At 45.4% G+C, this 60,948-nt stretch overlaps 1 protein-coding gene across 4 annotated transcripts; it reads left to right on the forward strand.

Annotated features, from left to right (window-relative positions):
• The first annotated feature begins 13,045 nt into the window (after nucleotides 1-13,045).
• INKA1 (inka box actin regulator 1) lies at nucleotides 13,046-58,045 on the forward strand. Of its 4 annotated transcripts, none has more exons than XM_069206841.1 (2): nucleotides 13,046-13,138; nucleotides 56,652-58,045. In XM_069206841.1, the coding sequence occupies exons 1-2, from the start codon at nucleotides 13,136-13,138 to the stop codon at nucleotides 57,618-57,620; spliced, it is 972 nt and encodes a 323-aa protein (XP_069062942.1). In that variant the 5' UTR covers nucleotides 13,046-13,135; the 3' UTR covers nucleotides 57,621-58,045. The 4 variants fall into 4 exon arrangements, with proteins under 4 accessions (XP_069062942.1, XP_069062941.1, XP_069062943.1 ...); XM_069206840.1 differs by lacking the exon at nucleotides 13,046-13,138 and adding an exon at nucleotides 44,385-44,673; XM_069206842.1 differs by lacking the exon at nucleotides 13,046-13,138 and adding an exon at nucleotides 46,999-47,223.
• Nucleotides 58,046-60,948: the final 2,903 nt, after the last annotated feature.

Consider the following 60,948-nt stretch of genomic DNA (forward strand, 5'->3'; position numbering starts at 1 on the left):
ATTTATTTCAATTGACTGCTTGTACATATCCATTTTAAGGGGACAAGCAGCCAAAGTGGCAAGGCCAATGCCACCAGGTGAGACTGAAACTGTCTTGGAGGTTTCGACACCTACCCCAGTTTCTATGATGGGCCCAAAAGTGAACCCAACCACACCTTTACTTTAACTATTGCCAGTAGTCCCACCACTATTACTACTACTACTACTACTACTAGGGGCACTAGAAGTTGAAGTGGGTATAGTAGTGGTGGTAGGCTCAGGGGTTTAACCTGGACAGGAATTATCCCCTGGCCTATGGCCTTTACCTCTGCACACATAGCACCAATGCTTTTTATTGTGTGTAGAGGAGGAAAAAGAAGAATAATTATTTTTCCCCACTCCCAGAGGAGTGTTGTGGACCTGAAGAGGAATCTTTATGTTTATGTTTGTCCCCATGCTTGTCCTGAGACTTTTCACCATCTTTCTTCTTTTCTCTGTCATCCCCGGTATGAGCTTTTCTGCTCACCCTTGTTCTGACCCATTTGTCTGCCTTCTTTCCCAGTTCTTTGGGAGAGGTCAGATCTGATTCTACCAAGTACTGGTGCAACAAATCAGACACACAGGTATTCAAAATATGCTCTCTCAAGATTAGATTATATAGACCCTCATAGTCAGACACTTTGCTGCCATGTACCCAACCTTCTAAAGCCTTCACTGAACAGTCCACAAAGTCTATCCAATCTTGTGAAGACTCTTCTGGTTTCTCTGAACTTAATTCTGTATTGTTCAGTGTTAAAGCCAAATCCATCCATGCTGTCTTCAAAACATTGTAATTATCTGAATCTTCCTCCCTGACAGTGAGAAGCCTATCTCTCCCTTTGCCAGAAAAGGACAACCACAGAATAGAGGCCCACTGCATCGGAGGGACCATCTGTACTTTACAGGCCCTCTCAAGTGCAGCAAACCACTTGTAGATGTCATCCCCTTCCTTGTAAGAGGGAACAATTTTGTGCAAGTTCCTGGAATCAAAGGTATTCTCCCTAACACCATAACTCCTGAAACTGCTGTTGGACTGCCATTTCACACAGGCTGCAATGGCAGCCCTATAGAAGCCTTTGCATGGGCTCCCTATGGGTGGCAAAAGTAATGCTGCAGCCGATAGGGATCCCCTGGAACCCCAATGCCCTGGGTACCTAAGTACCATATACTAGGGACTTATAAGGGGGCACCAGTATGCCAAATTGGGATGAAATACTCGGTTACCAGTATGTAGTGACAAGTTTGGGAAAAGAGTGATCATAAGCAATGGGGTCCTGGTTAGCAGGATCCCAGTGGCACAGTCAAGTATACTGACAAAACAGTCAAACATACTGACAAACAGACCAAAAACCATAAGCACTGGGGACCTGGCTAGCAGGATCCCAGTGACACAGTCAAACACACTTAACAGGCCAAAAATGGGGGTAACCATGCTAGAAAGAGGCTACTTTCTCTCACTGAGGTGCTCTGGTAGACAGCATGTGTGGGGTTCTAGTGCTGCACAGCTGAGGGGCTTGGAGTGTGCGAACTCAAGTGCACTGATGGAGCTGCGCTCGAGGGTGCAGTACAGGAACAGCAGTGTGTACTGACTGTAAGAACTATGGTGCTCTGGCAGACAGTGTGTGTGGGGTTCTGGCATGGCTGAGGGGCTTGGAGTGTGTGACCTGAGGTGCACTGATGGACCCTCACCCGCGGTCCCAGTACTGGAACAGCAGTGTGTACTGACTGTACGAACTGAAGTGCTTTGGCAGACAGCATGTGTGCGGTTCTGGGACGGCTGAGGGGCTTGGAGTGTGTGAACTGAGGTGCACTGATGGAGCTGTGAGTGAAATCCCGATATGGAGCAGAAGTGGGCACTGTCTCTAAGGATTGCGGAACCCTGGTAGAGCTGGGTGCCTAGGCTATAAGCAAATACAAGTGAGCCTCTGCCCTGGGGACCACAGGCAGGCACATTTTGTAAAGACAATCCAGGCCAAGGAAGGGCAGGAGCCATGCAGCTGAGAGAGGGTGCAGAGAGCTCACAAAGACCAAATGTGACCAAGATAACAGACTGATTTATAGCCTTGTGTACAGCTAAGCTCAGAGCAAGAATTCTCTGCAAATGAAAAGGGAAGCTTCCCTGGCCACTAGCAGGAAACAAAGTTTTAAAAAAGTCCCCTACAGACCAGATAAACAGGACAACACGTAACTATACAGTAGTTGGTCCTTGCTCCCACACAGAAGAAGGAGGGACAAAGAGGCATGACTGACCACTAGCAAGCAAGGATTTTTAAATGACACTGAAACTAACAAATGAAATAGCTGCAAGCCCACAGAAGAAGTATACTTAAAAGTATACAAGAGGTCTTCCGCTTACACTCAACCTAAAAACTGGGCTATATGCCGAATTGGATGAAATTTGCCGGAACAGAGGATTAAAAATTGTGACATCCTGGAGTCTGGTCACCATAGCCGTATCTCCAAGTCTTTTTCTTCTATGGGCCTCATTACGAGTTTACACCTTACCTGGACTTTGATGTGGGAATATCAAACTGCTGCAAATCATATTAAAATCTGGTATCTCTGCAGCAAATTCTGACTACTGAACCCCCCCCCCCCACTGAAAATATCAGTGGGACAATATCAGCTCCACTAGAACTGCTGGATCTGTTGGGCCGGGTGTGAGGCAATGCTGCTACCTACTGCCCCAGAAACATTAGACCCAGGCCTGGTGTCTCCGAATCCAGAATTATCACATCAGGAGTTTTTGGACCTGATAATTCTAAGCCCGGACACACTTGTAAGCGAGACTTGGGTTACCTGACCCAGAGTTATCACTCCAGGTGAAATAATCCAACTCGTAATGAGACCCTAGGGGACATATTTATACTTATTTTGCGCCGCATTTAAGTCATTTTTCTGAAGCAAAAGCAGTGCAAACTTACAAAATACAATTCTATTTTGTAAGTTTGCGCCCATTTTTGCATAAAAAAATGACACAAATATGACACAAAAAAGTATAAATATGAGCCTATATGTCTTAGACCAACATCAATGCACACAACCTGGATCCAAAGTGAGATCTTTATACATGTTACTATTTGTTCTGCTCTTCCTCTTCAATAGGTTTTTGGGGCTATGGCTCCACCTCAGGGAAAGGAAGCTTTATTTAAAACATACTGAGAACACATTCTTGAACCCAAACCAAATAGTTGGTCCATATTACCAGCATCCTCCTAAAATGCCCGGCCTCCACCAAAGTCCAAATAAAATAGGGTGGTTTGAGAGTTATATAGGCTGTAGCAAGTAACAGTAGTAATAAGAGTAATGAGAATAACCTTAAGTCTTTGGGGCATCCCTCTTTCTAATGTTGATCAAAGTTCAACTTCAGACTTTCCGGAAGCCACACCAGAGGCACAAAAATGACAACTCTCTGATATTTCAGTGGCCAAAAAGTAAGCAAATCCAAATTAGGCAGAGCACAAAGTCCTTAATGAAGGTGGCATCCAGTTAGAGCTACCACTGAAGCCAGCAGACCCGGACAAGCAAAACCAAGAGAATGTCTCCTGCATTACAGCAAAGGCGAGAACAAAGAGTCCCACTTTGACACCAAGTAGGTGATCATTCTGCCCGGCATTGCCTGGCACTAGGGCTCCCTTCAAACATCACCTCAGGTAACAAGGTTGAGCAATCAAAGTTTACGTCTCATTGAAGGTAGTTTGAGTTTAAGAAGTCAGATACTGTATAGTACATTTATTGCCACATCCAAGAAATCTGAATGTTCACCTAGCAATATTTACTGTGTACGGATAATATATATATTTTTTCATAACTGTAAGAAATTGGGTTATTAGTTAGGAAGGATGTAAGTTTGCAATTATCTTCTTATTGGGAACCAAGTACATTACTGTAGCACTAGACTCTACCAGGATAGCAAAGTGGAGCAGTCCAAAGCCTACTCAGGGTAGATGGTGTGAGCTAGCAATCCCAATTTAGTGGCATGCAACAACAACACTCAATAAATTATATCCGGTCATTGCTTTTTTTTAAAAAAGTAAGGCTAATTAATATTATTACACAATCTAAAAAATGCTACACTTACATTACAAAAGTATACTTCAGCTAGATGGAAATAGCTTTGGTGATACCCTCCTCTCAAACTGCACCGCTAGTCTGTCTTGAACTCCATAATTACACCGGTCCTCTCCTACATCAAATGCAACATTTCAAAACACGGGTGTGTCATTTTAAATAAGGCAGGCCTACTGGCTTTGTCAAGGGGGCACCACATTGATGATAATAACTACATATTATATTTTATCAAGGTAACACACTATGAAGAGAGTTCAAATATATATATAACTCAATAGATGGAGTACTAGCAGTCATAACCATTCATTATAGAGACAAATTTTCATTGCACAACCACCACGGATGACAAGAAAGCACACCAAAGCAAAACCTTTCCTCACTTACTTCAGGCCAAATAGGGTATTCAGACAACCAATCATAAGGGATCCCCACACTCCTGAGCTTATAAGCCTAAAGTTGTAGCTCGAAGTGCTTAAAAAAAAAAAAATGCCATTCTTTCTTGGGGTCAAGAGCATAAGTCCCTAGGAGACTTAGCTTTTTTTTTTTTTTAACAACCCTTTAGCGAGGCTGCTGCACTCTTTGCAGGCCCTGCAACACTTAGCGATACTGTTGGTAGTGCTCCTGTCCCTCTTTGGATAAGAGAAAATATGCAAAGAAACCCTTGCAAGGCATTATGGGGTGCGCCTCGATTTAGTGAATATTTTATGAACAGAACTCTCGCTCTGCCTTTACAGCCTGGCGCCATGCATCTTTTGCTTTTCTTTTAGTTTATTTTTTTTACCTGGGGCACTCACAAACTCAGGGGCTCATTGGGGCCCCACCAACTACCCACGCAGGACCCAACATCCTCTGTGCTTCCACATGTGCTGCATTCAGCAAGTGGCAACATTGCACAGTGTTCCTCCGGCTGGGAATGGGATCTTGGGACCTATTCCTCAAGAGCCATTTCTCTCTTCAAAGCACTAGTTCCCATTGCGATGGGGGTCCCCAGGGATTGTTACAAACAAAGCACATGGAGAGGGCCCCAAGCACACCACTCTCCCAAAGGGGCAATTTTTAAAACAAGAATCAACGTTGCACTGGCCTTGGGCCCTGACCTACCACAGGTGTAATTAAAGAGAAATATAGCTGAGTGCTATGCATCTGTTTTCTTTAAAATGACATATCTCTGGCTCTTTTGGGACACTTTTCTTCATCTTGTGAATGTTCTGCTCCTGGTAGCCAGACCTAGCGCTCAGGAGCATTTTCATCAGGCCTCCTGGCCTCAAAGTGGAGAGCAGGATTTCATAGCTCCCAGCACCATCCTTGTCCTCTGCCAACTCCTCTCCTGCTGGTGGGGGATCTTGCATAGCCCCCTACAACCAACCAGTTGAGCCAGGCCCCAGAACTTCCTGGCTCTCTTGTAGAACATCTGTAGAGGGCATGGAATCCAGATCTTCCACATAGAAATCCTAGAGAACCATCCAGTGTCCTCCAGCAGGCCTTTTCCCCTAAATGATCCCAGAAGGCTTACTGGGGCTAGCACTACTGGCCTTGGAAAGACCTATCCTAGTACTGGTAGTCACCAAGAGGCAAAGTCCCTAGTCCATCTTTGCAGGGCATCAGGTGGCTTCTCTTTCCAACTGGGAAACATTTCCCCATTGACCTCCCAAATCGAAACTGCCTTTCCCTGCAAGGGTTTTTAATTGGAGCTGGAAAGATTTACGGGTCAAGCACCACTGGGACACTCCTGCAATGCCACCTCATCCCTTCACCCTTGTCCCAACCCTCCTTCACAGTATTCTGAGACAATATAATATGGTGAATTCAAGTTTTCTCAGAAAAGAGAACCTCTGAGGGCCTCAACTCCAACCTAGCTGGCATCACTACCTTATCCCTTCCCACCAAAACTTCAAAAGTGATCCCCTATTGTGCTGGCTCCAGAGGTCTGGCCCTCCTCATTTGTTCTAATGGGTCTGTGCTGTCCCAGCCCAGGTACAGTGTTACTGGCTTATTATCTAATCTCTGTTGTTTGCTTCATTTGTGTGGGAGGTCTTTGTTCCCGTTGATGGGGAGCATAGTACTTTACATGGCTCAGAAAGGGAGACAATGGCCTGGAATCTGATTATGAGCTGAGCAACAGAAATATGATAAATCCTGAAGTCTCATAAGATGTGGATATGTGTAATTGGGAGCTCTAAATTCCAACTTGGCGCATAGGTTTTACCCCAGTTAAATACTTTGCTGGAACTTGTAGGCCTAAGATTAGTTAAACTGTACTTTAGGGCAGATTTCCAATATATGTATAATACAGTGAAAACACATATTTTCCAGTAATCACTACAGACACACTTTGGGTGCTCACTTATATTATAAGACCTGCCCCAGATCACACCAATCCTTGCAGAGTGCCTTTGACAGGCTATCTGTGCGCAGAAACCAGGCTCCGCACGGCAATAGTCTTACACCCACAGACTGGGTTGGCACCTATTGAAACACTATCCTTTTATTGATCAGGGAGGAGATGCAGCCTAATGGCCGACTTTCAAACTGGTTCCTGTGTTTCAGGTCAAATTCCCTTATACCTAAACAAAAAAAAAAGAATCTGACCTTGTGTAGTGTGATCTGGTGTTCATGTTTATGCTGCAATGCCCATGGGTCAAGCATATGCAAAGTGTGTGCAATATAAAGGTACAAAAATAAAATAACCATAACACCACTTCCTCCACTACTCTAAATACCCACTCTCATTCCACCTACTCGTTTCCTTTGTTCTCACAGTCGTGGATGTCATTCCCATATTCACTAACACAATCATTCTTGCACACCATAAAATCTTGTCAAACATCAGACTCACATCTAGTGCTCTCTCTTGCCTGACCCCTTTAATTAGTCGCTCCTTTCACATGGTTCTATCCCCCGCTTCAAAAAAGGTAATGCACTTCCTTTACTGAAGAAATCTACTCAAAATATCCCTAAAATAGTATTTGGCACCAAGAACTTTCAAAACGTTATGTTTAACTGATGCACGTTAGCTTCCCTGCGAATTACCTATTTAACTCCATGCCGTTTGATTTCAGTCGCCTCCTTCCTATGAAGAGGCAACTCTTTCTCACATATCAAAATGTACCACTTCCTCTTGTTATCACAGCCTATTCAATATCGGCATCCTGCTTGACTACTCGCTGGTGTGTAACACTGTGAATCACCCATCAATACCCACAACACTAGTCTTTTATGACATAACCAACCCAACTCGATGTGTTTCCAGTCTTCCTCTCTAACCAATTCCTTCCTCTTGATGCTGTGCTCAATCTTCACCAACTACCCTACCTATTGGCACCCCCAAGTGTCAGTCTTTAGACATGCAATTTTGTCTCCCAGTAAACCTCAGTCCCTATATGCGTCTGGGAACGTAAATGAAATGTCAGGTGCTGAATACAGGCTAATTCTACCCTTATCACACATTCCACATAGCTTCGAAGCACCCTTGTCATGAGTAAAATTGACTACTGTAATAGCCACATGGTCGGTCGACCACAATGTGCTTCTCACCTCAGGATAACTTTGTTAACTTTCCGGTGAGAATACTTCTCAACCTCTCCTGGTGGACAGCAACAACCCAATTCCAAAATGAGACACCATGGCTTTTTGCTAAAAACATGGTACTGTACAAACTGTTGGCCCTGGTCTTCAAAATCATACAAGAACCTGCAACAAAATACCACATCCATTTGCCCTCATGCTTCACCTGTACACAATACATGCTCAGCCAACTATAACTTACTGGCAAATCACGAAGTGCCTTCCACTGCTTCCAGAGCCAATATTTTAGCCTCTTGTGCCCCTAGCACGAGACCTTCCACCCTGACAAACTCTATGGGATCACGTGCATCCTTCTTTTCAAGACTCCCATACCGTCATGAAACAGAGAGCCATAGTGATGGATAACCAGCCATCTTACCCTAGAACCACCACTGACCAACAAAGCTGGATGGTACTTTAGAATGAACTATTTGGAATACACTTTTTATATTTGTTAATTTCCCAACTGCATCTTTGGATGCTTTTGCCACTGGCATCCACAAACAAATGTCAGCACATTGTTTAAATGTGTCCACACAATCCTATTCTATCTCTGCACTCATGATCTGGAACAACTCCCCTGTATCCATCAAAACTTCCCCAATCCTGTTCCAGTTAAGGTAAGGGCTGAAGACCTGCCTTTTTAAAGAACACTTCATCACAATGTATTAACTTCACAACTCGGCTTCCTCTCCTATTACCCACCAACTTTAAACTTCCTTTTGACCATGTACAGCGCTCCACTGCTCTTTGGCTAGGTCTGTGCCATTGAGATACCATATGCATGCATGCATGCATACATACATACAGTAATTGTCTCAGGACCCTTTATCTATGAATATCATATCTAGTAGAAATACTTCAATTTTTGTCAAGTAACCAAACACTAGGTGCATATTCCATATTGTTACCATCTATATGGTACTCTGAAGGCACATAGGGTCGCCTTACCATTTACAGAGCCACATGGCAGAGCCACTGTGAGTCTATTGCACCAACTCAGTGGCAAGTTCCCAGGAAATGAGCCCAATTGATGTGCAGGAATAGACAAATGCTGACCAAATTGAAGAGTTAGGAGTCGTCCAGAGTTTTGTTTTATGTGACAGTGGCCCAGTGCATATGGGACTACTTTCCTATGATATAGAACAAAGAGAAATGGAAGGAAGGGATGAGATTGTAGGGCATCGGAATTTAAAGAGAGCCATTCAGGTATTCTGAGGATGGTCACAAGGCAGAGGCAGATGCGTCCTGTCCTGTCACTGGCAACCTTCTTTCCCTTCTACAGGTATGTATAGTAATTTCGTAGGAAAGAAGGGGGTATTAGCCATGAAGCAAGACTGGTATATACCTGATAACATTCATTTCCCAGCGAGTAGCCTTCATGTGCCGAGCACAGGCACACCATCTTACTCGCCACCTACACCCATACTCCCCACCAATTCCATTGCTGGGCTTTCCAGACCCAGGGGTGGGGTGGGTGTCACCTCTCTAGTAGATAGCTGTAGTTATCAGAGGAAGTTGGTCTCTCCACCATGGGCGATCTCTTCGGGGATGGCCACTTACTAACATTTGAAGAGCTGATCGAACAATATGCTCTTCCTGAGATCCAATTTCTCTTCTTTGCTTCCCTGAGAGCGGTGCTCAACGACACATGGGCAACACAGGCGTAGGGCCAGTTACACACCAACTTATCCAAATGCTGCACATGTAGGGCTCTGGCCATAGACTCGCTACATAGCTTACCAGGGCTCTCCTTGACCACACACAGCTGTCTCTTCAGCCCCTGCAAGAGACATGGAAGGTTGAATTTGGCAGACCTCTCCAAGACAAGGGGTGGGAGCGAACATTGGCCTAACCACAATGGGTGCCACATAACTCCTGGCTAAGCTGATTCAGTTCTATGTCATCGACAGGGCCTACCTATCCCTTAAGCAAATAGCCCATACCTTTTCAGGTGCGCAAGATGTATGCGCGAGATGCCGCACTCTGGGGCTGATCTGAAGCACATTCTGTGAGATTGCCCCTAGTTGAGATCGTATTGGACCACTGTCCTGTCCAAGTTGGAACATCTCCTGGGAGGCGGGCTCACTGGGAATTTACACCAAGCCATGTAAACACAGAGCTGCGGCCCGCTTCTTAGACCTTGCCTTTATTTTGGCCAAGAAAAGCATTATAACACATTGGAAGTCGCCTATCCCCTGAGTCCTGACCAATGGCAGATGATGTTCATCTGTTGGACTACAGCCGAGGTAAGAGGGAAGAGCTGCTTTCCAGATTGACTGACCTGCCACCGAGCTCCTCCTTAGATGCTGCATCCACAACCTCATACGTATATCATATATGAGAGCGATCACCTTTCCTGTGGCCCACCCCTCACCTATCGGGTAATGCACAGGCCCACCTTAGCTGAAAACGGTGGCCTCCATGCCCAATTTATCTCACCCTTCTCCCACCCTTCTCTGTCCACCAATCTTTCCCATCCCCCCAACACTCCATCCTCATGGGGTCAATTCAACCTCCAGTGATCAGCAACCTCCTTCCGCGGTCACATGCTTGTTCATTTTGCAGTTTGCTTCTATGAACGATGTACATCCACGTCAACTGATTTTCTTGGATCTGAGTGCATAAAATAAACATGTTTACAAAAATTAACCTTAATTTCCCTTTACCAACTACAGATAACTGGTTTTTAGAAGAGGCTGAAGATCATAGGTTGTTGAGGTTGGTCTGGGAGAGGCAGATGTACCCTGACAATCTTCCTGTCTCATTCACTGAGAGAACCCTCACTAAAAAGTAACCATGGGTTTCTAAACTCTGAATATTGCACGATGTGAATGATGTGGGGTATAGGAATTGCCAACTTAACATTTCATTTCATAAACTGAATACAAGGAAATCTACTGCCTCAGGACTTTCTTATATGCGGATGCTGAGAAACTGACTATGGCCTTATTGGAGTGCCATTGCCTAGGCAACTTTAAATTTTCTAAGGCTAGACAAGAATTTCCAGTGATTAAGAACATCTGCCAATCCGAAATCATTGGACTAGGGCTGAATATACTACTTCAATTTCACTTACACCACTAAGAGGCATATTTACAAGCCCCTGGCGCCAACTTGAGCCACCATATCGTAATTTTGTTTTACGCTAAGGCGGCATTAAGGAGGCCTTTTTTCCCACACTGTAATTACAAAGTGGTTCAATGCTTGCATTGCTCAACTTTGTAAACCCTTGCGCCACATTATGCCTGTGCCAGGCATAATATATGCAAGGGGGCGTTTCGATGCAGGGAGGCTTGGAAAAATGGCATAGTGAAATTTACAACATTTCACTGTGCCATTTTTTTCATAATTTTTAACGCTTGCTCAGAGAAGGCTTTAAAACAACGCTCCCACTTTAATCAATGGGCATCCCTGTGCTTTGCTGCACTAGTGTCAACATTTCTGATGCTAGTGCAGCAAAGCACCACAATAGCATAAAAAATGTTTACGCTATTGTCCTAACAACAGCCACGGTGGGCCGTATTGTAAATACAGTACAACCATGGTATCGTTAGGTGGAGCAGGGGCGATGCAAGAAAACTGGCGCAGTGAGACCGATGAGCCACTTTCTTGTAAATATAGCTCTAAGTGCTGTATTCCTCGCTAGGGTCAAATATCAGGTCTTGCTGGACTACAGACCTCTGGTTTGCTTTGTTGTATCTTATTTAACTGTTTTACTTTCTCATGTGAGTAAATAAAGTTATATTCATTTTCATTTTAATGAACTGAACTGTCATACTGTCCGTAGACCCACCTCCAACTATGTCGTAAAGTATGCAATGACTGCTCAAACACAATTATCACCTGTACTTCATAGATACAACAGTATGACTTGGCTAATTGCAGGCAACAGTACATAATGACTTGTGATGGCAAGAAAAGTGCCAGTACCAACCACTAATATTTGACTAAAACGGTTTACCAGTCTCTGGATCTGGAAAGGTGTCTGCCACTGCTATGGACTCGTTCTTATTCTGGATATTGTGGAAGTCATACTTTTAGGCTTTGTTTTATTTACTAGAGTTTCAGGTTTTTTTACTGTATGTTTGGGTTTTGCTACAGAGAACAACCAAATGTGCATTAAGTTAATTAAGCTAACACGTATAAACTATTTGAAATGCCACTGGACAGTATCTTCCGACATTTTGTAGCTCATTTGTGTCTTCAAAGAAAGGGACACCCCTTGAGAAATCTGCATATACACCTAGCCTTTGTCCAATCTGCTGGAGCCAAGAACCCTAGACTTGTTTCAGCTTCATTGCACTTCATCAGCGACGTGTAGCATGAGTCTACCATTATAGCATGCAAGGTATCCAAGACTACGGGCCTCAGTTGGCTTCGAACAACAGAATCAGGTCAACAACATCTAGCAAAATATATCACTTTTTTATCTGCCATCATCAATCCAGATGCCGATGAGCTCTGTAAAGCGACTTCCACGGTATTCATATTTATGCTCAAAAGAACTGGGCTAAAAATGCAACTCTGTCTTGCTCCTTGTACCACCCGTTTAAAATTAGTAGTCATAGTACTTGGTGAACACTGCAGAAGGTTGTCAGTGTTAGGGATGATGAAAATAGTCCTAGTTAGATTGTGTGTCTCTTTTGAGGGGGTCTGTGCCACTCTCTTCAAGGTGAAAGGGAGACCAACTCGCTCTAAGGGAGTTATTTATTTTTTGAAGATGAGGGCTAGTGTGTTTGAAGAGGGCTTTGTAAGAAAAGGGCTGCTCTGATTAATTAGTGTGATTGGATCAGTGTGGTCCAGTCAAAGCATGCTTGTTGGGGCATGTCTAATTTCGTGTTGTTCCTGTTAGATGAAGAGGTTTATTTACAATGGCACATTTAGATACGATCTTGGTTCGTTTGGGGACAATTTTGTCTGAGAGCTGGAGTTAGCTGTTTGAGCACAAACTTTGGGAGAAATTGTTTATGTCTCTGTTCAGGTTTATGAAATGTCTGCCTACCAAGTTTGGATAATGTGATGGAGTGGTGGCCAATAGACTTGCTTGACATAAAGAATTGTGCTCCTATGTACTTCTGAAGGAGGCTATGCCTGCAATAGATTCTAATTCCATTTGCTGCTTGTGTGTATGTCTGTGGCGCTTTCATGATGTTATAAATGCTCTAGGTAAGAAGGATCTTTGAGGTGCAGGTCTGTGGGCAGAGCTGGGTTTCCTCTTAGAATCTATTCCGGGCATCTCCTGGAACAATGGCCCCGGCCATGTGAGCCCACCCCGGCCCGCAGCCGCTCTGTAGGATCCGCAGGCTGCACGTCACGTGCTTCCGGAGGAAAGGCCTCAGCTTCCTGTGATTGAAAAGAGCCCTCGTGCTGGGTCTGATAGGGAGGCCTCGGCTGCTCGGCGCAGTTTCTGCTGGCACGGTGGCCATGAGAGGGGCAGGACCGGTCTGCTGCACACCGTGACTTGGACTCCCCACGAACCATGGTAAGCTGTGGGGAACAGTTGTCGAGAGCGTCCTGTCAGTATGTTTGTGTAGAAGCCAAGGAGAGATTGTAATTCACACCTGTATCCAGTCCTTGCAATGGGCTGGTACTATCCGGGACTGAGCACCTGCGCTTCTTTAATTTGACCCGAGTACCTGCACTTCTCTGCACTGCTGCAGTACATTTAATGGGAGAGCACTTCTAGAGAGGGGGGGCGAGGCGAGTTAATATTACGGATGACTGTGGAATAAAGAGAGGAAGACATGATATTTTTTCAACAAAGGGGATTAAGAAAAAGCTGCAGGACGAGAGTGTCAAGTAGAGGCAGGGAGTCAGAGAGGAGGGCCAGTCAGAGGGTGGGTGGTGTGTTTATGATGCAGAGAGCGAAAGGAGAGAGATGGAAGTATGTGGTTGTGATTGAGGGCGAGGAGAGATCTGGGGGGGTAAAGCTGAGGGGAAAGCATCACTGAAAAATTGAGAGAGGTAGAGAGCGAAGTGAGGCTCAGAATGAGGTGAAGATTTTGGGGGATTAGGGTGAGAAAAACGTTTGCAAAGAAAAGAGAGGACGACAGTGGGATAGAAAGGGAGGCGAGGGAAAGGTTGCCCTGGTGCATGCATCATGTGGGAAAAAGAGCAAACAGAAAGAAGAAGGTAATGTCTCTGATGTATGAAAGAGGATACTGGGGAAAAAAGACCCATTGTCAGGTAGAGATCCCCGTGTAATGGTGTGGTGTACTTCTGTGGATTAGGCACAGTGTACTGGTGCATACCAAGGGTAACATCGTAAAACAGTGTCTAGTGAACTTCTGTGCAATACAAGGCATTGCCAGATCGCTCCCTGTTGACGGGCACAAGGGCCTTATTTACAAACACTTGGCGTAGGGCAGTGCTGCAAGACTTTTAGTTGCACTGCCCTTCGCCAAATTGAAAGGGCAGGAACGCACTGTGTTTATGAGATACAGTGCATTCCTGTCCTTTCAGCAGGCGCCGGAGCAGAAATTGCTGTCGAGCGACAACGCAGGCTCCCTTGCACCATGGTCCATGGGTGTCTGCATTGTTGGCAGGATTGTTTTTGTGCAGGAAGGAACATCTTCCTGCACAAAAACAATCTATGGAGGCAATTTCCTCGCTCTATGTGTGTTGCAGAATGCAAAGCACATGAAAAGAGGAAAAACGAGGAAGAATGAAATCATTGCTTCTTGTTACACCACCCTGTGGAGGCTTAAGGTTTTGGCGCTGCCCCAGGTTTACGTGATTTTGTCAATCTGGGGCAGCATCAAAACCTATGGGTGTTGCATGGGAAAACCCACTGCAACGCCCATGGAACGCCTCCTTGACATAGAGTAAGACAACGCAGCGCTTTGCACTGCTTTGCCTTACTCTGTATCTAAGAGGCCGCGCAGCGTGGCTTTGCTTCGCTTCATAGATATGACTGAGAGGCCTGCGACACCGGAGCATCAGAAAAAGTGACGGGCTGGCGGCGCAGCCCTCCTGTAAATGAGGCCGCAAGTTTCGAGTCCTGTGTTTCTGTTTGACTCTCTAATGCCATCTGAGAGCTGTAGTCATTGTTTACGCCAGTTGGATTAATACATCTGATAACAAAGAATCCCAATAGAAAAAAAACGACACTGAGAAGCATAATGTTGGGCTTGTACGAATGGTTACTCTGACAGTATTCGCATCAGTGCTGTTCATTTGGTATACTGTTTTGTGCTCATTTTAATGCGGCTTGGAAATATGGTCAGTGTAGCACATAGCGCCCCTCTCGGTGCAAAGTTGACACACATCATCCGTGCCAAACTGTGGAATTCTCTCTGCTAGACTAGTCGTGCACCTGCAGATCACCAGGGATGTGAAAACTGCAACGTCCCACAGAAGAGCTGTCACTATAGAAATCTGATGGTTAATATTTCAAGAACTTCTTTGGTGCACTGAGAACTGTGTGGTGGCTCTTGTCGCTATAAATTATCTTTAACCTAATTAAATCGAGCCAATGCAGACTGGAATAATGCTGTAGTTGTATGTATGGATCACCCAGTACTACAGAGTCCGATGGACAGTAGTCTTAAAGGCGGAGTCTTGTCTCTCAGATTCCTGTAGTATTGTTTAGTATTCTATGCAACTAGGATTCTTAGGGGCATGTTTAAGAGCCCCTTGCGCCTCCTTGCGGCACATTAGGGTCATATATTTTTTTTAGGCTAATGTGGCCCAACGAGGCCAAAATAGCCTTGCCATATTTACAAAGTGGCGCAATGCATGCATTGCGCCACTTTGTAACCCTTTGTAACCCTTTGTGCTACATTATGCCTGTGCCAGGCATAATGTATGCAAAGTGGGCGTTCCCCTGTTGGGGGAGGGGGCGCGCAAAATGGCGCAAAGAAATCTAACAGATTTCTTTGCATCATTTTTTCTGGGATTTTTAACGCCTGCTCAAAGCAGGTGTTAAAAGGAGCTTCTGATTTGTTTCAGTGGGCCTCTCGGTGCTTTGCAGGATTAGCATTAACATTTTTTATGCTAATCCTGCATAACGCCAAACTAGCGTCAAAAATTCTGATGCTAGTTCCCTAACTACTGATATGGTGCGCTGTATATTAAAACCATCGCACACATGGTGGTGTTCGGGGGCACAATGGGTAGCAAGAAAAGGGGCACTGCACTACGTGCAGCGCCACTTTTCATAAATATGCCCCTTAGTTTGATGATGGAGATCTCTGGTACCTTATGTGATGTACTCCTATGGTCATATAGGGAGCTCAGCAAAATGTGGAGCACTATTACAAGTAAATGAAGGGTACCCAAAAATATACTTTTAGGCTATGTGAGGTGGGTTATGTATAGAAAAGTGAACTGGAACTCCCTTTCAACCTCTATAGCGTCACTAGTGGACAGTGTCGCACCATCCTTGCCACATCACCACAACAAACATATTCTAAACAAATATTTATTATTATTCACATATGTTATCTTAATGAGCTTCAACATTAATGCATTACATAAAGATACGTATCGTATTATTGTATTTTAGTTCTTAGTGTTCATTTTAATAATTTCTCCTGAGCACCTTATCACACGTCACTCACACATGCACACTCTCACTCATCTCACTAATAAAAACGGTGGTTCTAGGAAAACCTGAGAGATCCACACTACACAGTGTACATCATATTGTTACAGATCTCTTTACACTGTTAGTCTATATCCAGCGGACCTTAAATACTAAATACTAAGAGCTAATTGTGATGTACAATAATGAGATACTTATGTGTTATATAATGTGCTATTGTTGAAACAAATTATTATAATATAAATATGTGAATAATAATACATGTAGATTACATTTGATGTAATGATGTGTCATAAAACGTGGGAGTGAATCATCTCTTTAGTAAGACCCTACACTGTGTTTTTAATACAGTTTTTTTTTTTGATTTTAGAACACTGTGCAATCTGTATTATTGCCAACCATATTGTTGGCTTTTCACCAACAAGTTGCATCTTATTTGTCGGCAAGGAATTCCATACAGGCAGACTCATTCCAACTCATTCCATTTTGCAGTGACTGGCAATCAATTTCAGAGCCTTGTGCCAGCAGCCGATGACTGCTTTCAAGGGATCAGGAAGTATATCAGGATGTCTGACACCATAAAGATATTTCAACAAATCGGATCCTTCGAGTACGTTTAATTCCCCTCTAATGGATGGATTTTCCTTCTTGCTGAATGCACAATTACTTAGTACATGAAGTAGCGATGCCCAGTAGTGACAATCTAATATCTGTCATGCCAAATCGCCCTTCCCTCCAACATAATGCTCATCACAACCTCCACCTTCCCAGAGATCTCTGGAGGCTTTCTTCCCAACAAAAACAGTTGGGACGTGCTTCTAATGGTATTGAGAAAGCGATCTAGAACTTCTTGTGTGAAAATTTGCACTATTTATAAAAGTTTGGATACAGTTATCAATTTGAAGAGGACGGCAGGGCCCATGGTATTCACAGAATGGGAATCCCAAGCAAGGTGGTCTCTTTGGAACTTTTGTATTAAAGGGGCCAAATAAGGCTGCCAGTTTAAAGAAGGCCTTATCATAATGCGCATGCCCAGATATTTAAAACTGTTACTTAATCTGCATAATGCCGTGGCCCAATTCCCCACCTAGTCAGATCCTCGTTTTGAATATATAGCCGATTTTTCACAATTTACCTGGATTCCAGATGCTTTCCAAAATATATCTAGTATTTTTATTGGTCAGTCTCCTGTCCATCAGTTGTAGCAGAAGGGAAGCAAGATATGGTGTGTATGACACTACACTGTGTTAATGTAAAGATATTTATGTGAATGCACTACACTACTCCTAACCCTCATGTGCTAATGCTGTGCATTTATTAGGAGGAGTGTTAGCCAAGACTGTTTGATTTTTCTTAAATTAGATATGTAACATGCCTACCTAAAAGGGGTTTTCCCGGCCCTCTTTATCCATTGGTCTGTAGTTGTGTCATTCACATATTTCTTCCACCCAACAACGCATACACCATAATATCTAATTTCAGTGAAATCTAAATAATATCTCAGATCGGCCTCAAGCAGCTCAACTCTGCACCGCAGAATCCCAGAACAGGCTCTGAGGCGGGAGATTCCATTACAAGTGAGGCCTGCAGCTGTGCAGTCAGTTTCCAAATGTGGCCTTTACAGTGCACAGCGCGCGCTCACGTAAAGCGGCGGGGAGCGCGGGCTCCCCTGTCCCCCCTCAGACTTCGCCGTGAGGGAGTCTCGGAGAGCTCGAAATTTCACAGGAACACGAGCTGAATCCAACGCGAAAGGTTAGAGTCATATTTTTTGTATTAATACGTTGGTGCTGACAAGTAACCACAATGCTGTCAGTGCTGACGCATGGCTAAGGTGTCCTCCAATCCCAGCCCTAGCACAGCCGACGAGAATGACCATGTCACTGGGGTGAGGTTCTGCCTGTTTTGGTTTTAAGCCTTAGGTCACAGCCGCAGCTGGTACGTGTATGTTCGCTTGTTTTCCTCTTTGATTACAGACCTGCACTTCCCAGGATGTCTAGTTGTTGTTAATTCACGCCTATATTGTGCACAGTCTGTCATTAATATTACATCACATCTTGTCGCTAGTTCGGGCTGTGGCTTTCCAAATGTTTCCGTTGCAGATTGGGGTCGGTTTTATGGCGATGTGTGGTTAGCAGGGTGAAGATGTCACCTTTAATGAGTTGCCAGCGTTTTTGTGTGTACCAGATTGGTTACCTAGTTTCCCCGGGGTGGTACATGTGCCCATTGCCTGGCGGGTGCGCAGGCGTGGTAAGCAAGTGTTTATATGTTGTTTATTAGTACACAGCTCAAGCTAATATGTTCTGTAGGAAGCCGTTTTTGCGGAATATTGTTGGGGCCACATGTTAGCCATTTAAGGTGCTGTACGAGTTTTCAACGCATGCCTCTACCGTGCACCCATTTACCACACGTTTTCTTTCATTTTTTTTTTTTTTTTTTACAATGCATGCCTTTGCCATGCATATGACTTCGCCACGTATGCCTTTACCACACTAAGGTAAGTTATTTATCTATCTTTCTATCTATCTATCTATCTATCTATCTATCTATCTATCTATCTATCTATCTATCTATCTATCTATCTATCATTTTAAATTTAGTTTTTTTTAAACAAATAATTTTATTTTTATTGTAGGGCAGTACTTAACTCGCGCCCTAAGGTAACTCACGCCCTTGCCATGCACAGTTTTCTTATCAATAGTTTTTTTTGCAAATTTTGCAGTGATAATATCAAAGACACCATAAGTGCTCATCAAAGATATGGAGTAAATAGCTGTGTATGGTGAAGGTGCAGGTTATAGTTACATTAGGGTGCAAGTTATAGCTACTTAATATAACTCTAACTATAACTCCTGAATTTCTATGGTTTTGTACGAGTAAATTCAGAACCTAACTATAACGTCTCTGTAGCCTTTGGTTTTTCAGTGAATGTCAATGTTTTTTTAACGTAAAGTAATTTAAATTTACTATACTTTATTCCAATCCTGGCCATGCACAGCGTGGGTTGGACGCATGGCCTGGCCTTGCAGCCAAGCCCTTATAACCACCCAACCATGCACCATGAACTTGGCCACAGGGTCTGTCTCTCTCAGTGGATCCGTTAGTGGGTGCGTGAGTGTCTGAGTGGGTCTGAAAGTGGGTGTGAGTCTACAAGTGGGTCTGAGTAAGTGCATGAGTGTCTGAGAGTGTGTGTGAGTGGGCACATGAGTCTCTGAGTGAATGAGTAAGTGTGAGAATGAGTCTGTAGTTTTTCTTTCAAATTTTTTCACATTCAAAATATTTTGCGCACATTCACAAAAATTTGTGAATTTTTGTGATCATCGCCGCATGGTGATGGAAAATTATTGTAACCCCATAATTTGCACCTAAAACACACCAATATTACACCTCTGCGGTCAGGGTACCGTCACGCTGAACCCTTATGCCACTTCAAATTAGGATTTTCACCCCTGGGGACTGTGTCCCATGAAATAAAATGGTGGCCCCAACTTTCTAGTCAGGTTGTGGTCAGCCAATTACAGCTCTTCTTTTCGCATGCGCATTAGTGAAAATTCAGACATTTTCTCAATTTATTTGTGAAGTTGCCGCAGCCAGAGATAGACAAATTTCAATTTTCATAAATTTCTCAAAAATTACTGGACGGATTTACATCAAATAAGCAAAAGCACAGTCTGTGTACCAAACGCTAGCTTTCTGACAAATTTGGTGTAATTCCTTCCAGCAGTTCGGCCTGTAGTCGTGTCTAAAGGTCCTATGTGAATTAATATGTAAAACAAAAAATAATTCACTCCCCCCCCCCATTTTTCTCTGCCTCTGCTTCACGGATCACTCTCCAAGTGCAACAAGAATCACCGCAACACTTTTTTGGGGAAAATTTCTTGAAGATTCATCTAACACCGCCAAAGATGTTGGCAAGCCAAAACTGTTTTTTTCAACGGAAAAATTGTCCTAACTATAACTACCTAGTGGCAACACCACTAGACCACTAGGTTTTATATTTATATATATATATATATATACATATATGTATTTACTAAAAAAAAAAAACACAGGTTACAGGGACGTTCTAGGTCTGAATTTACTCGCACAAAACCATAGAAATTCAGCAGTTATAGTTATTTCAAGTAACTTGCACCCCACCATGCACAGTTTTTTTCTTTAATAATGTGACTGCTAATGTTCCATTTATATTTTTAATGATTTTATAGAAGTTGTCATGAGTGCTGTAATATCTGGGGTAATTAGCAGTGCATGGCACGGGCGCGAGTTATAGGTAATACGTAACGTCCATATAACCTTTGATTTTTAAGTGAATTTCTATGTTTTTTTAATTTCTATTTCCTAAATGTAACGTCCCTGTAACCTTTGTTTTTTTTCAGTGAATTTCATTGTTTTTTTTACCATAAAGTAATTTTAATTGCTATATTTTAATTCAACCAATGTGGCCAAGAGCCGATAACCACGGAACCCCACAGCACGCACAGTGGGCACCTCCAATCATATCCACACCTTATTTATTCCCAGGGGATCAGGGAACCTCTACCCCGGCCCCATAATTTCAATTCCCCCTATATTTCAGCCCCACAGACAGTTAGTGTTTGAGTTTGAGTGGTTGTGAAGAGAGTCTGTGTGGGTGTGAGAGTGTGTGAATGGGTGTGAGCGTGTCTTTCTGAGTGTGAGAGCGGGTGCCAGAGTGTGTGCCTGGGTGTGCCAATAGGTGTGAGAGTGTCTGTCTTGGTGTGAGAGTAGGTGTGAGAGTGCCTGAGTGGGTGAGAGAGTGTCTGGGTGTGAGATCGGATGTGAGAGTGTCTGTCTGGGTGTGACAGCAGAAGTGAGAGTGCCTGGGTATATATATATATATATACACACACACACATACTTACCTTAACTATACCTACCACGTCTGGAAAGGATGGGTGGTAAAAATATTGTTGTAAACAATGTTTCCAATTTAAGGCATACCTCAGGTGGGCGAGCTCTGTACTGTTGTAAGGACACTGAAAGAAATGGTCTAAACAAAAATCACCCTTGTGTCACGAGGCTGGTTATCAGCTAGATCAGTGGTTCTCAAATGTTTGAGTTTTGTGGACCCCAACTTTATCATTACTAGAACCCGGGGACCCCCACTGATCATTATTGGAATCTGTGGACCCCCACTGAGCCATCACTGGAAGCCGGTGACCCCGGCTTAAATATTATTTATGATTTGAACTGCAAAACAATACACACAAAAAATATAGAAACAAGCATTCATCAAACAAATAAACAAACGATAACACATTTCACTTAATTTTCAAACAAATATACATTTAAAAAAAATGTATAGTAAGGTTGGAGCTTTTCTAAATGTTATTGAAGTCGCGGATCATTCATACTATAGGCTGTTTGTTGCACCTGCACTGCTCCCACAAATCCTGCTGAGGATACTAATGTAATTATTAGCCTCCAATTTCAAACTTCTTGACATTTACAGTATGTTTTAAAATGTTCAATTGTACATTTAGCCACCTTATTTAAATACACTTCATTAATCTGTTATTATTCAATTATCTAAAGAATCGTGGACCCGCAGGGGTTCCAGGACCACAGGTTGGAAGCCACTGAGCAAGATAATTCTTATATTATGCATACTCTAAACACCACTAGTCTGCTCAAGTATCCACTCTCTAGACATCGCTGTCTTAACTTCAGCTGCCAGGCTAGTTACTGGAAAAATCACCGGCCATTACTACTCTATGAAAAAAGTCACTGGCTCCTGGTAAAAGCGTGCCCACTCTACAGAAATACGATGCTGCACCAATAAACCTCCTCACAGAAAACCCCTAAAATGTATGTGTGATAAAAATAAAAGGTTAAACCCTAGATTAAATCCTGTGCTCAGCTGACCATACAGTGTTTCACAGCCTACAACAAAACTGTTATGGTGCTAGCTTCCTTAGCTATGACGGAACTCTAAAGTTGTCCGATGTTGGGTATAAGATGCTTGGCTATTCCTGGATTTTTGCCTCCTTATCTCTTTTTGCATTCTGATATTTGTAGTGATGAATTATGTTGTGAACTAAGAAAAACACCAAGGGCCATATTTATACTTTTTGACGCAAAACTGCGCTAACGCAGTTTTGCGCCAAAAAAATTAGCGCCGGCTAACGCCATTCTGAAGCGCCATGCGGGCGCCGTATTTATTCAATGACGTTAGCCGGCGTTAGCTGCCGGCGCTGTCTGGTGTGCGTTAAAAAAAATGACGTACACCAGGCAGCGCCAGCGTAGGGGGAAAATGGCGTATGGGCGTCCACAAATGGTGCAAGTCAGGCTGAGGCAAAAAAATCGCCACAACCCGATTTGCGCCATTTTTTTACGACGCCCATCCCCCATTGAAATGGCTCCTGTCTTAGCAAAGACAGGAGTCATGCCCCCTTGCCCAATGGCCATGCCCAGGGGACTTCTGTCCCCTGGGCATGGTCATTGGGCATAGTGGCATGTAGGGGGGCACAAATCAGGCCCCCCTATGCCACAAAAAAAAAAAAAAAAAAAATACTTACCTGGACTTACCTTAATGTCCCTGGGGTGGGTCCCTCCATCCTTGGGTGTCCTCCTGGGGTGGGCAAGGGTGGCAGGGGGTGTCCCTGGGGGCAGGGGAGGGCACCTCTGGGCTCATTCTGAGCCCACAGGTCCCGTAACGCCTGCCCTGACCCAGGCGATAAAATCCGGCGCTAATGCGGGTTTTTTAGACCCGCCCACTCCCGGGCGTCATTTTTGCCCGGGAGTATAAATACGACGCATATGCATCGGAGTCATTTTTTAAGACGGGAACGCCTACCTTGCATATCATTAACGCAAGGAAGGTGTTCACGCAAAAAAATGACGCTAACTCCATGAACTTTGGCGCTAGACGCGTCTAACGCCAAAGTATAAATATGGAGTTAGTTTTGCGTCGAATTTGCGTAGAAAAAAACAACGCAAATTCGGCGCAAACGGAGTATAAATATGCCCCCAAGTGCCCAAATTTGCAGTGGCAGCGGCCGCAAATCTCAAGGTGAGGGGTGGGGGTGACGGGGACAATGGGGGAAAAATAAATAAAAAACAATAAAAAATAAACTTACTTCGAACCGTTGTCTCCTACTGCCTCGCTCCTGTTCCCTCGATGTGATGTCCCACCGTTCACTGGAACACCAGCACAGGCTCCTCAGCAATCCTGGTGCTGCTTTGATGCTAAACCCAGCATGAAAACAGCATCAGGATTGGTCTGAGCGGCTCGTACTGCTGCTTGTACAGAGCCTCGGGGGCTGTGCAGCTTCTCCAGCCCGGCTGTTAAACATAGCCGGGTTGGAGAAAACTAAGTGGGCATGTGTGTTTGGCCGGCCATCTCAGACCACCAAACACACATGCGCACTTAGGTGCACTCCATTCCTCCTCCCACCTCCCGTGGACCAGCACTGCCCCTCCCTGCACTGCTGGCTGAGCCAGCAGCAGAAAAATAAAACGATAGTGAACTATAGTTTTTTTTTTTCTGCTGCTGGCTCAGTCAGAGGGGCGACGCTCATTCGCCATAGCGAAGGAGCCGCCCCAGCAAATATAATGGAGCCTAAAGAACTGGAGCTGACTGAACATCTTCCAGGTGCGACAGAGAGGCTTACAATATCTTCTGGTCAAATTCCTGTCAGACAGGAATGTGCTTAAAGGCGACATGATTTGCAGTGCTGCTCTTGATAAACATTTTCACCCACACAAAAGCAACTACTTCCATCAAAAAGGAGCAACATTTTTCTCAAAGTGAAGCACAAATCACTATCAAGAGGGGTTCATATGATGCCACCATGTGTGCTATTTGGTGCCATCCGCTACTAAAGTGGGGTATTTTTGTGTGTTTGCCCTTCTCTGAGAAGAGCACTTGCATCCTTCTAACTTGCTATCTCATTCAGGAAACAGGTCTTGCGCAGTCAGAGGCCACGTTGAATAGACAGAAACTAGTGAAAATTACCAGCACCATCACCCAATTCTCAATGTGGATGTGGCCCTACTGTGGTAAAAGATGGCAGACATGTTACATTTTAGTTGCTGTTTAATGGTTTATGACAGGCAGGGTCGGACGGGGACAGAAAGTAGGCCCGAGTCCCAAAATAAAAGTGGCCATCATAAGTGAATTAGATAGCTAAAAAAAAAAGTGGCCCGTGTTTGCAAATTAGGGCAGTTTTGAAATTGTAAAGACACGCTGTATGCAAGTTTTGCAAGCTATAGAAGGCTGCATGGATTGCTGCAGGCAATGTTTCCTTTAACATCAGGGAAAGGAAGGTAGCATGGGTAATGATATCTTGCTCTCTGTGGACATACAGCTACCAGTCTAACATGAGTAGGAATTGCAGAGCAGGCCAGGAATTTAATTGGCATTGGCGGCTCTTTGTATCACTTCCTTTGGACCATTTCGGACTAGCCTCTGGGGCAACCAGGCAGTGCCCAATGGACCAGTCTCTCAGGTAAGTGTGTGGGCCAGTTTACTGCCTGTTTGTGGGACTCTTTTTTTAGATCTGCTGGGCCTGCCTGCAGCAAGCTCCAATCCATGCAGTCTTCCACACCTTGCAAACCACCCATACAGGCCATTAGTAAAAACTGCCCCAATTTGCAAACGTCACTCACTTTTTTAGCTTCCTAATTCGCTACTAGCGGACACTTTTATTTGGGTGCCCAAGCCTATTTTCTGTAATAAGGGTGCTCGCTGATGGGATCTCACACCAGCAGTGGGCCGCATGGGAGAGACGTGCCCCACTCCTGCATCTCTGCTTTGTTTCACTACATAGTCACCCTCACTAACCCATGTAAAGATTGTCAACCTACCAACAAAATGATAGGAATGTGAGGAGGTACCCAAGTCGCACATATCTTACAGATAATCATTGGTCTTGGGTTGAATGGGGCCCCTTACAGTACTGGGGGGCAGAGAAGGGCTGGGTATCCCCCCTGCGCAGCAGTAGTAGCCTGAGTCACACCTGTGCTATAACCAAGGCTCACCACTGAGGTTCACGGGCATGTGGTACCCTTTCATCCGGCACGTCAGCATAAAATAGAGAATTAACTAGAGCAGAAAGATTATAGTTCCACACCTTTCTCTAAGTTAAGAGGTGTAACCTGTCTGCAGCAAACTTGAAGCAGTGTTACAATGGACAATTTGAAGTTGTGGGGATGCTCCTTTCATCCAAATGGATGTATATATTGGGGAATGTGTTGAAAGCAAGGAGATTTTAAGTCTAGTGAAGGAGTTCACTTGGATCGGTTCTGAGCTCAGGTGGTGGCAAGTTGAGGTTCTAGGAATGCAAAGCAACACCACCCTTTGTTGTTGTGGCATATTGTTGTTGTTGATGTTCATTTATGGCTGTGCAGGGAAATAGGTGTGTGTATATAGGTTGGGGTGTATTGTTTAACTTAATAATATACAGTCACATATGAGTGAATACTGCGTTATAATTAGGGCTCCCGTTTTTATGGTATTTATTTTTAACATAGCCATCAGTACTTATCCATATCTAATTTGCATTTATTTTATCTGTATTTACCTGCAGTTATTTTGCTTTCTGTAAAAGATGAAGTTCAAATGGTATATATTCACATTTATTTACGTGATAAATGTGCGTTCATACTTGGATGACAATTAGGTCTTCGCACTATAAGCTGCGATGTGTATTAAAACAATGCTCTTCTGAAAGCATTAACATTATAGTACAAAACCATGTGCACATTTACAGTTGTTTAAGGATATCACTTTTTTAAGGTCATCATTCTGTAAATTTTCACATATATTTTCCGGGCAGTCATCGGTCTGAATCACTCAAAAGAAGACCTACTTTTAGTATTTTATAATTTTCTAAACTAGATATAGAGCGCGACGCACAATGTGTTCTACTTGTATATAAGTTTGTAAAAATAAGTAAAAGCGGAAGGCTTTGTTATTATCATCTGCAAGATATGGGGAACCCAGTAGAGGTGAATGCTAATGATTCTTGCTTGTTTTTTTATGTTAATGTAGAGGCATTTGAGCATGGAGCTGTGTTTTGTGCCTCCTAATTAGTTTTCTCATCTGTTATTCAAAAATAAGCATTTACAAATGCACTAGGGTCTGCATGACCACAACCTCTTTCCAAAAGCAAGGTGTTGACAAAGACTACCTACACTGGCTTTTGGAGATGCAAGGAACTAGTTTTCCGTTTACAAATGTTCACTCCCTGGTCCCTTTAGTCTCTGAGCTTGCATTAACTTTAATGTATTGGAAAATATTTACATTTGTATGGTTGCACCGTGCAACCATGGCTATCATGACAGGTAAGGAATGACCACCATTGAGCTATGGCTAGCACTGTACCATAGTGGGCAGCATTATGCCATGTAAGCCCATAAAATGAAAGGATTTACTGTGTTTCTTTTATGGCCAGCATTATACCGGAAATTGGTACCATCATACCGCTGTTGCCCACAAAATGCCAAGAGTTAACACCATTCGACAAGGAACAACATTATGCTAGTGAATGGCCAACATCACACAATCAATGCCCACAATTTGCCAAGAATACATTTTGTCAAGACAGAATTGCACCAGAGAAAAGCAGCATCATACCGTGAATGTTCACAGTAAGGCAGGAATTGGCATCTTTATGCCAAGGTCAGCATTATGCCCATGGGGGATACCATCATAACATGGATGCCCAAATTATGCCAAACATTACTGTCGTCCCCGATGTTTATAGATTTTTCCTGACAGCCAGACTTGCTTACAAGAGGGCTTCAGTTATACCATTGGCTATGAGCCACTAAAAGCCTATCGGTTCCAATTTACTACTAATCTGAAACTACTGAGGAACTAAAACAGCTAAAGTCAAGAGTTGACAGGAACGTTTTGACCCATTTACAAATTGTTATATGGGCTCCAGCACCCAAAATGGAGAGGTAAATTGTTACACACACAGTTTACCATTACCAAGAACGTCTGCTTCCCATGCCATTCTCTTAGAATTAAAGAGACTGCTGGGAAAAGTAAGTCAGATAAACGAAAAGACAAGTTAATAAACAATAGGAATTTCTGAACAAGAAAAGGATGTCCCAAAACCAGCCTGTCTTGTGACTGGCTCTGCCTCATCCAAGACATACTGGCTTGTGTTAAATATTCATAATGCTCCATTGTCCAGTGTGCTACATCTCTAAGTACCACAGTGAAATCTTCTAAGATACTATGGGCCTGATTCACACAGGCAAACTTACACTTTTGTGTAAGTTTATGATTTTTTGCAATTCAGAAAATAATTTTACAAGTAGTATCTTTATGACTGTGGAGTCTTCACACTCGTGGCGGAGACTCCACACATTTAAAAGTTAGACAGTCGTAAAGATACAACTCGCAAAATTGCTTTGTGAATTGCAATAAATTGCAAATGTACAAAAAAGTGTGTTTACCTTTGTGAATCAGACTCTGTGTATTTCCTTATTGTTTACAACTATTTGCTTGTCACTGGTTGGATTTTACCTAGTTTTACTGAGCAAAGCCATTTCACCACATGTGCAAATGTTGTCACTCGAATATTATTTCTGAAATGTCTTCTGACACCTCAAAGGCAAAATAATGCAACTTAATGTAGATGGATTTCTGCATGCATTTTTGAATTAACTCGTTTAGAATTTTGTGTATTATCTACACGTCACAGGTTTAAATCCCAGCGAGACCGAATCAGCCCTCAATCAGCCTAGACACCAGGGTCACAACAGTGTTTTAAAGCAATATAGATGGCCAACTCTGTAACAGTTAGTGGTTAGATATATGACAATTTATTACTATTAAGAAGAAAACTCAGGCAGAACATTGAAGTTTGTTCTAGGAGATCTCAATGTTCAATCCATGTCTGAACGTTGAGATCCCACGCAGGGTTTGCTGGTTTAACAGATATGAGAAAATGTCATGTGATTCATCCTGCTTAACTGTACATGACCTAAGAGGAAATGCTTTAAGAATTAGCTATATATTTAATATTTAGTTTGTGCACCCTTTATTTGCTGGCTCCTGAAAGTGATTTATTGTTTTTTTTTTTAAGGGGGGGGGAGGGGCTTGGGAGGGGCAGATAGTTTTATCCAAGGGTTGTGGTCTAATGACTTTTCCAGATAAAGCCCAACAGACTCTCTTCACCTTTTCTCTCTCTCCCTGAGTGTGTGAACGTCCAGCAATTGTATGTTAGATTTTGCCCGTGTATAAGGACTGACGTCATGAGGATATAATGGTGAAAGGATGTCTGCGTTCAAAACTACAAGGTCAGCTCTCTCTCTCTCTCTCTCTCTCTCTCTCTCTCTCTCTCTCTTTCTCCCTCCCTCTCTCTCTCTCTCTCTTTCTCCCTCCCTCTCTCTCCCTCCCCCAACCCTTTCTATCAGGCAGCTTTGCTGAAGGGAATCCATCAGTGCTTTCCAAGCAATACATGCCAATGGCACTCTGAAGATGAAGCCTTGTTCTGCCCAGCAGCAGAATATCTAAATTCAAGACGTCTGGCTGGTGACTTTTGGTATACACATCAGAGTTCTCCAGGGCAAAAGAGATGCCACAAAAATGCAGTCAGCTTGATTGGCTGGTGCCCATGATTTGATCCCTGCATTTAACTTGATTTGATTTGCATTGGGCTGCTGCCCAATTGTCATGGACTGAGAATATAAACTGAATCCACTCAGGCAAGTCAGAGAGCTACATGGAAATGAACCTGCATGCTAACTGTCTTTTCAAGTCTGCATTTAAGCCTGGAGCTCTGCCTGAAATCAAGTTGCTGTCTGCGCACCAGTGGGTGGAAGTGCTCCCCAGATGAAGCTCCCCAGACAGCCTAAAAAGTCCACAAGAGCTGTTCCTCAATGCCTGAAAGCCATTCATATACCTCTCACGAAGGACAGGAAGAGATGAACAAACTTGCAGAATGTACTGCTTATCCTCTCCAGTGCTCTTTACAAAATGGGGACCTCCTATATGTTGTGAGCATGGCTGATCAGCTTTGAGTCCTTGGTGTGGGGACAGTCTCCCCAAGCTGCACTAACTGCACTGACCACTACTCGGCTGGGCACAGGTCTGGAACAACATGGTCATGCACCTCTAGGTCCAGAGTTCCTCATTTTGGTTTGCAAGTTCCTTTTGCTAAACTTTGCACTTCCAGCCTGGGAATCCAAAATTGCTTGTTCAAGATTGAATCTTGTTCAGGAGGACCCCACCATCTGGAATGGGTCTCTTCCAGAATCTGGGACGATCAGTCACATTTGGCATGCACCCACAGGCCTGGAAAAATATCATAAAGTGCTAGGATACCTTGACACTAAAAACAATCACCTGAAACCCATTTACACTGCAGTTTTTACAACCACTGCCATTAGTATGAAAGTGACAACCATTTTAATTTTTGGGAGTAACTGTAGGAGGCTGACCTGGTTTGTAGTGGGTGCCTTGAGTACTTACACCTTACACCAGACCCAGTTATCACCTGTTAGAGAATGTAGTAGTGTCCTAGCAGCTTAGGCTGATACACGTAGCCATAGCAGAGCAGCTTAGGCTGAACTAGGAGACATGCAAAGCTCACGCAATACCTCTTATAGTTACACAGTACTTATACACAAGTAAAGACAATACTCAGTGTTACCAAAAATAAAGGTATTTATTTGGGTGACACAGTACCAAAAATATCTTAGAGACAATACTCCTTCTGTAGGTAAGTAATATACACAATATATACACTAGACACCAAAATTAGACAAGTAAATAGTCATAGAACAATGCAAACAGTGGGAAATCCTTTAGAATGCAATAAGAGAAAATAGTTCTAGGGGCAACACAAACCATATACTAAAAAAGTGGAATGTGAATCACAAATTCCCCCCAGACAAGTGTAGTGTGTGCAGAATAGCTGGGAGAGGAAGAATACAGTAAAGGTAAGTAAATTACCCTACCCAGAGCCCAGAAAAGCAGAAGTAAAGTACTGCAAGTTTCCTTAGGACACACTACACCTCTTTTTGGTGATTTTGCAGCAGCCAACCAAGGGCCATATTTATACTTTTTGACGCAAAACTGCGCTAACGCAGTTTTGCGCCAAAAAAATGAGCGCCGGCTAAAGCCATTCTGAAGCGCCAAGCGGACGCCGTATTTATTCAATGACGTTAGCCGGCGTTAGCCGCCGGCGCTGTCTGGTGTGCGTTAAAAAAAACGACGTACACCAGGCAGCGCCGGCGTAGGGGGAAAATGGCGTATGGGCATCCACAAATGGTGCAAGTCAGGCTGAGGCAAAAAAATCGCCACAACCCGATTTGAGCCATTTTTTTACGACGCCCATCCCCCATTGAAATGACTCCTGTCTTAGCAAAGACAGGAGTCATGCCCCCTTGCCCAATGGCCATGCCCAGGGGACTTCTGTCCCCTGGGCATGGTCATTGGGCATAGTGGCATGTAGGGGGGCACAAATCAGGCCCCCCTATGCCACAAAAAAAATTTAAAAAAATACTTACCTGGACTTACCTTAATGTCCCTGGGGTGGGTCCCTCCATCCTTGGGTGTCCTCCTGGGGTGGGCAAGGGTGGCAGGGGGTGTCCCTGGGGGCAGGGGAGGGCACCTCTGGGCTCATTCTGAGCCCACAGGTCCCTTAACGCCTGCCCTGACCCAGGCGCTAAAATCCGGCGCTCATGTGGGTTTTTTAGACCCTTCCACTCCCGGGCGTCATTTTTGCCCGGGAGTATAAATACGACGCATATGCATCGGAGTCATTTTTTAAGACAGGAACGCCTACCTTGCATATCATTAACGCAAGGAAAGTGTTCACGCAAAAAAATGACGCTAACTCCATGAACTTTGGCGCTAGACGCGTCTAACGCCAAAGTATAAATATGGAGTTGGTTTTGCGTCGAATTGCGTCGAAAAAAACGACGCAAATTCGGCGCAAACGGAGTATAAATATGCCCCCAAGTCTGCAAAGAACAACTGCTGGATTATAGGACCTGAAGACCTGCAAAGGAAAGGGACAAAGTCCAGAAGTCGAAAGAAGTTCCAGGAAGGAGTCCCCGGTTAGTAGAAGACTGCAGAAGTGCACCCTAGGAAGATGCCAGTGGGTTCCTGCATGATGAAAAAGATGTCCCACAGTGTGAAGATTGTTGCAGATGAGATTTCATGTTGGAAGGCAACAACAAGCCTTGGCTACAGCAAAAGTGCGTTTTTCATCAAAATGGCGCTGTGTGGACCCAGGAGGGACCTGGGGGCCTCACTTCTGGTTGAGGAGGAAGAGGGGGCTCTCAGCATTTCAGAGAGCCCTCAGGATGCCAGCCAGCACCCCCAGAAGCCGCAGGATCTGGGTTCAAAGGAGGTGCAAAACACAGTTGATGCAGCACAACAAAAGAAGGTCCCACGCCGCCGGAGAACAACTCAGTGAGTTGAGCATCGCAGGGTGGAGTGCTGGGGACCTGGGCCAGGCTGTGCATGAAGGAACTTTGCAAAGATTGCACAGAGGCCTCAGGAGGTGAAGAAGACACAAAACACAGGGGTACTGTTTTTCTCGGGGAAGGTGCAAGGTCTTACCGCCTCCAAATTGCGTCAGCAGGACCTCAGGACAGTTTATGTCGATGTTGTCCACCCTCTGTGGCCTTAGGAGCATGCTCGTCACCGTGAGAGGTGTCCCAGTGTACCGGTCGTTGCCTTGGAAGGTGCCTGCTTGGAGCAGGGGAGTGACTCTGTCACTCCACAGTAGATTTCTTTGGTTTCTTCTGGTGCAGGATGAAGACAGGGACCCCAGAGCATGCACACTGTGCAAACTGTTGCAGTTGCTGACTTGAAGCTGAGGTTGCTGAAGAAAAGTGTCTCTTGTAGACACTTTGTTGCCTTACAGCGTTTCTTGGAGCAGGATGCAGTTGATCTGAAGTCAGAGGATGCTGAAGTTGTTGCAGAGGATTCCTGAAGGAAACTTGCAAGCAGAATCTGAAGAGAACCCACAGGAGAGAGCCTAAATAGCCCTGAGAGGGGAATTGGCTACCTTATCAGGTATGGACCTATCAGGAGCAGTCTTTGACGTCACCTGCTGGCACTGGCCATTCAGAGCTCTCCAGAGTGCCCCTACACCTTGCAAAGCAAGATGACCGAAGTCTGGGACACACTGGAGGAGCTCTGGGGTGGTGATGGACAAGGGAGTGGTCACTCCCCTTTCCTTTGTCCAGTTTCCTGCCAGAGCAGGGGAGAAATGGTCCCTGAACTGGTGTAGAGAGGTTTATGCAAGGAGGGCACCATCTGTGCCCTTCAAAGCTTTTGCAGAGGCTGGGGGAGGCTACCCCTCCCCAGCCTGTAACACCTATTTCCAAAGGGAGAGGGTGTAACGCCCTGCTCTCAGAGGAAATGCTTTGTTCTGCCTTCCTGGGACTGGGCTGTCCGGACCCCAGGAGGGCAGAACCCTGTCTGTGAGGTGGCAGCAGCTGTAGCCGCAGTGTAAGCCTCAGAGAGCTAGTTTGGCAGTAGTGGGGGTCCATGGTGGAGCCCCCAGGATGCATGGAATTGGCTCCCCAATACCAGATTTGGAATGGGGGGACCATTCCATGATCTTAGACATGTTACATGGCCATGTTCGGAGTTACCATTGTGAAGCTACATAGAGGTATTGACCTATATGTAGTGCATGTGTGTAATGGTGTACCCGCACTCACAAAGTCCGGGGAAATGGCCCTGAACTATGTGGGGGCACCTTTGCTAGTGCAAGGGTGCCCTCACACTTAGTAACTTTGCACCTAACCTTCAGCAAGTGAAGGTTAGACATATTAGTGACTTATAAGTTACTTAAGTGCAGTGAAAATGGCTGTGAAATAACGTGTGTGTTATTTCACGCAGGCTGCAATCGCAGGCCTGTGGAAGGGTTTGTCTGAGCTCCCTATCGGTGGCAAAAGAAATGCTGCAGCCCATATGGATCTCCTGTAACTCCAATGCCCTGGGTACCTAGGTACCATATACTAGGGAGTTATAGGGGGTCCAGTATGCCAATTGAAATTGGTAAATGTAGGCACTGGCCTACAGTGACAAATTTAAAAGCAGAGAGAGCATAAGCACTGAGGTTCTGATTAGCAGAGCCTCAGTGACACAGTTAGGCACTACACAGGCATACACATTAGGCCACAAACTATGAGCATTGGGATCCTGGCTAGCAGAATCCCAGTGAGACAGGCAAAACACACTGACATATAGGTTTTTATCTATGAGCACTGGGGTCCTGGCTAGCAGGATCCCAGTGACACAGTAAAAACACACTGACACACACTCACAAACAAGCCAAAAGTGGGGGTAACCATGCTAGAAAGAGGCTACTTTCCTACAGTAATCTATCTATCAAAGACAATATCTCATTTTCCCAGAGGAGAACCCAAACTTTAAAGTAACAATCAATAATTCCTCTGATGTTGGCCCAGTATCCTATGTTGAAACGTGACCCCAACTTCAAGCTACTGAGATACCCTGTGACACTGACAATTGGACCACACACAGTTAAAACTGGATGAGTGTGCTTTTTATTGCTATTGATTTGACCTAATTCAAACTTTGGCATCTTTCTCAAAATAACCAGATAAGGAGTTAAGACTTTGTTGAAAAGCTCTGTATTGACCTTGGTCCCCCAGGAAACCTCTGACTTTGCATATTACACCAGGAGCATCCATTGTGCTACACTCTCAGTGCAACATTAAATAATTGTTACCTATGTGAGGTACTCCACTGACCCAAACGACAGAACAGTATTCTGAACCTGTCAGTGTTCTGTTGTGTATACCCTCTGGCTAAAATAAATATTTTGTAATGGTCTAGATTGGTTAAGGTTAGAGACTTGTATCAACTATCATTCATCAAATCTTTTTGTTGCAGTGACTGTGAAATATTAGTGTTATTTATTATTCATATTATATTACCTATCATAGACAGATGAAATACTTTCTCTTTCAGGCTTTTTAGTTGTCCTAACTTCATCCTTTCTGACCTCCTTGTTCAGAGCTACAGAGGTAGAATGGATTTGCATTCATTTCCAGTAATCCCAATGGTACATTCCTATTTATTCACTATGTAATAACCTGTACTTCTACTATATACGAATACATTCATTCATACTGAAAGGGTCTGGAGGTTAGAAATGTTTGATGCCTCTCCAAAGTTGGAAGGCTTGTTGTCTCACTAATGTTAAGAGGCTTGATTTCTGTTTGACATGGCAAAGGGTCGGTGGATGTGCAAACACATGTAAATGTTCTGCATATTGATATTTCCACCGGCCCTCCCACTACTGCATGGACAAAGGATTTTTTCTTTAAAAAGTCATCTGCTGTGCTGCCTTTTCTCTTTCACGCAGCAGAGTTTAAAGAGGAGTGAATTTGTGTCAAGCATCCTCCCATCACCTTTTGTGTGTATAATGTAACACTTTAGGTGGCTAGGAGTATGCCCAGGCGTGGGTCTGGTGCTCACTGTGTCACTGGAACCAAGTTGGACCCAACTCAAGATAACCAATTTGGGCGAAACTAGTCTTGGGTTGCTTGTGTCTGGTTCAGAGAGGTCCTGGCTTGGCAGTTTGGGCTTGACTGTTCCTATTGGAGCTGGGTGAAGACTGATTTGCATATGCCTGGGCCTAGTCTGAAGTGGTATGAAGGGCAAAGGAACGATGGGTCAGGGTTATACCACATGTTATTGCCAGTGGTTAGACTTATTGCAAGCACCCTCTCATCACCTTTTGTGTGTTAAGTGTCAGAGAAGCCCATCATTCAAGGGATGGGATCGCCAGCCTGCTCCTGGGACTTATCACAGCATGTCGAAAGGAGTACTTTCTTCTGACAGGTGACACCTAAAGGAGTTTTGCACAGTTTTTTACGTGCACTTTGGAAAAAGGCTCCAATAAATTATTTTTGATCCCAACTGTGACTTGCACATAATTGATTCAAAGGGCCATGAACATCACTTTACCACCTTCTGTTCCCCTCATTATGAAAGGTTGTCTACTCTTTTTTATGTCAAACCTAGGAAGCGCGCGAGCGCTGCCTCCGGACATGTTTTAATCTACATCTGTGGGCTTTAACCACGCCCATCACTTTCATTCGTTCCTTGGTCTGCCTTTCAAAATTCCCTTGATTTTGTAGGAAAAGGCTTCACGTTTGTCCTGCCTTGCAGCTGCTTTGTTACTGCCTTGCAGACTAACTCTGTTACATGGATGATTGCATGTTCAGCCATATAACTTTGTGTAGCTCACTTTTTTTTACTTTTGCCTCGCCGCTTCGTACTGCGGGCCTTATGTTGTTTCTTCTTCTTCCTTGTTTTGGGCATGCCGCTGTTTCTTTATGGTGTCTGAGCGCTTTACAGGAGGAGGTGAAGTTTCATATAGCACTAACTCAATCAGAAGACCGCTTTATGTAACTACGCATATAGTGCAAACTCAATCGGAAGTGCGCTGTACATCACTATGTGAAGTTACAACTAGCGCAACCTCATACTTATTTCTATTTTCAAACAACATATTACCCTTGTCTCTCCTGCCTCATAACCTGAATGCAGTGTTAAACTTTTATCAAAATTGGGGCTGCACTTCATTTTTCAGCATGGCACCCGAATCCCAATGGGGATGTGTTGAATTCAAGATTACAGGGTCCAGTGCCCTATGAGGCCCAAAGACATCCCAAAGGACACCTAGTGACAGCCTGTGGTACTGCACTCTTTCCCTGCTTCGTGCACATTACGACTGTAAATGTTGCAGGCTTTTTGCAGCCAGCATATTACAAGTACAAAAACATTAACATCATCATGTTGCTCCTGCTTACATTTGACATGATTTACTTAATCTTGCATTCTCTATCAGTGTTTTCTTTTTCAAGGATGTTCTTACTTATTTTTTTCACAGCCAGCATATTACTCTTGTCTCCCCTCCCTCATAATCTATTCCCCATTATCTAGTTCTCCAGCGCCGCAAGGTCATACGAATAGCAATAGCGCTACGCAAATGTCATCACACCACTGCAATAAAAAAAAAAAAGTAAAAAAAATGATGTATTCAACGCCAATACCTTTAACTTTCAAAAATGCAAGACCTAATGCATTGCAAATGCTTGTTTTCATTTGCCTTATTTAGCATTGTAAACACAACTTCCAGAATGCAAGGAAAACCACACTGACTGAATGAGCTGCTGATATGTGACAGGATATACACTGAGATATCTGTCAGCACGGGGCACTAGGACCACATGCACACCAGGTGTACGTGTGGTCACTGGACACCACTTCCAGTCACTAGGGTCCGAGACAGGGTTCCCGGCATAACTGCGGCACTTCTGCCTAGCCCTTACGCGAGGCAAGATGTGACCATCATCGGCGTGCATGTGGGCCTGACAAGATGACAAAAAGAAATAAAGGAGTTGCACCCATATCAGTCTCCTGTGTTGTCCTTTGGTGGGGGGCAACGGCGACACGACCACTGGCGATGAAGGTGAGGAGCCTGGACCGTGCTGCTCACCCTGCTTCACTGCTTGCCCCTCCTGAGTCCGGTCGGCCCTTGCGACCTCAACACCGGCACCCTGTTCATGCAGCTGAAGTCCGATCAGCACCTATGCCTTTCTGCTGCCCCTACGGCCTCAAGGCTGCCAACTAATCCAACCACAAGCATTGCAGTAAAATCCTCTGTGCCCTAAGGCCCTAATTATGGGTGAATTTAGTCTCTCCAGCATCGAGCTCAAGCCTATCTGAGATCTCGCGGGAGCGTGACGTCATCAGCGGCTATCTTAAAGTCAGGCGCCGAGAACCGATAGGCTGCAGGGAAGCCCTGGTGGCCTTTTTAAAGTCATGCATGCCATAGAATCTACTGCAGTGGCCATTTTAAGGTCAGGCACGCCATAGAAATTGCATTCACAGCCAGTAACAAGCATCTTGTGCCCATATAAATGCAGGGTGTGCATGAAAAATAGATAAAAACACTGCAACAACAAAGCATGGGCACAGACGTTGGACAAACACCATTAGCAGAAGGGAGACCCCTGGCAAACAAATAGCAGTGGTGACAGCGCTGTGCATCACCAGCATGCAGTCTAATATTGCAGCCGCAACAAGAGCAATCTCTCTGATCGTGGCTGATGAATGCAATGAAAGCACAATTCCTAGTGTAATTTTCAGATGCCATCTGCTGTTTGACCTCTCTGGCTCTCAAACGAAGGGCGCTCGCTGGGAGCAATGGATCAGGTGGTTTGAACGTTACCTCAGCGTTAATTGAAAAAAATCTCACAGATGAACAGGCGAGGGACCTGTTTCTAAACTTGGTAGGGGATGAAGTTGAAGACATACTCATGATGTTCCCGTCTGAGTCCATAACTTCATACAAAGGCCTAATAAAATGCCTCACAGACAGTTTTGACCCCAGTGAAATGTTGACTTTGAACACTACACGTTCAACACAAGCTGATGAATCACTTGATAACTTTGCGACTCAACTGCACAAACTAGTCACGTACTGTGAATTTGACAACTTTGACACCATCGAAGAATGCCACACGGAAATTCTGAAAGGAACATACATCCTGGACTAAATACTGACCATCGCTAGGTCAGAGGCCAGGGCTACATCGCATTACATGCAGATGGAAAATTGGAGAGTACACACAATGGAACAGGCTCACCGCATGGCCTGCAGCCACAGCAGGCATAACAAACCACCTTTACCCCTGAAGGAAAGCAAGAATGGACGTGCTGTCAATGGGGCCTGGAATACCTGCACATCGGTGCCTGCCCAGCCATGGGACACAAATGCTAGAAATACAACCGCAACAACCACTTTGCAAGCGTCTGCATAGGCAGACACATCAGGACAGAGAGGGGGTGACCTGCCCGGCCACGAATTACTTCAAGTCGTCAAGCGTGACACATGGAAGCACGCAATCACAATGCTTGCACTGACTCAGATAAAGGCAATGCACAGGCAGACAATAAACGTCTTTATCTCATGACAGATGCCCCAGCCCAAGAACATGTTCAACTAGTGGACAAACGGCAAATAAAGAAGACAGCAATGGTAGATCCGAAAGTCGGGAGTCACACAACACGCCTTGTACTTGACAGTGGAGCCACATGCAACATCGTGTGCACGTCGGAGTATGAAAAAATTAAACATAAGCCTCCACTGGTGCCTTCCACTGTTGACATTTTTACATGGTGTGTGAAATGCCCCATAGTAAACATGGGGAAATTCACTGAGACGTTCATGTATAATGATACATCCGTGAGAGAAGATGTACTTGTCCTACAGGTAGATTTTCCAGCGACGTGTCTGCTCAGCAATGTCAATGCGCAAGTGATGGGCCTCCTAGCCATGATCTATCACATGGCTGAGCATCACAACATCCTACGAGAACACCCTGTGATCCTCAAAGGGATTGGAAGGCTGAAGGACATGGAAGTCACCCTTCTCATCAATGAAGCAATCAAGCCAGGGGCTCAAAGTCACTGCAGAGTCCCTCTACACATACAACAGCAGGTGGAAGAGAACTAAAGAGTCTGCTAGCACAGAACATCATCGAACCTGTGAGAGGACCAACCCCATGGGTGTCCCCCCATCGTGGCTGTGCCAAAGAAGAACATGCGTCGACATGCGCCTACTAAACACAGCCATTGAAAGAGAATGACACCCAGGCCCTCACCTGAATGACATGATCAGCTGCCTCACTGGGGCCCTCTGTATACTCTAAGCACGATCTATTCAAGGCCTACCATCAACTGGAACTAGACTCCCAGTCCCGCCACATCACCACATTTTCCAATCACCTAGGGCTAATTTGTTACAAACAGTTAAGCTTTGGGGTGTCATCAGAAGAAGAAATATTTCAGGAGATGGTAGGGAGAGTGATTCGGCCTGTAAAGAACTGTCTAAACTACAGCAATTACATCCTAGTACTTGGTTGCACAGATGATGAACATGACTTAGCACTGTGGGAGGTATGCAAGCAGTTGGAAACGGCCGGCCTGACACTGAATAAAGACAAATGCGAGCTGGGAAAGAGACAACTCAATTTTTTGGATGCATCTTCTCCCACAAAGGCATGCAGCCCGATCCCAGCAATGTAGAAACGCTCTGCAAAACACAGCCTCCAGTGGATATAGCAGAAGTGAGGTAATTTCTGGGTTTGGCAAGCTACTGTGCACATTACAGCAAAGACTTTGCCAAGGTGAGCACCCCACTTTGTGAGCTGACCAAACAAGGGCAGCCATTTTGCTGGACCTCGAACAGTGGCAAGGCGTTCGAGGACAGTAGTAGGGCCGTCACCACCGTGGACCACCTCACATATTTTGATGCATCCCTATGCTCAAAGCTCACCATATTCACCAGCTCATGGGGTTAGGAGCCATTCTCGCACAAAACAAGCCCGGAAGAGACTCACCAAGACACATATGCAAGCAGGAACCCGTTGGAAGTAGAATAAGCTTACCCTCAACCAGATAAAGAAAGTCTAGCAGTACCTCTGGACATGCAAGCACTACCACATGTTCATTTACAGGAAGCCGTTCACCATTGTGACAGACCACCCGGCACTGGTCACATTCTACAGCAACCCCAATGCAAAAATTTCACAGTGCACTGAAAGGAGGGAATGCCCCTAATGGACTACGACTAAAAAATAGTACACAAACTAGGGAAGAAGCACAACCCTGCCGACTACATGTCACAACATCCTTTACCACAGACAACAGGGGCATCTTCCTTGGCCGAGCAATACATCACTTTTGTGCTGCAACAAAACACACCAACCTCAATAACAGAAGAACTGGCGCAGGCGACGATGACCAACGTCACACTACAAAAAGTCAAAACATTCATGCAACAACAGAGGTGGAGGCATGTGACGAACGGCAGCCGAGTCGATGAAGGAGTCAGGGGTGAAGAAATACTTGCATTCAAACAGATACAGGAGGAACTATCTGAGACAGAGCAGAGGATATTTCTACGAGGCACCAGGATATTCATTCTGAAGACACTGCGAAAGTAGTCGGTCAGCCTGGCACATGAGTCTCACAGAGGCATAGTGGCAACAAAATATTGCTGAGGGAGAAAGTATGGATCTCGGGACTTGAACATCTGGTAGAAGATATGGTCACAAACTCCCACCTCTGTCAGATAACGGACAGGCCATCCAAGCCAGAACAGCTACACATGTCTGACCTTCCTGAGGCCGCATGGACAACGCTGGCTGCAGACTTCTATGGGCCTTTGGACACTGGTTGCTGCTCTGTTGGTTGTCATTGAGGAATATTCTCATTTTCCCATAGTGTGGCAGGTGTCATCGACATCAGTCACTGCCACATTACCAATTCTGGATGACATTTTTGCTGCTTGGGGTTCACTGCTGACACTGAAGACAGAAAATGGACCCCCGTTCTCAGGAGAAGAGTTTTGCAGGTTCATGGCGTACCTGGAAAGACACCATAGGAAAATAACACTACTGTGGCCACAGGCAAATGGCTTGGTAGAAAGGTTCATGAGTATCATAAAGAAGGTTGTCCAATGGGCAAAGCTAGCGCAAATCTCTGTGGGACAAGCACTGTGCCATGTTTTTCAGGATTATTGCAACTCCCCACATAGTTCCACAGGGAAGTGCCAATCAGAACTTCCCTAGGGAGGGAATGCAGGATCCCCCTGCCCCAACTTGAACCCAAGGCTCCATTGGATCACAGTGACATTGTCACACCTGACCGAGAGGCCAAGAGGAAAATTAAGGGACAAGTGGACGCACGACGCCATGCCATGTGACCTAAAACTGGGAGGCACGGTCCTTGTACGCCAATGACAAATACGAAAATCTGACAACCTGTTCTTGAGCCAACCTCTCAGGATAACCAACATCAAAGGGTTAATGGTCGCAGCAGGATCCTACTCCACAACTAGAAACAGCTCTCACTTCAGAGAGTTCAGAACATCAGACGAGTAAGAAAGAGAGGTGAACCAGATGACGAACAGACATCTCTGAGCGAAGACACAGGAGCGCCAATGGAAGCGACTTCGCCCACCAAGAAGGGCCCCCTCCAGACCAAAGATGCAGGAGAAGAAACAGCCATGGAAAGGAGAGCTCCCGTCCACCAAGAGTGAGCAGGAAGCTCAAAAGACTGATTGAAGAACTGCAAGGACTGACTCTAAGAATAACTGCTAAGACAGTCTGTCTCTCTCTTGGTGCTGCATCTCCATGCATAGTGGCCTAAGGAGAGCATAGAACATGCCTAGCACAGGGGACTGTGTGGATTGGGCTGATTTTGTCAACAAAGTGGGGTAGATGTTGGCACGGGCTCTACGCCCACATGCACACCGGGTGTACGTGTAGTCACTGGACACCGCATCTAGTCACTAGGGACTGAGGCGGGGTTTGGGGCTCAACTGCGGCACTTCTGCCCAACCCTTACAAAAGGCAAGACGTGCCTACCATCGGCCTGCGTGTGGGGCCGACCAGAAGACAAAGAAATAAAGAAGTTGCACCCTTAGTGGTCTCCTGTGTCATCCTTTGGCGGGGGCCAACAACGACACAACAAAATCTATGCTCTTTTCTTGGTTAGTCAATGTTTAGGTCTGGTGTTAGCCAAGATCTTTTTCTTTTACTAAAGTTATATGTATAATATAGGTATAGGTAGAGACTTTCAGCCAGCCTTCTTCATCCATTGGTCTGTTATTGTGTCATTCACATTTTTTGTTCTCCCACGATAACATACAGCCTAGGACAATGGATCAGCCCACTTCAGCCATTTCCTAACTTCACAGTCCTTCTGTCCTTTCAAAAGGAGTGCATTTGCAAACAAAATAGTTCCCTTCAGTGCCATGGAATACCATAACAATTAGTGCCTTTTGGGACCTAACAAATATGTTGTTGCTAGCCATATTTCTGGATTGACGATGGCCCAACAGCTTCCCCCACAAGATTTTTGAAAAATAAAACAAGCATTTGCAATGCAATGGGTCTCGTGTTTGCTTGAGCAATTAGCATTGTAAACTTGTAACCGGACTTGTCTTGCCACATAAATTGAAAATGAAAATAAAAGTTTCACATAACTAACTAGACTTTTCTTGCCATATAAACTGAAAAGTAAAAGTTTCATATAAGCGAGCTGTCGGCCACCATCGGTGCAAAGCAGACACACTAAGGCAAATAAAAGTTCACTCGTAGTGGAACCTATCGGCAAAAGTGCAATTATCCATGTAACCGGCAAAAGTGCAACTATCTACGTAACCGGCAAAAGTGCAATTGACTATGTAACAGGGTCAATGTCATGCAGTGCGCTCGACTTCTGCCCAGCGAGAACACGCTGCGAAATAAAGAAAAAAAGTAGTCCAGAAATCGGACGGAAAGCGTGGAGCTTCGTATGTTTTCAGTACTTGGTCGCTGTGCTCGAGGAGGGCTAAACGTCAGAAAAGGCAGGACTTATGCATGCCTTTCACTAATAAAAGCAAGCAGATTTTAAAAGGCAGGCCCACGAACCAATGAAAGAGACTGACGTGACATGGGTGTGGTTTGAAGCCCAAAGAGCGATTACAACACGAGACGGAGTGCTTTGTGCTCGCCCCTAAAAAGACTAAATAAAACAAACATTGGTGCAGCCAAAAGGCACCAGTCAATTACAGACATATAGGCTTTACCAATGCTTGTTTTTAAAATGAAACAAAATGCACAACATATGAAATGCTAGTCTTTTTGTTTTTTGTTAGAGTTAGCTTAATGGATTTGATATAGCAGTGTGGCACATCTTCCTTGGTGGTGGGTGCTTTAGTGTAGTCCCTTAGCATTTCTGGTCACTGCCACCATTTAGTCCTTTGTCTCTGTTGACCGGTTTTTGGTTCTGAAAATCGGGTCACCCTACTTTATAGGAGTACCCACATTTCAATGTTGGCTGATTCTGCCTTTCCAGTGTTGGAAGACATGTGTCTACTACAGAGTATATGATGCCCTGCAGTTTTGCACCTCCTCTGTCTTTTCACTATTGGGAAGTATGCTTTCACTAATTTCAGAGGTATGTTCTCCCTCCAGTTTTTGAGGTATGCTGTCTACGTGATGATGGAGATATGCCTGTTCTCTCCATTGTAGGAAGTTCTTCTGTCTCTCAATAATGGAGTTAAAATGATCTTTTACTACTGGAAGGTGTGACTCTAGTGTTCTAGCTATACTGCCTCTCAAGTTCTTTGAGGAGTGTTCTTGCTCAGCACCGGAGGTTTGCTTTCTCCGGTGATGGAGGCATGCTATAGCCTTGGTATTGTGAGATATGCTGAGGGCCACTGGAATTATGTGGATGTGGAGGGCCAGATTATGCGGCAGGTTTGATCAAACTGTGCAGCAAGACATGCCAAATTATGTAGCGTTATTGTTTTCTAATTTTTACACTTGCTAAAACTGTCTGGGCTTAGATCGCCTCTCATTAGTACTGGTTTGACACCCAAATATTAGTCATTAGCTAGAGAAAAGTGATCAGTCAACTTTCGTAAAAGAAGTTTCGCTGTATGGCAACACATGTTCCTGCGTTCTAAGTAACTTTCGAACTATCTGAGCTAGAAACAAAATCTTCTTGGTTAAAATCTGCAGATTATGCAGGAGATGATGAATTATGTGGCAAATGCGGCAAATCCATAATTCAGAATCGCATGGTTTTAAAAAATAGGGAGTTCCGTCGTTTGGTATGTATGAGTTGTGGAGATATTGTCACAGTTTGTTGTGAAGCTGTCTCCTCAGTTTTACGTCTCGCTGTTAAGAGGAACGGTCATGTCATACGTCCAGTGCCACTACAGTCTGCTGTATTAGTGCCGCCCGCAGTCTAGTTCAGTGACATGTCGTGACCTGCCCCTGGTAGCGGGGCTGCTTTACAGGCCCCCTGCGCGCCCTCTGTGTGTGTACTCCGCACGCACAAAGGCGCCCGCGCTCCCCTCGGCCTCACACCACAAAGCCCGGTCTGTTCAGACCAAAGTCATCTTCTGTTGTCCCTTTTGGCTCTGGTGAGAAATATTTCACTTTATTTTCCCTTTCTTACTCCATCTGAAGCCTAAATTTAATTACCTCCAGACTGCTGGGCTCAAATTACCAGCCACCCTGCCTTCCTCGGCGGTGCGGGGGAGACACGGCGCTCCCCTGTACGGGGAGGACCCGGCGGCTTCTGATTGGCCAGCTCCTAGAGCTGGGGGCGTGCCTGAGCATGCCCCAAAATGTGAGCCGGGACAGTGGAGTGCGCCAGAAGTGTGCTTCCTCCCGGGCTGTGCATCTGTGTGCAGCCGAGCGGCCCAGAGGAGCGTGACAGCAGCCGAGACCCCGGAGACTGCAGAGGCGCTCAGTTGATCCACAGTCCGCAGAGTATTGCGCCCCCACCCGCTTCACATTTATGACCAATACAAGGACATCTGTGAAGGGGTGCGCCGGCCGGACCCTTCTTGTCTGAACCCCACCTCCTTGGCATGCACCACACCAGGCTTGGCAGCTTCATCTCCCACCTTCGCGCTGAAGTGGTAAGCTGGCGTCCAGGTTATTTTACCTTTCGCGTTAATTATTCCTGTGTGTGTGTGGGAGAGAGGAGTGGGAAAGCTACTTTTTTATGTTTCAAATAATGCTTGTTTTTATATGGCGCATAAGGCGGAGTGCAGGCTGTCGGTGTGCTTTACAAACCTCTCCAAATATGACTATTCTTATGCCTGGCACATCGTCTTGGCCGCAGAAGTATGGAAGGCGGAGTCGCAGCTCAGGGGTTTAAGCCTGTGAACTGCAAGTTGTACACAGATCTTTGCAGCAGATGACTTACCAGCTGTTGTTTATTTATTCATTCATTTATTTAGTGAGGTTTGTTTCGTGTCAGAATGACAGCCTTGTGGCTACAGAGGCTGAACAGCAGCCAACAAGATAAGGGCAGCGCGGAGTAACTTTTACAGGAAATTTAAGAGTGGGGTGGCAGCGGCATGGCATAGAAAGGCAGCGTGCTGCCAACTTGGCCCGCATGGACAGCAAGTGCTATTTACCAAGGGGTGCTGTGAGCCTTACAACCAAAATGAACTAGGGGTGCCGTGGAGCCACGTCGACACACTTCCTGCCCCGTTATAGCACGGAACCTATATGATCCCCAGTTGTACCCCTGCTTTCTTAGCGCTATTGATATGTTTTTTTCTCGTTTTCATTTTAGTTCCCTCCATGATTCCGATTTTTTTTCCATTTTCCCAAACAACTGTCAGGTTTTGTGTCCAACACTGTCCCACAAGGATTGTTGTACAGCTTAGAGAACCAGAACATGCTTCCAGAATTTCACTCATGGACTAGCGCTGGACACGCCTGCATCTTAAATGTTATTCTTAGAGAGAGAGGGTTGTGCCTGGTGCAACTTATTGTCTTTCGTGTCTATAGTAGAGACTTTCTGGGAATCTTAGTGCGCGATCTCCCGGTGTTTATTTAGCACTACAGTGACAAAAACATATGTTGGAAGAGCCCAGCTTCCATGGTCACACGTGTTTCAGTGCTGAACGCAGCCAACCAGTGATGAGAAATTGTGACTGCAGGAGTAGGTATCCTATCTAGTCAATGGTGATGCTGAGAATTAAGTCAGCACTTGTTAGGCAGCCAAACGTTTAAGTCTCAGAAAGCACAGCACAGTGCTGTTGGCTAAAAAAAACACAGAACTGTCGGGTGAAGTCCACAATGTCCTGGGAGCACTGGGCACCACGGGAAACGTGTGTCATTAATACGAGACTGTGCAACATGTCAAGTCGTTTCCAAAAATCTGGGGCGTCAAGCTTCCCGTCGTGCAGTGCGTGCACGGAAACACTCAAGCAATGATCGTGGCACTAACTCAACTTGTGAAAATTGAATTTATCAATTTAGTTTAGAAAAAAAATATACAATTGCATAATTTTCTGGAACCCACATTAAAAACAACAGGAAATGCACCGAAAAAAAGCAGTTTTCTCCTTAAGTGTTATTTTCGTCGGGGTACGGAGATTTGTCATTTAGATTTTTGACAGAAGTGTGGGCTTGGAAGTTTTTGAATGAACCGCCCTGTTCGCTATAAAGCCAAGACTAGATATAGATGACCTTTGAGAAATCGGAGTTAAGCGAAATGAAACTGGGATGAGGACGATACAAAGAAGTGGACTGAGACATTAAAAGCGAGAGGCAGAACCAAGGAATAAAGGAATAGGGCAGCAGAGGCAAAGAAGGAAAAAATGTCAGTGAAAAACTCGGGGACTGAGAAACGTAGATAGAGAAACAAAATGAAAATGTGATAGGGAGTGAGATGTTATAGAAGGCAGGGAGAAGAGGAATCATTGTAAGTGGAAAGGGCGGGAGCAAAGGAAAGGGGAGTGCAACGAGTGGCGATGGGAGTAACGGGGATGGAGATCAGAGCGAGAAGTTCACAGGAGGAGGGAGGGACAAAGGAGAGAGGAAGGAGTGACCGAGAAGAGAGTTACAGGGTTGGAGTTAAGAGATTTACAGAGAGGAGGGAGTAACGGGAGTGGAAACAGCGGCAATGAGAGTAGAGTGACATGGATGGAGATGAGAGATTTACCAAGGGGATGGAGTGATAAAAAGGAGAGTGGAAAGAGTGACAGTGAGAGGAGGGTGACAATGATGGAGATGAGTGATTCAAATAGAGGGGGAGGGAGAAAGGGGAGTGGAAAGAGTGACAATGAGAGGGAAGTGACAGGGATCGAGATTCACAAAGAAGAGGGAGGTAGAATAGGGAGTGGAAAGAGTGACAGCAGAGAGAGTGACAGGGATGAACATAAAATAGGGTGCAATTGAGGCAGCGATGCGTGTGTTTCAAGAGGCGGGAAGGGTGATGGAAAGGGAGACCTCCAGGGGAGGGGAAGCGAAGAGGGCAGCTGAGGAGAGGGTGGAAGAGATGAACAAGGGTGTGAGACGCGGGAGACACCGAAGCGCAGAAGTGAGTGGGAGGCAGAGAGAGGAAGGTGGTAATTTTTGAACACAGAAAGAAACTCGACTTGCTGGGACAAGCACCCACTGTTTCCTCATCCAGCCCAGCGCGTCTCCTGGAAGCTCCCAGAGAAGGGCAGGTGCGACCAGGGGTGCTGGTGAGGTGGCACCGGGCCCAGTATGTCTAGCTGCGGGTTTTGTGTTTGTCACTTTGTGAGTAAGGGCGAGTATTTCCTTATTCGCTTACGTTTCAGCGTCTGATTGGAGCTGAAGCGCCCTGTTTACTTTTTTTGTGTACTAGTCTTTGAGCGTAGGCAGATGTTTGTGACTCGCTTTATGTGTGTACTTGATAGTGTTTGCGTGTGTTTGTCCGTGACAGTAACACGTGCGTGTTGTTAGTGTTTGAGCGCGTGTTTGACTGCAGGCTTTTGTGTTCTGCTGTGTGTTCTGCCGTTGAGTATGTGTGCTCATGTTTGTGACCGCAGCATTCTTTGTGTTTCGGTGTTTGTGATGGTAGCATTGATTCTGAATGTACCTGGGCATGTCTGCTTGTGGCTGCTGCCCGCGTTGGTGTTTGGGTATTGTGTGCATGTTTTTGTTAAGGTCTGAGTGTATTCAGTGTGCGTTCGTAATTGCAGCATTCATTATGTATTTGTACGTGTGTCTGGCAGTGTTTGTGTTTATGACTGTGTTGTGTTTGTATGTGACACTGATGGGTGCTTTTGTGTATAAGCGTGTGCTTGTAATTGCAGAGTTTTAAATATGCATCCGTTTTGAGCGTGTGGGTGTGTGTGCGACGTCTTTGTTTACGTGCCTGTACCAAGCCTATGTGCTTAGCTGATTGGGTGCACCCAGTCTTGTTTTTATTTGAATTAAAGTGCGCGTACGTTTGACTAGAGGTAGCAATTTGGGGGTAAGTGGCTTTGTGTTTAACTACATGTATGTGAGCACAGTGCCCAAATGTATGCGTCTGTTGTGCCAAAGCAAGTTATGTATTGTCTTGCTCTAAGATAATATACACCTTCTTATGAGTGGTGCACATTTCCGAGGCTGTATGTCACCGCACATCTGGCTGTTTGTGTGTAACTGCAGCAGTATAAGGCTTTAGTTGTTTGACTGTGCTTCACTCTTGTGTTTAGTAACTGCATACCCACGTGCAGTTTTGCATCCGTGTGTGGAAATGCGTAGGTATATTAAATTGTATACCTCTGGTTGTAAATATAGTTGCACGTAGCTGTGTGGCTGTGCGTGATTAAAGATGTGCACTCACTATGGTTGGATGTGTGTAAATGTTCAGAAGTGTGATTGTGTATGTCTGTCTGAATACGCGTAAGCACATCCATGTATAGCCCCTTTCAACTACATAGATACAGCTGTGAAGTTGTATCTGACAAGCTACAAACACTACCAGATTGCCGGTGTGCATACGTTAACACCCATCCGTGCTCAGGCCTGGACGCTCAACTCTGCAAGCGAAACGAGTGTCAAGAGTAGCTTCGAAGCTATGTCTGATAGGCTCGAACGGTATTCGACTAATCCAAAAGCAGTAATGCTTACCTAGACATTGGTGTCCCATTGGTATTTGATAGTATTTTCCTAACCCAAAGGTTAAGGTCTTCGCCAGAATTCGGATATTTGAGCGTGGAGAAGAGAATGGTGCTGATGGATTGCTATTTTTCACTTGGAATGTTCTTCACCTAAATTGGAACTACCCAGCACTTCTGTTTTGTTATGCTTAATTTCTGCCTCCAGCAGATAGGCAAGCAAAAGTGGTTGAGGGAAATTATTCAGTAGTTCATATTGACCTGTGTGCTGTGGTAGAGGTTCTGAAGCAAAGACGTGATCTCTATACTAAACCCTTCTGACTGCTTACCTGGGACTTCTCACTCAGACTCAAACTCCTATTCATTGTTGGTATAGTAAGGCATCTCCTTCCATGGATCCTGTCGTAGGAAGATGCTGGTGTACATGAGTAATCGGCTGAAGGGGAAGATCCTGATCCCTTCCTATAGGAGTCTCTTAATGGTATTTGTAACTTGTGACATTAGGGGCATGTCCTGTTAGATGGAGTTACTCCATCGGTGCTGGCAGCAGGCAACATGTCTTCTCTGAAGGCACTTCTTCCTCAAGCCAGAGACCATGCCATCACATGCAACCTTGACTGCATGTGGCACAGACTGGCACATGGGATACCTTCCATCCAAGAATGAATGCCCATCATTCTCACTGCCAATAACACGCAACACGTGAAAAATGGATTTAGTGCAGCTTCTGGGAAATGTATGTGCCCAGGAAAATACAAAGAAAATTGTATCTGTGCGTTCACTCCGTAGACACAATTCCTGTACCAGGAACATTATTCCAGCAGATATCATCTTCCCCAGTCCTGCCCCCTCCAACCCCCATTGAAATATTCTCCAGAAGAATCTGTACATAATCTCAGAATGTCCAGGTGTGGATGGGATTCCAGCTAAGAGGACATTCTAAGATGGTGTGCACACAGTCTTAACGTGTTCCCCCACAGAAGGTATTTACAATGTAAGAATACACTGGCTTGGAACGGGAAGTTTCAGAATTTACAATTTCCATATGGAGAACACTTAATGTACTTAAAGAAGTAGTGTTTACTGCCCAAGCCATTAGAAACGTCTAGACACGCCTGGACACTTTAAAATAGTTATATTTGTAATTTAATTGCACAGGAAGTTCTGTTTTTTCTGCTTTTCAGCAGGAATAACTGGAACCTTGTTAGAAGCACGCAGGATCGTACATAGTTTTTCAGATAAGTTAAAACTTCCAGTGGGATAATAACTGCAGAAAGATAAGGTTGGGCATGCAGGCTGCCAAGGTCATGACCGAAACAAGGGTCACATTTAGGTTCTTTGCTAGGGGTCTGGAAAGGTTGCTCAACTGCTGAGCGTTCTGTGTAATCAAATGGTAGAGGGTTTGGGAGTCTGTGAAAAGCTGAGGGGTATTTTGTGCGCTCTGGGCCATGCCCCTCGAAGAGTGACTATTGAAGTCCCCTGGTGGAAGGGATGGGGGTAGCCCTTGGACTAGTACTGAGGGACTATTGGATTCATTTGGTGGGAAGGCTAGGGGACTCAGTGGGGCAGGACCTGGGATATCCCTGCTCGTTAGGCTGATTAATGCGCCCACCGGAATCTGACACCAGGTGAAGGAATGGTCGACTCTCTGTGCCATAGGGGGAGTTTTGCTGGAGTGGAGCCTCGAGTTGGCAATGGTTCGAGGTACTTACTGTGGCCATGTTTGGGGGCTGGCAGAGTGGTTATTTGAGGGCGGCAATAGGATTATGAAAGAGGGGATTAGTGAATAAATTAGGGTGAAAGGTAGTTGAGAATGTCGTGATGTTTCCTGTCACGCTGAAATATTCCTAGACCTATGATGCCCAGAGTGTTCCCTGTTTCACCGTGTGTGGAAGTAGGCCGGGTGCCCTGTGGGCTCCATACAAGCTGGAACGATGCCTACATGACTCTATTTCCGGCAGAGTCAAGCCGGTGATGCAGCAGCCATGACACAGCGACACCGGTGCCAGATCTGCTGCTGCTGGGCCCCCAGGCAGAGTGATACCGAAGGCACTACGAGCAGGAAAACAACAACTGGTGAAAAACCTGTACCTGATTGGCTCATACGCTCCTGGTGCTGCATTGATGTCGTAAAGCCGAAGGGCAAACACTCACTCAGGTAGCAGGATGGGCAGGGCCCTTGGCCCTTAGGCAGTATGATGTGACCACTGTGCCAGGAGCGGGCAAATTTCCTGGGCGTAAATCAAGGTTAGTAGTATGGGGTAGGGCAGGGATGGGTGGAAACATTCGCCCACACACCCTCTCATGGGAGACAGTCGTTTATGGCGTAACAAATGTTGTTACTTTCATTTTGATTTCACCTGCATGTAATGCTGGTGGACTAACCGCCTTTAGGTACGGCTAGATAGGGTTTTGAAATCACGAGCCGGTAGTGTTACACCTTATACCAAAAATAACAGCCATAAAATACACCCCCCACACACACACACACCTTAACTCCCCAACTCGTCTCTACTCCTCCTGTTCTCTTCCTCTCTCTTTTTTAAAAAAGGTTCTCCTAAAACAAATGTAGCACTTTAAATATTCCTGAAGCGCCCCCTGGTCGAGCTTCACTGATGCCCTCCGTGCCCCTAGGCTGGCATCTGCACAGTTTCCCTATGATGTCACCCCCACCCCAGTCTTGCCACCATGGAAGGGAAGCGCTAAAACGTATGTGATGGAGTGCCGAGAAGGGCTCTAATACCGGTTTTGTCTGGCTAGAATGCAGTTGTTCCGCCGCATCTTTCAACACCAGTGACCTAATGTTATAAGAGAGGGAAACATTCTAGCTGACATTTTAGGAGCTTTTTTGAGAGTGACGTGCAGATTTTGTGAAAAAAAATCAAATGGGAGGCTAAGAGCAGAAGGCGGTGTACGAGAAGGATAATTGTCAAGAAGAGAGTGAAATTGGAACATAGCAAACGAAAAAGAATATGAAAAGGGCTATAAACAGTGCTTTAAATGGAAAAATAGAAGTGCAGGTACTCTCTATCAGAGTACCTGCTGGTTTCTGAGAAGTGCCGGTACTCTCCAATTAAAAGTATTACGTTTTTCTTGAGATGTGCCGGTACTCTCCCTCTCAAAATAAAAAAGTGCCGGTACTCAGTACCGGACAGTACCGGCCCATTTAAAGCACTGGCTATAAATACAATACAGGATCAGCCATGCCATAGTAGACAGCAGAACTGATCACACAGTTCCCAGGAAAGACTGACAGAGCAAAGACGGCTGTTGAATTTCAGCTGTTTCAGATTCAGTTGTGAGACAACAGAACTATACCTTTTCTTTGTGGCCCGTTTTCCTGGGCAGGCTGCATTTCCTACCCTTTTAGGTCGCTTCTCAGTTTAGTACCTTCATGTGTGTTAAAAACGCGGTAGTAGTCACTTGAACTAAGGCTGTCTTCCCCTGGAAGGTCACTTCCTCTGAGTCACTTCCCCCAAAGGGTCACTTCCCTCGTTAACCAATCCATTTGTGGGTCACTTCCTCCGTGGGTCATTTCACTTAAAGGTCCTATTTCTCAGTGAGTCATCAATCTCTAAGGGTCACCACTCATCGGTCCTTTGTTGATTCACTTCCCTAGGTGGTTCACTTTCCCATGGATCTATCTCTTCTTTGGTGCACAGTGGCAAAGCCAACTTAAATATGCTCCCAGAAAGAATAGTCTAAGTTCATTCGGCACTTACAAGGTCGGTGCCCGTAGACGTTATGTTACACACGGGTCCAGTGGTCTTCGACCTAGGGAAGGCTTACGCCAAAACAACACTCAGTCAAGTGCCCCCCAGAGGACCCAGGCATGTATTTATGCCGCCATTCCGGTGGGTCGTTTCCCTTGTGAGTCATTGACTTCCTTCCTTGGCTGAGGTCAAGAGTGGTTGAGAGGTCAGGGAGTCTGTGGTGAGCACATGGGAATCTAAACAGTAAACTCAGCCCATCTGGGACTCTCTCGTCCCTCCAATCCCGCCTCAGACTACCAGTGCCCACTGCCCTTGAATTGCACCTCATTAAACATCCGGCATCACTTCTTGGCCCATGCCGAGGGTGCAAGAAAAAAAGGTATTGGAGGGGTTGCATAGGTGTGGTGAGGGGCTTAAGCCTGGCACTGGGCGGAAACACTTCTAGTTCACAAAAAGCAGGTCGATTGGAACTTGCCAGGAGGGGCCAGGTGAGAAGAGTGAGAAGGGAGTGGGGTGCGCGGCAGGTGACGACAACAAAAGCGGAGCCAGGCAGGTGAGGAGCCGAACGGAGCCAGGCAGGTGGGGAGAAGAGGCTGGAAAAGGGGAGGAGGAGGGCGGAGCGGTGCAGGTTCAGAGGCAGCAGGCAGGTGATAGAAAAGGAGTTCGCTCTGCGATGACAAGAGGCAGCTGCGGAGGCGAGAGTTGTGAGGACGGCGAGAAAAGTACGTATGAAAAGAAATACAAAAGTTGAAGAGAGGAGGAAAATAATTTTAGGCGGGAAAGCGAGAAGGCGGACATCAAATATCAGGAGGCATAGTGAAAGATGAGCAGTCAGTTAGAGGGACTAGTGGAAAGAAATACTGGTGTGGATAAACACGAGGAACGTGGCCATACAAAGCACGGGAGCACAGCCAAGCATGCATAATGGTGGGTAATTACGGCTTTATGCAGGGGTCACATTCTCGACCACTTCCGGAAAAATAACATTGCACCACCCGCCCCCCGGAAGGGAGGCGGGTGTCGGGGCCCTATGTGCACGCGCCCCCACGCCTGGCATTCCGGTGCTCCGTGCGGGGCCCTTCTATTACATGTAGCGCATTCGGACTACTACACGGTTTTACTGAGGCGCAAAGATGTTTTGCGTTGGAAAGGTGCAGTTTTCAGATCATAAAACTGCTTTGCACCCTCTGCGTCAAGAGGGCATTGTTGAGGCGCGGACATCCATAGGTTTTGATGCAAAGCCCATTCTACTAAAGTATCCAGACTGGGTTTTGTGGCAAAAGCTAATTTGTACTTTAAACTGGTATAAAGTAGGGAATATATGTTCATAAAAAAAAGGCACATTGGGTCCCACAGCACATATCCAGAGTGTAGGAAACTTCTGAGTTTGTTCAGGCAGAATGTGTACCGGAAGGGTATGCCTCTAGTGCAGAGGTCTCCAGACTTTTTAATGCCGCGCCCCCCCTGTTGAAAAATAAAAATCATTGGGCCCCCCTTAGAATTTTTCACAATTGTTTTATAAAAATCGCAATGTTTAAATATGTCTAAACCTATTTAAACATTGCAGTTAAGTACTGTGTCTGGCGCCCCCCCTGGGATCACTTGAGGCCCCCCTACGGGGGCCCGCCCCCCAGTTTGAAGACCTCTGCTCTAGTGCCAATTCTAGGCTGGACTGCGCCCACTCACCCCTGCAGCCGAGCAAGGGGAGCAGTCGCTCTTTGTGCAGCAGGCTTCTTTCCCTGCCAGTGTAAGGCACACCAGTAGAAAACGATACAGCTCTGCACTGCTTTTTCTGCCTTGCACTACGCGGCGCAACTATTTTGGATGCTCCACTGTGTTGTGTGAAAAGTAAATCGTGGCCCACTTGGTTGGGATTTCCGTGCATGCTGTGCACATCGTGATGTGGTCCTTAGGATACTGGAGTTGGAAGTTGCACATTGTTATGTGTCCTGGGAATTTCTCTGCACGAGTGCACGGCAGTGATATCTGTTGGAGTTTAGTGCGTGTAGTGAACAGTGGCGGTGTGTTCCGTGGACTGTACTTCTGTTTTCAAAAGTATAGTGAAGACCTGTGGCCTGCAGTGACAGCAGCAGGAAGCACACCCACCGCCTCTCTCTTTATGAGTCACCCATTGGCTTCCTCCTCTGGTTTCTGGGTTACTCTCTTTGCTGCTGGGCATGCGAACGTGCAGCCGCATGCCCGGGCGTTGGGCAGGGCCTCGGAGCACGTGGCAGGCTCCTGCTCCAAAAATATCTGTTGCCTCGGGCTACTCATCTTCACTGATGGGCAACAAGTGCTCATGAGTCGTGTGCTCCTCACCCTACCCCACCTGACTGGGCTGTGCGTCGAAAGGCACCGGTGCAGTGCTTACTGCCTGGCAGGGCACAAAACCACACCGCACCAGTGATAGGTACAACCAAGGCTTACTGCTTGGCAGGGGCAGGTACCCACACCATACCAGTGATAGGTCGGTATATCCAACTTAAAGACATGCACTAACCTGCACATGTGGCCAATCTTCTTCATGGCAGGGGCTTCACACATGAATGGCCAGTAATCAACCTCACACAGTAGCAGAAGCCGTGCGTAACCCATGCAGTTGCCAGGCCTTGTTTGCTGCCCTCCTACACAAGGAAGAGCTCCAGCTGGCCAGCCGCTGGGCACTGTGCAGTTACATGAGCAGTCCAGTGCCAGCGCACGGCTGTGCATTGGCCTTTTCCAGGCCCAGGAATCCCCTCGGCATTGTCTTTGCACCTTCTTGAGGGCTTTCATTTTGCTGGGTCTTTTGTTTCTGATGAGAGCCCTATGCGCTTAAGTACAACATTTCTGCTAACATTCATTTTTGTTGTGCCACATGAAAGGTTCCACCAAAGTGAACATTCGCTCTTTGTTTGAGACGCAGCACTTCGCAGATTAAAGTGTCTGCTGTAAATCGCAAACCTACATATGTCACTTCTCTACATATGAATAATGGAACTTGGGAGCTGTTAAAAGCAACATATTTTAAAAGTAAGTCTCTCTCCACAAACACCGTGACAGCTCGTCTTTGGAAACCAACACCTTTGGAAAATCTGCTTTTTTTTACCACCTGCATTTTAGCTGAAATAGGAAAAAATCTGTACTAGCATTGGCAAAACCCATTTAAAACGTGACTCTGAAAACACTCACGCACATCAACTAACCCAAATGCGCTTTCAAATGAACAATTTCCTTATATTTGTACCACAAACACTGACTGTAAAACGTCACCGATTGTATTTCTGGCACCGGAGGGAAGCTGAGAATGTGCCTCTAATTCGTCCCCTTTGCCAGTGTTTACTACAGAAATTCCTGGCCGACAAGGAACAGTTTACGCTTTGCGGTTCAAAGCTGCAAGCGCCACACCAACCTTCAAAGCGTTGTTTGCAGCCCTGGGGTCACACGTACAAAACCTGCACTGACACAACCCCATTCTGTCCCTGCTGGCAGGAGGATTTGCAGGTAACATCATGGGTGTCACTTTACGCCCTCCAGCGTCCTCACAAAAACCCATCTACAGTATTCTCACATCCACCAATTAAGTTGTGAATTATTAGAGAGACACACTGTAGAATTCCTTAATGACAGTCTACCTGCATCTGTTATGCCAACAGCTTTTGTGTAGCTAACATCTGGTACTAGAAGGCCCTGTCACGCTGTACCACCGTCCCTTTACAGTTTCTCTTCCAGACATCATCTACAGCATCCTTACCTATGCCACACAGAGGCAGTCCCTGTGAGTTCCCCATTGGTTCTCACTACACTATTCCATATATTGTCCAATAAGATCCTAACATCCTGGTAGGTGTCACACACATCATCTCTTGCAGATAATCCACATTTATTGCCTATAATATATTATATTTCACAGACATCATTTAGGGTGGCAGCTAGACACAGTTTGCAATTTATATAAGAAAAAAACATAGTTAAAAGATAAAACGAGTTCATGGTCTGGCTTGAAGGTGCAACACCGCTGTAACTTGCCAGGTATGGCATGTTTTGCATGCAACACCCTCCATAACTTATGCCACCTTGCTCTTGGTGGGCCAGTCTTTTTTTCCTTTGCCATTTTGAAATGGGTGCTCATGGTTGCCAGCATTCGCCTACTTGTTGTATTTCTTATGCCCAAGCTTTACAGAGACTTGAACTGTAGTGTTTTACATGCTTTGCGTGCGATATCCATGTGAAGGACTGCCTGTTGTACTGCTTTGAGGCAATGCCTATTATACTTATTAACACACAGTGATTCCACTATGTGCTTACATGATCTTCCTCTGTTTCACTTCACAGCTGTGTATGAAGGAGTCAGGAGACACACTGAGAGACCAAATGCAGTGCATGATGAGGACCCTCCATGACCTGAAGCGGGTGCAGGGACGTCACACGCATCTGGATCCTCAGGAGGAGTTGTGTGCCCAGGCACTCTCACGGGAGCAGCGGACCCACAACCGGGTGTCTGACGTGTCCGAAGCCGACTCGGCCTGTTGCTTGGAGATGGCCGTGGATGAAGAAGAGGAGACCAGCCAGTCCACAATGACCTCTCCCAGCAGCGAGCGGAGCCTGGAGTGTGATTCCGGCTACTCTGAAGTGTCTAGCAGCATCCTGAGGGAAGAGGATTCTGTCCCAGTACTGCGCAGGTACCCCCTGGCTAACCAAAAAGCACACAAACTGTCTTCAGGGGGGTTCCTGCGCAGCCGCCACTCTCAGAACCCTGACAGAAAGGTTCGACCTAAGTCTACCTCTGACGTTTGCCTTGAACAGTGGCGGTTCTTGGATACCACTGAGGCAGAGGACTGGACTGTTGCTCTCTTGTCCCAGAGTCGTAACCGCCAACCCCTGGTCCTGGGGGACAACTGCTTTGCTGATCTGGTGCAGAACTGGATGGACTTGCCAGAAATGTGCGAGGACAGTGGTCGGCTAAAGCCGCAGGAGCAGAGTCGTTGGCTAGGCAAACCCCACGATTTTCTCCTCAGCGTTTCTGGGAACGTCAGGCGGAAGTTGGCCAACATGGCCCGCACAGACCGCAGCAAGAATGCTGAGGTCAAACGGCGGGAGCCCAGGGACGTTGGACGGGATCAGGTTGCGTCCAAGAGGTTCTCTTGCCCAGTTAACTTCAATTACAAGCCCAAGTCCCCATATTTCCACCAATCACACTCCAACATCACAGAACTGTCTACGGACTTTAACAGGTTTGCTGTCATGATGAACAGCAGGAGTCGTCAACCAATCATCTGCAATGACATTGTGGGCTACCTATAAAAGTATAGGGAGTGTCCACAGAACCATTGAACTGGTCTCAATTTCACTCGAGTGCATCAGGCATGACTGCCTCTTCTCACTGTGTTATCGGTGGGAGGTGGATGGAACCTGGACAGTTCCGGCATCTTGGAAGGAATAACGTCGATGCCATCTGTGAAATGGGAGATCCGTCATGAAGGAGGAAAGAGGAGTTGCCTCGAGATGTCAGTGAAATGGGATGCACTTTCTGTTACTGCCACCAGGGTAAAGGCATCAACCATGCGAATTTAACTTTGACACATTATAGTGTTCATCCGTACATACACTGCCAAACTAAAGAGGACTTCCTTTGAAGGCTTTGCCTGTATATTTGCTGCCTATATATATATATAAATATATATATTTTTTATCGTTTTGTAAGTTAAAAATAAATGTTTTTTTCAGTATTGAAGTGAAAAATCTCTTTCTATTGGCTCTTCAGAGACGGGAGTGTGGCCAAGCTGTGTTTTTGGCGCTCTTGATGTGCAATCCTTTCTGCTTTGCTTCACAGAACCCAGAGAGCCTGTTGCGTGCTTTACAAGTCAGTTGAAGGGTTAATGCTAGGTTAAATTTGAGTTGAAATTACCCTTATTCAGCAATTACTTTTTATTTATTTTGTTTGCTTCTGTTTTTATTTCGTCTTTATTTCTTTGGCCGAGCCTATGTACTGCCCCCAGTTTCTTTGACACTCCTGGCCCGTTACAGGTGGTACAGGGCCTAGAGCACACAAGTCACCTTTTAAACCTAGTGCAAGGCCAGGGGAACCCAATGCCCATTACAGACACTGCAGCACCAGCGGAGACCAGTGGCCCAATGTGGGTAGTGCAGAGCTGGAGAAGACAGGCGGCCGGGTCCATCATAGCTAGAGCAGGACTAGTGTGCCGTTATAAACAGTGAAGGACCAGAGGAGATTAGCCGCCCATTAGAGATAGGGCAACGCCACAGAGGACCAGTGGTCCAGTGTAGATAATAAGGCATGAGAGATGGCCAGTGGCCCATTATCGATAGTACAGGACCAGTGGTCCTTTATAGATAATGTATGGCTGGGGGTGACAAGTGGCCTGTTAGGGATAGTGCAAGACCAGAGGAGGCAAAAGGTTCATTATCGATAGTGCAGCACCAGAAGAGACCAGTGGCTCATTAAAGATAAAGAAGGACTAGGGTCGATAGGAGGCCCTTTATGGGCAGTACAAGGCTAGAGGAGGCCAGTGGTCTGTGATAGCACAGACCTGGAGAAGACCTGTCGTCCACTATAGATAGTTCAGGACAGGAGGACACCAGTGGTCCATCATAGATAGTGTATGACTGCAGTAGACCAGGACCTATTATAGATAGTGCAGCACCAGAGGAGATCAGTGGCCCATTAAAGATGGTGCAGCACCAAAGGATGCCAGTGGTCCTTTATAGATGGTGAAGGACCACAGTAGACAGGTGGCCCTTTCACCATACTGCAAGGCCAGATGAGGCCAATAGTGCTTTATAGCTAGGACAGGATGGCACAAGTGGTCCATTATATATAGTTTATGGCTGGAGTTGAGAGTAGACCAGGGTCCATTATAGATAATAGAGGGCTGCCTATGGGTAGGGCAAGGCCAGAGAAACGCAGTGGTTCTGAAAAGATAGTGTAGGGCTGGAGAAGACCTGTGGTCTATTAAGGCACCAGAGGAGACAAGGTGCCATACCAATAACTCATTTTACTGAATTGCACAGGCACAGAAGGAAGTCATATGCCAATTTTCAACGAATTCCATCTTGTTGGTTGCATGCAGTAACTCAAAACTCCAATAGGTAGTGAATGCGCTTCAGACTGCACTGCTCGGGAACACTGTGTGGTGGTTCCTGTGCTATGTATCTGATAAGCGCCAGCCAGAGCTCCAGCACTAACCTAGGGAGTTACCGAGCTAGTGCAGATCTTGTACATGCCCTAATGTCTTCAGAAACGGGCACACAGCTGTATCGTGCGGGTGCAGAACATGTTCATGGTGCAGGCCCAAGTGATACATAGAGATCGTGCCTGGTCATGCAAGAGCAGCAGCCCATTATATAAAGTGCGTGACTGCAGAATGTAGCCCATTTTAGATTAGGACCAGACAAGTCCCAGCTGTCCATTGAAGATAGTCCATTGCACACCATGCAGGACCAGCTCAGAGTATTGGCCCACTGACAAAATGATTAATACAAGCCCTGCCTAACGATTTATCACTGTTGGACCAAATAAAAGAATGTTGCTGGTGCACTGAGACAGTGTTACACTAGCTCAAGTACAAACCCAGGGCCAGCCTCATCAGTGCCTTAGTAGAGATGACTGATGGTGAATCAGGTAAAGCAATATGCATAATGTACTCCCTGAATATCAAAATCACAATATCAATGGAACGCAATATCGAAAATAAAATATTGACAGGTAAAGCAGTCTAGATTTTCTATCGCTAACTCAACCTAACAACATTTATGTACCAACCTATATGGACATCTTCAAGGTTCGTAGATGTTGAGTTAGGAGCAGTAAAACTTCACTTCCCCACAAGCACCCGCCTTTCGATATTTTGTCCCTCAATATTATTTTTTCAATCGTCTTATACCACAATATTGTTGGTGTCGATATTCAGTTGTAAAACCATCCTGTTAGTTTTAAGTAACACTTCTGGAACGTGCCATGGTTCCTGTGTTTGAGATAGGAGCTACTTACATGTACATTCATTGATTTTTTTTTCATACTTTCTCACTCCCCAGAATTGAATAGATTCCTAGACTTTAACGGCGCTGTGATTCACGAGTCATACCCTATCATGATTCATAGGATGTCTAGTCAATCACACCCACAATCCTGCCTCTACAGAGCAACATTTCATTTTATCTGTGCATAAGGCTTCTTTCCAGAAAGTTATGGCCACAATCCCTTCTGATGAACAGTAGAAGGTAGATCAGCCGGATTGATGATTGCTGCCCATTCTTGTTGCCCCCATTACGAGAAAGCTCTACCCTCTTGCAGTGCCCTTGGCATACGTACAGTAGACTGTCTAGGTTCCCCATTGATTCATGCTGCACTCGCCCCACCCGCTGTGGTTTGAGAAGATCACACTTGCGTTTTACCGGCACAGACCATGAGTAAGTTTAAAAGGATATGGTCTGATTAAAGAGGTTACAGCAGCTTGTGATGACAGTCAACAAAAACGTAGCTAATTGTTGTAGTATAATGAGCCTCCCCCGCCTGTGGTTATTAGAGCATCACTTGTCTGGTATCATTCCAGAGTGAGACCTTGGATAGCCTCACTTGCGGGAAATCCTGTGTCTGAATCTCAAAACTTCC

The sequence above is a fragment of the Pleurodeles waltl genome, chromosome 9 (genome assembly GCF_031143425.1).
Source record: "Pleurodeles waltl isolate 20211129_DDA chromosome 9, aPleWal1.hap1.20221129, whole genome shotgun sequence".
In the NCBI taxonomy this organism is placed as follows: domain Eukaryota; kingdom Metazoa; phylum Chordata; class Amphibia; order Caudata; family Salamandridae; genus Pleurodeles; species Pleurodeles waltl.

Coding starts and splice junctions, on each gene's coding strand:
- INKA1 (XM_069206840.1), top strand. CDS start 44,623: ATGCACCACACCAGGCTTGGCAGCTTCATCTCCCACCTTCGCGCTGAA. Junction 44,674..56,651: donor CCCACCTTCGCGCTGAAGTG/GTAAGCTGGCGT, acceptor TTCACTTCACAG/CTGTGTATGAAGGAGTCAGG.